The sequence below is a fragment of the Ostrea edulis genome, chromosome 6 (genome assembly GCF_947568905.1).
Source record: "Ostrea edulis chromosome 6, xbOstEdul1.1, whole genome shotgun sequence".
Taxonomy (NCBI): domain Eukaryota; kingdom Metazoa; phylum Mollusca; class Bivalvia; order Ostreida; family Ostreidae; genus Ostrea; species Ostrea edulis.
The window spans coordinates 83,786,976-83,859,064 of NC_079169.1; the positions used below are offsets into that span (position 1 = coordinate 83,786,976).

The 72,089-nt window shown below is 35.3% G+C and overlaps 1 protein-coding gene and 1 long non-coding RNA gene across 18 annotated transcripts; one reads left to right on the top strand and one right to left on the bottom strand.

Annotated features, from left to right (window-relative positions):
* The first annotated feature begins 10,889 nt into the window (after positions 1-10,889).
* LOC125645709 (transcription factor GATA-4-like) lies at positions 10,890-58,671 on the top strand. 17 transcript variants are annotated; one of them, XM_056141051.1, is made up of 8 exons: positions 10,890-11,028; positions 24,734-24,947; positions 43,451-44,358; positions 53,709-53,764; positions 54,436-54,546; positions 56,022-56,147; positions 56,348-56,450; positions 57,366-58,671. In XM_056141051.1, exons 3-8 carry the CDS (start codon positions 43,620-43,622, stop codon positions 57,680-57,682), a joined length of 1,452 nt encoding a protein of 483 aa, XP_055997026.1. In that variant the 5' UTR covers positions 10,890-11,028; positions 24,734-24,947; positions 43,451-43,619; the 3' UTR covers positions 57,683-58,671. The 17 variants fall into 17 exon arrangements, with proteins under 17 accessions (XP_055997026.1, XP_055997030.1, XP_048727444.2 ...); XM_056141055.1 differs by having other exon boundaries at positions 57,369-58,671; XM_048871487.2 differs by lacking the exon at positions 53,709-53,764 and adding an exon at positions 53,816-53,988.
* Positions 10,937-11,921, bottom strand: LOC125645710 (uncharacterized). Its single transcript, XR_007359419.2, has 2 exons — positions 11,428-11,921; positions 10,937-11,258 (listed from the first exon to the last, which is right to left on the bottom strand). It is a non-coding gene; the product is annotated as an uncharacterized LOC125645710 (long non-coding RNA).
* Positions 58,672-72,089: the final 13,418 nt, after the last annotated feature.

The following is a 72,089-nucleotide window of genomic DNA, read 5'->3' on the forward strand; positions in this document are numbered from 1 at the left end:
GACGGTGCTACCGTTTGAGCGAGCGCAGCTACATGCATTGTAATGTTCCTACTTTGATCAGGTTGAATTCAACAATATCTATTTGCCAAATACTCAGTACATGAATGAAAATTAGGTAGCAGAAACAGCCAAATTTAGTCTCCTTCCCGGGTTTTATATGAAATCATTAAAACATATTAAACATGAATGTGATCGAAATATTTTTTATACTGTGTACATTTTATTTCTGTTACTTCACTGTGACTTGCTTAATCTTTCCAAGTAAATAATTGTGTGATAAAAATGCCCAAGTCTTGTTGCAGGCCTTTCAAGTTTGTAAAACTGTATGAACAGCACTGCCTTTGAACATAGAACGCATTTCAATATAGTGATGATTTTTTAAATAAATCGATGAATTCAACACTACTGCGCATGTAGCAATAAATGCACGGACCTCTTCCCCTCCTATACGCACCTATTTAATTTTTAAAAAATGAAAATCATATAACAATCCCCATGTAGCAATGACATGTTTCAGAAGAGAAAATTTGAACAATATTTTTAATATTGTACATAATCTTAGTTGTACATAACACAATGATGAAATATCTCAGCATTCGCATATAAAGTTTATTAAATGAATTGCAACATATTTGAGTCCCTCTCCACTGTTTTCGGAAGGATACATTAAGATTTATTCAGAAAACAAGAATCAAAGATTTGTTCAGTCGTTAATAGCAAGTGGCATGGTTGGTTATCATTTGGCATAGGGGGTGGGGGTGGGTATCTTGGTTCAGTTGCATTACCATACGGGCCAAGGAAATAGATATAAGCAGTTTTTATTTTTAGACGCGGAAAAACAAAGATTTATATAAAATAAAAAAAATGTTTTCGATCCGGCCAAATTCCATAAATTTTGTTTGTTTGTAATTTTTTAGATAGCTTAAATTCAGTGCCTGTGCTCCCTCATATAGTTTGATAAGTTAGTCTCTTTGTTTTCATGTTATAATAATCAATTCCTTTTGATACTTTAGTAAATTATACACAATTTGTATTCGATGCCATTTACGTATGCCTAATGTTTACGTATATTATCCCGGTAACATGACTTTTACAAAAGGAAATAACAAGTATTTAGATCCGCCACTGTCAGTCTTATTACTTATCTTATCTGTAATATGACGTACGTCGAAACGTAGACATGACGTCATACATCTTCTTAGCCTGCCTTTCATAAACATTTAGTTAACCATAGACATATAACATGTTATATGTCTACGGTTAAACATTACGCCTAATGGTGCACTGAATTTTCGAGCTAGGAGACCTTTGGCGGATTTAAAGGGGAGAAGGGGGGGGGGGGGGGCGCAGCGTCATTTTTTTTTTTTTTTTTTATAGATGAAAAGGGTTTAGATTTAGCTCGGATTATTTCGCGCGCTTTAGTCATTCGCTACGCTCGTTTATATACGAAACATGCGAAAATTTCCATGATTAAAATCTAATTCCTTGTTTAGCCCACTGATTGTATGAAAATGTGATTTTAATTAAATTTGGGAGCTTTAATTCGTTCTACACAGTATAATCATACACTAACATCGTTTTTAAGGAGGGGGGGGGGCTTCAAAACTTCAAAATTGTTGAAACTTCTTTACAAGCATTAAGAAAATAAAAACAACAAACAAAATGTAAAATCCTCTTTTATGCTAAATTCAAAGTTCTAAATGTGTATGTGGAGAGAGAGAGAGAGAGAGAGAGAGAGAGAGAGAGAGAGAGAGAGAGAGAGATATTTCTTAATTAAACATCACTCTGAATCTACGTACAAGTACTTTGAAGTTGATATCAAATGGATGCTGTAGTTCCCCATCGACAATATCTACGTAGTCTTTGGATATCAAGCTCAGATTTCTCGAAAAAGTCGCAAACTTAATCAAGTTTGAATTTCATTTCATTTGAGCAGTCAAAATTTTAGCAAAATCTCAGTTTTAAGTCTAAGTTTCAGCTAAAGTTTCTTTCGAGAAATTCAACAGTCTGTTGAAATTCCCATGGACACAAATTGAGCTTCTTTATTTGCTAACCTGTTCCTGTATTCTTATGAGGAAGAATTAATTTGTTTAAAATCTTCTACATAACCTTTTTAAAATCCACATTGAGATAAATCGACGATGTTTTACCTTTTGAGAATATTCACTTTCATTCTTTATTTCTAACTGACATATCCAGTGGACTTGAAATAAAAGGCATTACAAAGTCTTCCACATTTGCTTTATATTTGGATGTTCTACTGAACATAAAAATAAACGAAAAACTAACAACTCAGCTTTATGACAAACGGGATGACTTCAGCTTCTTCATCGTCAACGTCCCATACTTATGTAGCATATTCCATTATCACTATATAGTGTTTGCGTCTCTCAACTACGCGGGAAGCATGTTCTTCATATGATCAATTTCTAAACCAAGACAAGCTATTGAAAAATAAGTTGATGCTACGATGATTTTAACAGTCAGCATTTGGCAAATTTTATATTTGCAAATACAACCCAGCTGTCATGATGTCGAATGCTGTCTGACGTGTTTCACACTAATTTTTTGATAGCTCGTCACACATTGAATTTGACTATTAGTCCAGTCATTCTAGCCAAAAATATAGCGTAACCTCAAACTAATTGCAACAGAAATGTTTTTGTTTTCAAACGGTGAGTCAAGGGATGCTCTAACATATATAAAAAATCGAGAGCACAAAACAAAGGGGAAACGTGTATTTTGGGGGCAAAATCGTACATTTTGATAAAAGAATCACCGAAAACCGGGATTTATCGTTTATTTTCACACATGAAAGAAATAAAGGAAACATAATTGCTATAATCATCGGGAACGGTGTTAACATTCACAAACTACTTTATTCATACCAAAATTTCAAATGAATGATTTTTTATGAGGCGTAAAGCCTTATTTTGGAAGAAAAATCGATGAAAATGAGAAGAGTTAATATGAAACTCGTAAACATTGATTCTGGCACTAAATGAGATACTATTTATATGATACAATTAAAGGAGTGATAATTAATTCATAAAAATTAATTAACAGTTTTAGATTTTAAAATTATGAGTGTATCAGGGGCAGATTTAAGGGGGCGCAGCCGCCCCCTCCCTAAAATTTTCAAAATTAAGGTAAATCATGGTCTTTTGTTTAAAAAGTGTAAACAATAAAAGAAGCAATAATTTCTTCCACTCTCGGAGAAATAAATGATAAAATGATTTGATTTATTTAATTACTTTTATTGGGAGAACTTGCATCCCCCCCCCCCCCCCCCCCAAAAAAAACCCTTAAAAGCGTCATTTTATTAATTTCACTTTTATCCTAAAATGACAGAAAATAGTAAAAATAACTATGTAGGAGACATATTTCAAGCCCTATACAATCTGTAAAATCCATGCAGGAGTTCAAGGCGGCCCCCAGACCCCCTGTCTCATAAACTTGCCCCCCCCCCACCCTTCCCCACCTAACCGCAATTACTGGATCCACCCCTGTGTATGATCCCGTAATCGTGTTTGCTCTGTTCGTTTGTTTGTCAGTCCGCAAAATGTTTAACTTTGGCCATAACATTTGAATGGTAAAGTACAGTATTTTCATATTTAATATACGTGTATTCTTTGTGACAAAACCTTTAGATGGTACCAAACATTTTGACATTGTGACCTTGATGATTGACCTACTTTTCGTGGCCTTGGAAAAAAAACTTTATTAGGGTGTTGGGATTTGCTTATGAGATAGAAAATTCACGCTATATCTTTAGTGACAAATTGAATCGGGTGCATACAAATTAGCCGGGACGAGGGTATTGTTTTTGACCATTCCTCATTTCTTTCTCTACAAATATCTATAAGTTTCTATGAGAAATCTACAGTTCGGATAGAAAAACCATTAACGCCACGTTTCCTATCAGAAAATTTGCGCAAAATATACAGTCCTTCTCGAAGTAAAAAGTAGGTGTTGTTGAGCGAAGACCGCGACTTGATCATTCATGATTAAGACTTGTAGATTTAGACCTTTTTAAAAAAAAAAAAAAAATATTGTGTTGGGATTAGTGTAGTCATTAGTATTTATACCTGATCAAGATAGAGCGTCCATGGTGGATGTGACCAGTCAACAAGGGATGCTTACTCCTCCTAGACACTTGATCCAACCTCAAAGGTCCTAGTTATACATGTACTACTTCCTCTCCCTGTCCTAGCTCTACATGTACTACTTCCTTTCCCCGTCTATGCTCTACATGTACTACTTCCTCTCCCCGTCCTAGTGCTATTTCCTCTCCCCGTCCTAGTTATACATGTACTACTTCCTCTCCCCGTCTAGTTGTAAATGTGCTACTTCCTCTCCCCGTCCTAGTATTACTTCCTCTCCCTGTCCTACTACTACTTCCTTTCCCCGTCCTAACTGTACATGTACTACTTCCTCTCCCCGTCCTAGTACTACTTCCTTTCCCCGTCCTAACTGTACATATACTAATTCCTCTTCCCGTCCTAGCTGTACATATACTACGTCCTCTCCCCGTCCTAGCTGTACATATACTACTTCCTTTCCCCATCCTAGTACTACTTCCTCTCCCCGTCCTAGTACTACTTTCTTTCCCCGTCCTAAATGTACATATACTACTTCCTCTCCCTGTCCTAGTGCTACTTCCTCTCCCCGTCCTAGTGCTACTTCCTCTCCCCGTCCTAGTACTACATGTACTTCCTCTCCTCGTCCTAGTACTACTTCTTTTCCCCGTCCTACTGCTACTTCCTTTCCCCGTCCTAACTGTACATGTACTACTTCCTCTCCCCGTCCTAGTACTACTTCCTTTCCCCGTCCTAACTGTACATATACTAATTCCTCTTCCCGTCCTAGCTGTACATATACTACGTCCTCTCCCCGTCCTAGCTGTACATATACTACTTCCTTTCCCCATCCTAGTACTACTTCCTCTCCCCGTCCTAGTACTACTTTCTTTCCCCGTCCTAAATGTACATATACTACTTCCTCTCCCTGTCCTAGTGCTACTTCCTCTCCCCGTCCTAGTACTACTTCCTCTCCCCGTCCTAGTACTACATGTACTTCCTCTCCTCGTCCTAGTACTACTTTCTTTCCCCTCCTAACTGTACATATACTACTTCCTCTCCCTGTCCTAGTGCTACTTCCTTTCCCCGTCCTAGTGCTACTTCCTCTCCCCGACCTAGTGCTACTTCCTCTCCCCGTCCTAGTATTACTTCCTTTCCCCGTCCTATAATTACTTCCTCTCCCCGTCTATGCTGTACATGTACTACTTCCTCTCCCTGTCCTAGTACTACTTCCTCTCCCCATCCTAGTACTACTTCCTTTCCCCGTCCTAACTGAACATGTACTACTTCCTCTCCCAGTCCTAGTACTACTTCCTCTCCCCATCATAGTACTACTTCCTTTCCCCGTCCTAACTATACATGTATTACTTCCTCTCCTTGTCCTAGTACTACTTCCTCTCCCCGTCTTAGTACTACTTCATCTCCCTGTCCTTGTACTACTTCCCCTCCCCGTCCTAGTACTACTTCCTTTCCCCGACCTAATTGTACATGTATTACTTCCTCTCCCTGTCCTAGTACTACTTCCGTTACCCGTCCTAACTGTACATGTATTACTTCCTCTCCCTGTCCTAGTACTACTTCCTCTCCCCGTCCTAGTACCACTTCCTTTCCCCGTCCTAACTGTACATGTATTACTTCCTCTCCCTGTCCTAGTACTACTTCCTCTCCCCGTCCTATCTGTCCATGTACTACTCCCTCTCGCCGTCCTAGTGCTACTTCCTCTCCCCGTCCTAGCTGTACATGTACTACTTCCTCTTCCCGTCCTAACTGTGCATCTACTACTTCCTCTTCCCGTCCTAGTACTACTTCCTATCACCGTCTTAGCTGTACATGTACTACTTCCTCTCCCCTCCTAACTGTACATGTACTACTTCCTCTCCCTGTCCTAACTGTACATGTACTACTTCCTCTCCCCGTCCTAGCTATACATGTACTACTTCCTCTCCCCGTCCTAGATGTACATGTACTACTTCCTCTCCCTGTCCTAACTGTACATGTACTACTTCCTCTCCCCTTCCTAGCTGTACATGTACTATTTCCTCTCCCCGTCCTAGCTGTACATGTAGTACTTCCTCTCCCATCCTAGTACTACTTCCTCTCCCCGTCCTATCTTTACATGTACTGCTTCCTCTCCCTGTCCTTGTACTACTTCCTCTCCCCGTCGTAGCAATACATGTTCTACTTCCTCTCCCCGTCCTAGCTATACATATACTACTTCCTTTCCCCGTCCTAACTGTACATATACTACTTCCTCTCCCCGTTCTAGCTATACATGTTCTACTTCCTTTCCCCGTCCTATAGCTATACATATACTACTTCCTCTCCCCGTCCTAGTTACACATGTTCTACTTCTTTTCCCCGTCCTATAGTTATACAAATGCTACTTCCTCTCCCCGTCCTAGTACTACGTCCTTTCCACGTCCTATAGCTATACATATACTACTTTCTCTCCCCGTCCTAGTGCTACTTCCTTTCCCCGTCCTATAGTTATACATATACTACTTCCTCTCCCCGTCCTAGCTATACATGTTCTACTTCCTTTCCCCGTCCTATAGCTATACATAAACTATTTCCTCTCCCCGTCCTAGCTATACTTGTTCAACTTCCTCTCTCCGTCCTAGTACTTCTTCCTCTCGCCGTCCTAGTACTACTTCCTCTCCCCGTCCTAGCTATACATGTACTATTTCCTCTTCCTGTCCTAGTACTACTTCCTCTCCCCTTCCTAGTACTACTTCCTCTCCCCTTCCTAGCACTATTTCCTCTCCCCGTCCTAGTACTATTTTCTCTCCCCGTCCTAGCTATACATGCACTACTTCCTCTCCCCGTCCTAGCTGTACATGTATTACTTCCTCTCCCCGTCCTAGCTGTACATGTACTACTTTCTCTCACCGTCCTAGCTGTACATGTACTACTTCCTCTCCCCGTCCTAGCTATACATGCACTACTTCCTCTCCCCGTCCTAGCTATACATGCACTACTTCCTCTCCCTGTCCTATTGCTGCTAAAACGTTTAAAAAGCATTTTGCAAAGTAAAGAAAGAATTCTTTATCTTAAATCCTGGAGAGAAAACATGCACAAATAGTTTTTTTTTTTTATTATAACATGAACAAACGAACGAACAAGCAAGGTATTATGAACCTCCTCAATTCTGTTGCAATACTGCAAGGCAGGGGATAATAATGTTGGTCAAAGCCCCCTTCAGCTTTGGTTTGTAATGCTGGCAAATCCCCTGATACTGTACTAGAGGTATGGGGTAACCAATGAAATTCACTGCTAACGGGCCCAATCCCTCGCAACATGGGATATGGTAAAATAGCATTGCTAGAGAAGATGAATCCACCAGTCAAAGTTATTACTGAAATATATAATATAGAGCAATTTTCATTGAATTAAATTTTTGTGACAAAATTGCAGGTAATGTACCTTTAACAATCATTTCAAAATCGACAAAACAGAATAACTTAATTAAGTCAACAACGCATTTTTTTCTTTGTACATGTATATATTTCCTTAACAAGAGTACCGCCAACGGTACATAATGCACCCGTGAAAAGCTATTATAGGGCTTTTTTCTTACACCATGATTTGTAGAACTTGCCTTCAAGTAGTGTCAACAATCATCAGGGTGTGACATACTTTCTTTGCATCGAAAAAACAGACAAATCATGTACTCTCTATGTAATATTTTCACTTGACATAAGATGTATGTGTGCCAAGTTTAATGGTCCTTGCTCCAACGAATCGGTCTACATCCTGCCACTACGATCTTGACCTTTGACCTTAAGAAACAATAGGCATCCTCCACTTGGCATAAAGTGTATGTGTACAAAGTTTGACGTCCTAGCCCCAACAGTTCGGTTTGTATACTGCCTACAAGGTTTTCGTACCAAGTGATACTGTGACCTTGACCTTTGACAAATCATAAGCATCTCTCTCTCATCATGGTGATCAAATGTACCAAGTTTCAATATCCTGGAGCTTACGGTTCGGTTTGTATCCTGCCTACAATATTTTCCAACTAAGTGATGCTGCCACCTTGACCTTTGGCCTATAATCTTGAAAAACAATAGACATCTTCTTCTCATCATGGTGATCGAATGTACCAGCTTGCAATATCCTGGAGCTTACGTTTCAGTTTGTATCCTGCCTACAAGGTTTTCCTACTAAGTAATACTATGACCTTGACCTTTGACTTCTAACCTTAAAAACAATAGACGTCTTTCTCTCGTCATGGTTATCAAATGTACCAAGTTGCAATATTCTGTAGCTTATGGTTGGGTTTGTATCTTGCCCACACGGCTGCATTACTAGGTTTCCCTACTAAGTAATGCTACGACCTTGACCTTGGACCTCTGTCCTTCAAAAACAATAGGCACCTTCCTCTCATCATGGTGATCAAATGTACCAAGTTGTAAAATCTTGGAGCTTACCGTTCCGTCTGTATCCTGCCCACAAGGTGCGGACAGATAGGCAGACGGACGGACAGACGAACGACGCCATACCACTGGCGTATAAAAACAAGCCTGGAGGTTATAAACATACTCAAACTCAGCCACGTTTGTTTTGAGTATAACTCTGAGCTAGCAAGCCCTCAGCATACGCGAAAATCTTGCGCATGTACTCCATTTGAGTGTGAGGATAATTTTCTAAAAGTTTTTTTAACCTTTACTGTTTGAGTATGAGTGCGATTTTGAGCACGGAGTTTGAGTATGAAAACGTGCTCAAAAATGTTTTATAACCCCCAGGCCAAGTGCACGTATACATTCCATTATCTGCCTGCAGGAAGTGACAAATTAATCACGTGTCGGTTATTGTGACGTATTTTGTCAGACGAATCGCTGGTTCAGATCGATCACGGCGGTTCTGGAATGGTTCTGACCTTACATGGCTCCTTCGTTTTAATGTCCATGTCTCTTGATTCCAATTCTAGATATGTCCAGTGTATGTATTAGTATTTATCGCTCTTAGTACAGGTTATATTTGTTGGAAATTATCTAGGATCTTCACAAATGCAATTAAAAAGCGATCATTAATTTTTAAAAGTTGCATTGAAATAACCGACAACAGTTCGTGTCGCCAGATGTCTGATTTGTGTAATGGTGGTGAAAATCTTGCCTCTAACAGAGACAAACGTGCATTAGTACAACTTCTCAATCCTAATCGTCGAAATGCCTCCGAGTTGTTAATACACATAATTCTTTTAGTCATTAGCTTGTTTAGCTTTCAGTATCAAAAATTTCGATTCATTGTCTTCAATGTAGATTTATACATGATTTAGTGAATTAATGCATTTATAATGACTTCTCTCCCACATAGAGAACACACACAAGCTTGTGTTCCCGTTTTGAAATCTCGTCATCTTACGTGAGAACGAGATTCTAATCTTATTTTTTTGTATCCCAAGAGTCCTCATGAGATTTTTTCTTCTGCCACACTATACCATAGAGTCTTTCATGTCTTTCTTAGAATAGAAACTGAATCTTACACATCTGTTTTACTTATAATGAGATGTTTATAAATGCTGGCCTCCATTGCTAGATTCCTATCTTATCTGTGCGAGTGAGTTAATGATACATTTGTGAATTTAGTATTGATACGAAGATAAAAAACAAAGAATCTGAGAGAAGGCACACCGTCTGTGTCAGGCGACTGTCAGAGGGAGACAAACCGTCTGTAACAATGGATGTACGTGTACGATACTTCTGCATCGGTTAAGCTGATAAAGCGACACCCACGAGAAATCGATATTTATTTTCATCCAGTTCTTCTCAGATTGAGGCTTGTATATCACTTGATTTACCGACATTATAAATAGAATGTAATTTCATCAATGACTTGCTGTTACTTCATCATTGCAAAGAGTGCGTCAGCAAATTCTTCATACTCAACTTTCAAATGAGAGTTATCTTTCTTTGTGTATAGTGTACGTGAAACTTAATACTAATCACTTCCGGAAACTGTCCCAATACGTGCACTTATCTCCCTTGTTGAATAAGGTGGTAAGATTTTAATACAGAATCCGATAAGACAGTGCGATCGTCTCGAAAACTTTAATGTATCTTTCCACATATCTACAAGTTTCTAAAACAACTATCAAACGGCGGGAATTAAGATAAACGCGTCGAGTGTGCGATACTGTGATATTTTCGATAACGTTAGATACAGATCTAGAAGGGCCGACAGGGATCTTTCTATGGCGTGCGGCAGTGCTCCTTCGAAATAATTAGCGGAGTTTTTGTATCACAGCTGTGTCCGTCAATCTCCAGCCAAATCAATCTTTTCATACATATTATAAATTTTGCTCAAATTTCTCAATGAAATATACTTAAAGGAATTTAATTCTGGTATAATTTTAATAAAATATTATACCCTGTGTTTGCAGGGATGTGTTCCAGTGCAAGCACTCAACTTTTTTTTTTTTGATTTGTTTTTTACTGGAAGATTGTCTGTTGCTGTGGTAATAAAAAAAGAAGAATATCTGTCTTGGTATCTAATGGAATAGGTAATTACATTTTACAGTGGGAAGTCGCGACATGCACGATGTAATGAACCGCTTGATACAGAAGCATTTTGAAAAGCCTAATCTCCTGCATGAATCCACTTGCCTGACTAATAAACCCATTCTAGTGATAATACAAATGTTTTATCGCATTGTTGACAAGAGGCATTATAACATGCGCTTGAATATAGAGAGGTTTCGGATAAAAATTATCAATTTTGTATCTTATGTGTCTTAGTTTATTCCCCTTTATCTTCTCTCGAATTACCTCTGTTCTTTCTAATCTCAAAATTGCCGATAAACCTAGCTTATTATACAGAGCTTCAGACTACCTACACCATTTGCAACCAATGTTTACTTCAATGAAATATATTTAATGTGTTTTAATGTCGAATACACTTGTTCATGCATTAGGGATTTTCTTTCCTCTCGGACCGTGGTCTTCAAGCTGTAAGTATTCCGTTTTACCCAATTTCATACATCCATTCAAAACATTGTATTCCCCCGTGTTGGCGTGGATAGGAGGTTGAATTTCTTTGCCAAGTGGGTCGAGGAATGGTTTTGTTCATGTTTTGAGAACGGACTTAATATTCGTGTAGATCCCATCTCTCCTTTTTCCTATAATAACACTGTAATATGGTGGGATGGTAGCCGCCTTTCGTTTCTCGTTTCAAAACAGTCTAAATGAAAACAGACTCATATTTATTGTTGTTGTTTTTTCAGAATCGAAATTCGAACTAGCTTAATAGGACTGATTCTTAAAGAGATGTATTGATGCATCTGCGTAAATATCAAGGAACAATCTTCATCAGTTTGTTAAGGTTTTGTATTCGAGATAAAGCTACTTACTGTCTGTTTTGCATTAAACCTGTAAAGTTTTTCCGCTTGCTTATTTCTAAATCGTATCAATGTAAGTTCGATCTGTATATAGGGATGTGGAGCTTTGAACAGGCGGAAGGAAGAGATACGTCACATATACATCCCCCTGAACATGGAAATATTTATTTAACTTTAAAAAAAAAAAACCCATACGGCTGCCTATTTTACGCGGTAAGCGTCTCGTGAAACGCGGGTGGAGTTCTGTCTGCTATTAGTTCTGATTTAGGCCGTAGGAATTGAACCGGATCCCGGGTTTCTAACACACTCAACTATCTGTCCAAGTCTGGCTACACTGAAATTAGAAAGTGTAAAGACATCGTTACTTTATGGGGAAAATTTGGGGCGTCTTATCTGCGTGTCACCCCACGGTGTGATATAACCCGTGTTTTCCGCCACATAAACTAGTCTCGAGTCTTCAAACACTCCCCCATTAACCAACTTAGTAATGAGCTGTAGATTTCCTTCCACCAGTGGTACAGTTGTTTTGTTTTCTTAGGTAATTATTAATTTGTCAATGTTCGCCAGATAAATTATACCGAGACTTAATAAACAAGGAATAATACGCGTGCCGAAATTTGCTTCACAATCAATTAATTATGTATGCAACTTTGTATTAGCATATTTATAGCTTTATATTAGGGGAACTTGGATGCTGTTTATACCAATAGGTATGAGGTTTGCTGGTTTTACAGCCTTTAAAACAAATCTCAAGTAGTTTCAGCATTTTTCATTCCCTTAAGCTATCTGAATGTAAAGAGTAAAGAATTTTCCGTGGTCGGTGTGAAATATACATTTTATGATAGGCAAATAAATAATTGATTATTCATTATAGTGACATGTATATCATTACAAGCTCACACATACAAATTATATATATATATATATATATATATATATATATATATATATATATAGGGCCTATAATTGAAATATCAATGTATGCACTTGGATATATCGGTAAGGATAATAAATGGATATCAAATGCATTATTACTTATGGATATATGTTTTGTATGTGTTTTCTGAATTTATGATTTAATTGATATATGCACTAACATTGACATGAATATGATATGATGGTAACTACACGTGAGAAGACAAAAGCTAGCAAGTTTGTATTGTATTGTATTGTTTATTACCAAGAACCATACAGTTCATAACAAAAGTTATACATGAAGTGAGTACAGTGCAGGTTATGTAAATGAACACAATTCATTCAATGTACATAAAGATAGTTGATGTCTGTGAGATTATAAATATAGTTTGTAACAAAATGAACATGAAATATAATATAATAAAAAAAAAAGTGAGGATAACCACAGCATTATGTATGCATTTTTGTTCTTCTACTTGAACATTTATATAAATAAGGAGAAGCTGTTCACATTCTCATTCTAAATCTGCATTTATTTGCAGGAATTAGATAATTGTTTATTCCTATTCTGAAGTTATGTCATATAACGCTTGCATCAATCTAAAATTCTTTGAATTACTTTTGCTGTAAAAATGTACACTTTTAAAGTTTTGTTTTTATTTCTGATATTTTATGGATCTGTCTAATTCGATATGAAGACTAAGATGAAAAAAAAAGAAAGATCAAAATTGAATTCGTTTCTAATAAAAATTGATTAAAACTAATGTTAAAAATAAGCATGAAAACATGTAAATACGGTATCTTAATAAAAAAAAATTGTGTACGATATCTATTGTTTTAAATCATAAGTAATGTAAATAATGGTAATCTACTCTTGTAAATTCAGTATGATCTAGGAAGAAAATTGTAAATGGTATTGTTTGCATTAACCGATCTAAAACAGGAGACACAGTAGCGACTGACTAGGTAGCGATAACCTGTTAAAATCAGCTGTAAATAGGGAGGGAGGCATCACCCGACAATACGATCAATATTCAAATTGTAGATAAATTTCAGCTGTAGGTATTGATAAGTTATTACCAGTTCGGATAACTCGTTTTAACAATGGAGAATATATTCAATTATTTCATAATAGGTTACGTTTTACTAATCTAGAAAAAATATGAAAAAACCAATGATCTAGTTAAAAGATGAAAAGTAAAATACAAAAACATTAAAGGGAGATTTGCTATTGTTGATCTTAAGAACGCTTTATGTAATGTTCGAGATTACGGATCTGCTAAGAATTCACTATATCATAACACAGGCTAGCGGTTGAATTGGAGATTTTAAAAAAAAAAGTTAAAAAGAATTTTTGCATTTAAATTCTAAGGGGGAAAATTCAAAATGATTTAAATCAGATCATTATTGTTATAATCATTTTCGGGTAAAATAGATAGCAGTAACAGATTATATTTCCTGCCAATTCCTGGTGGTGGTTGTTGGGTGGTCCCAGAAATGTGATTCTAACGCAAGTAACCAAGACAACAGGTTTGTAGCAGTAATATTAGTGCTATTTCACTTTTTTTCAATTTCAGGATGATTCAAGTCAATATGCATTTATTTGCTTAGATCAAAGGTGTAAAACATATGTATGTATACAGAAATTCAATTTGAAAATAAGGATTGTGTGTTGGTATATGCACGTAATATATAAATATATATAAGCACGCATATCAGTGTACATGTATAATTATAATTTATATCCGTCCAACTTCACTTAATAAAAACGATTACACCCATTAAAGAATAGAATAGGTCATTAAGATATGTTTTTTTGGTTTTTTTTAAAAACCAGTAAAATATGACTACAAATTAATTTGCCCCTGAGATGACAAAATATGACTAAAAATTAATTTGCCCCTGAGATGACAAAATATGACTAAAAATTAATTTGCACTGAGATGACAAAATATGACTACAAACTAATTTGCACCTGAGATGACAAAATATGACTACAAACTTATTTGCACCTGAGATGACAAAATATGACTACAAACTAATTTGCACTTGAGATGACAAAATATGACTAAAAATTGCCATGTAAAAATTGGTACCGTCGATCGTTGGAAAGTGATTTGCACATGAGAACAATAGTGATACAAGATTTCAATTAACAAAACATTGTGATGTAAAATATTTTCCAATATTTAAAAAATATTGAGCAACATCAGTTACATGTAGTATACTCTATACATGTTGTTTTCATTATTTACAATTCTAATAAGATTTTTAATGAGTAAATTTTTCTATTTTGATTTATACTTTCAAAAGGCGAAATAATAGATTTTAAAAAAATACTGTACACAGAACGTCGCATTTACTAACTATACCGGGAAACAGTCGCCTTGTGTGGGGTAGCGAGCGTGGAATATTGGATTTTTATACTGCGTCCATGTCATATTCTCTGAAGTTTTCTCAGGAACGCTAACTAAACGTGTCGTTACTTAATTGGAAAACAGTTTCACAACCCATGTAAAAATTAGTTTCTTCGATGTTGGAAAGTGAAAACATGTGTTGCTACTACAACGTATAGCAAGTTTTGGATGATTATCCATTAATTAAAATTTCATCTGTCTAAGTTTATAAATCGTCATATTGTAGTTAAACATGCCAGGGACCCCGTAACCGAGAGCAATTCCCTGGAGAAAGGTTTCACGGGCTTCGGGACAAATTAGCGTCCGCGTTAATAAACTAACCCTGACATTTAATTGTCGTTTAAATTACAGCGAGGTCGGTGATGCTGATTTCATTTGTAGTTTTATTTTCGTTTATAATGAACTTTCTTACTTTATGGGTGACACTTATATACAGAATGGTGGCAAGGGTAAAATGAGGGGCAAGGAGGATAAACATGCACGGCTCATAAGCGAAATTCCTACCAATTAGTTCTCATGACCACAATTAAATTATCCTTCGTGTAAAAGGCATGGAAGTACGGGAATGGAACTCTTTACCTTTGGAGACAAGGCAGTCTGAACCTTAATTAAAATTTATGAAATGCATCAGTAGCATTAAAATATCCCCTCCCTTTTAGTTCTTCTTTCGGAGAGAGGCGTATGAATATTTTACATACAAGGCTTCGATACAATTGCATTCTTGATAAAGATTTATTCCACTGCAATATCGTTGAGAGCCCCTTATGTACATGTGGATCAGTGGAGGATGGCTATCATTATTTCTTTTCTTGTAGCAAGTACAGAAATGTCAGACATGAATTATTCTACAAAATATTCAGCATCAATAAACTGCAAATATTGCATACACATGTTCTACTGTAGGGTGACACTTCTCTCAGCAATAAGGAAAATGAATTTTCTCTCTTATTCATACATTTATCAAACAAAGTAATCGATTTAATCATTATTCTAGTATTGTACATCAACCTATCATAAATATTTTGAATGTTTGATACGATGTATAATACTAATTATTTCCCAGTATACTCATCCTTAATGTTAATTAATAATCACGCATATTATGAAAAACTTCGTATTTATATATGTACATGGGGAGAGGGCGGTTTAAGTTTTTAGAACTTGTGCCCGATCCCTTTGTAATTATATTAGTTTTTAGAACTTGTGCCCGATCCCTTTGTAATTATATTACAATAAAAAACCGCTCTAACTTAAAGTCATTGAAATCAATTTTCATTTCAACCATGCAATTAAACTGAAAAACTTATGAAATTCTACCCAAATCATATATATATTTGGTAAATATAGATTATGCGTAATGATAAAATAATTAAAGATGATACAAAGTCCTTTGTCGGAGTTCTTCCCCCTTCCTGCAGGTATTCGTAAACTGAACGTGGGACCTCCTGGAAGGAAGATGCGTCAATTATATCTGAAGTTGATTAGCTATTTGGTAGTTTATTTTGGCGTTCACGCCTCAAACGCCCTGCACGGCATGACGTCGTCAAAACGTTGAGCTATGAGCAATTGTTTCAAAGGGGAAAGACATGCCGTGACTAAATATTTTTATAATGATTATCAGGGGATTTGGAGATCAATAGCACTCATGCATCAGTTGATGTCTCTCTCTCTCTCTCTCTCTCTCTCTCTCTCTCTCTCTCTCTCTCTCTCTCTCGTTTAAAATACGGTATTTACAAACTAAAGCCAACAGCTATACTTAAATATTGCAACAAAGAAAGAGAGGAACACCGTACATTGGCATTTATTATTATCAGTAATATCAGCACCACAGAGGGAAGATAATGGTCGTCCATAAAACTCGAGTTGTTTGGAAGAAAACTGTTTCTCTGCAAACAATGGTTCTGGATCTAGATTCTCAATTTGTTGCCTGGTGTAATGCTTCAGTAGAAGTGACGTAACTTACCAATTAACTTGGTTATCTATTTCAAAGACTTTTCCAAAATTACTATACACTTACGCTCGCCGTCTTATAATGAACAAAACTCCCCGTCTCAAAACCCCTCACTCCCCCGGTACTCTTAAAATCTGACAGTCTATGTCGCTCTGAAATAGTTACTTGGTCGCAGTTCGGGAGGACTCTTTGAGCTGTTGTGTCCCCATAGAGTCGTTCGACGAGCACCTGCTCGATGGAAGTTCATATGGATGATAGCAGGTGCCTGCTACATTTTATCTTGTCACACTCAATTACGTGCATGTTAAACGTTTCAGTTTCATGTAGCGGACTTTGACATGCTTTCCGAATAGCTGCGTTTTTGAAAAGCCTGAAATTCAGATATTTGAAGTATTTGGGTCTGTAGCACGAATTCTACAGCTTGAAAAGAAATCATTAGTATATCTTTTTTATTTGTCTATTTTTCTTTATTTATGTTATTATTATTGATGTGTTTTCATGCTTTCCTCCAATGAGGATTTTTTATGCATTCGTGATAATATATTCAAAATGTCAAAACTTATATTCACAGATCATGTTCTCTCACACTATAAAAGCTACAACTTGTAATTCATATCTGCAGATTTTACTAGTGACAAAAACTCCTTAAAATTTGAGAGACGGAAAAGATTGAATGTATTCGCGTATCATACGCTGTTAATTCTTTTGTGACATTTTAATTATTACACGTGGAATACATGGGATTCAGTTTGTTTGGGAAATTCAAATATAATCCTATTTTCGATTTCAAAGATTTTTAAAAATTCATAATTGAAATTCAGGTTTGATTTCTTTATTTTTAAATGTTGATATTGTGTACAGTCTCGGTCTAATATTTGAATAAAGACAAAATTCCTGTAAGCAAAATTAGATTTATTTGGAAAACGTTTATGAGAACAAAATTTGTCACGTTGCTCTACGAATGTGTTTTTTGAAATATTACAGTATTTCTGTTTTCCTTCTCTCAGAAACTATAAAATGTTTTTGTAAATAGTCTTTTCATTATCTAGACCACATTTAAATCTCGGAAACTCGTATAGTTTTTTTTTTTTTCTTGCCTGTTTTTCTTGCATTTTGTTTATAATAAATCAACGCACATATGCATTAAAGTACTAATGAACATAATGTTTAATTTATTCCGATTTTCTATCCTTTTCTTTCACGTCTCTATATTTATTTATTTTTTTTCAAGATAAATTATCATAACTATAAACAAATATAGCAAAGAGCAAATCACTTAACTTATTTTTCAGTACAAAATAAAGTTTATATAAATTGTATTTAATACTCAGTCATTTTGTCCCGACGATCTCGTTATAAGTCTGTCCTCACCCTGTTCTTAAGTTAATGAGGCGTGTCTGCGTACGATGGGACGCGTAATCCCACTAATGACAAGTCTCACGTTAATGACAATATCCCTGGTTAATTCTTATCATCAGTTTTACATGAAACATTGCTAATTAAGATAAAAATTATTTCTGCTAGATAAACAGACCCTGGCACTTTCACACTTGCATCTGTTATTAGGCTAACACGACACATGATTTGGAAACTTGATTATTTTCTTATCTTAAAAAAAAATCCGAATTCATTTTATGCATGTAATTTATATCTGACCTCAGACGTGCAAATCTGAAAGGTCGCAAAACTTGGACTGCATAATCACACGTAATCTAATTTTTGGTGGTGCAAATGTTTGAGATACCGCTTGTCTTTCCGGATCAATGCATTGGAAGAAAACTCTTTCACGATTTTACTCTTTTTGAATGAAAATATGGTCTCAAGGCTGCTCTGTACGTATAAACAGCTCTCATTTCTTCGGAATAATGATTTATAGGTAATATTTCAAGCTCAAAGTTTACTTAATTTAGCCCACTGCTACACGTCTCCATGGTATTTCAAATAATTGACTTTTAGATATTCCTGTGAAAGCAAGAACAAATTAGAATCACAGTTTTTTGTGTGAATATGGGATAATAACACACCATTGTGTAATCTGTACAATTTTTGTAGCTGCAGGACTGTAGCTCACTAGTTTACAGTTTAAAAAAATGCAATCTACATCTACTGGTCTATACCCCGCCCCGAGAGCTACAGTGCCACAGCTACTTTTTCCCCCTATACTTACAATTTTCTTCGAAGTTTAGATGTTGGGATACTCTATTCAACATCAAGAAAAAATTATCTCAATATGACAGACATATCCATGTTCCTGAATTCTTCAGCATTAAAGGCCTTGCATTCTTGTACACAAGGAGGTTGTATTTTTGTTTAAATTCGGATTGATATTTTGAAGAAGATAAACGATTTTCGCAACAATGCAAAATCATTCATGGAACACTTTCTATTTGTATGCAAGTTTTCTTGTTCATGGTTATTTCTCTGTCTGCATATTATTATAGATGCCATTCTCGTGTCGTCCATTGAGTTAGAGGATCAGATAAGTTTATTATTGCTCTGTGGAATGCACAGACATTCCTATTTTATTTCATGTCATCTTGTTCCCGCCAGATGGCTCTCATAATCTTTGCAAAAATTGACATATTGGTAATGTAAGAAATACACGGAGTGAAGGGTCGATATCTGGGTTCAGGATTTTCGTTTGCAATTCTTAATTTGTCCGCATTAATATTTGATGCATTAGAATATTGATAACAAAGGGGAAAAAACTTGATCTGCGGAAGGAACAGTAATTCAATATGGGTAAATTTCATAGTTTCATGAAAAGGAGGTGGCCTTGAAATGACATTGAAACAAAAATACAGCGACTGCAGACATATTTGTTTTTACATTATTTTCACAAACATTGCGTACATGTAGTTAGGTAATATGTACAGAGACTTAATGTCATCAACATTCAAATGGAGAATCCCAATCTATTTATAAGGACAAATCCGTATGCAATGTCCACAGAAAAAAAATTTATCATAAATTATATTTAAAAAACCCCACTATGATCTACTTCAGACAACTACATGTACACAAACTTTCAGTTTACCATTTCAGTAAAGTTTTTTAATGTCTTGCACGTCTAATTGATTAAAGCGTAGAACATTTCTGATTCTTTGCATGGACGAGAATGCGAAGTCTTTAACATTTCAATTTCCACCGGAAATTTACGCAACAATTTTATCTTATCGGCATTGCCGTGAAAACGTCTCTACGTAATGTTTTACATTAAGTATTGAAATCATTCATATGCGATCGTAAAACATATACCTGGCTGCGAGGGAATTTCTCAGATAAGGGAAACACAATTACCGCAAGACCAGACCATTGCTGGAACATTAACATGAACTTAAGCGATAAAACCCATTCATAAAATATTGAAAGGACCTTAAGATCTTAATTTTTAATAAATGTCGAGACCCCTCTATTGGCAGAAAATGGGGGTAGCAAATAGACTAAAAAGTCAGATAACATTTCACATTATATACTGCAAAATGTTATATAAAACGTAGATATATCTTATCTATACCCACTGTGTATATTCAAACACTTCAAGAAGAAACTTAATGGCATGTCTTCAGAATCTAGCAAGATTGCTTGTTTTGAATGACAAAGTACAAAAACACTTGAAAACACAAAAACTAGAGTGTTTTGCTTTGTCAATATTTAGAGAACAATCGAACAAAAACATACCCGTAAATACAGAGTTCCGCGAGTGTTCGATAGACATTCTTGCCTCGACTGGTTGTTATCTTGGTGAAGTGCTGTTATGATAACGCGTCATCAATCAGTAGTCTTTAATAACGACATTTGGACAGTTGTTGGAGATAAGGAATCGCCACTTAGAGCTGATTTCCAGTCAATATATGGCGATGTCTTGATCTTCAAAAGACTTGCAAGAGACTGAAGGCAATTCTTCCCCCAAATGACATCCTTCATCTGTGAAAAATAATCGCCTGTTTAACCGTCAGATGACAGACAGGGCAAAGGAAAATACTCAGGAAAAAAATTCTTGATATACTATTGAAGTTAAAGTAAGAAAGCTCTGATCCAGTTTAAAATATAGATTTATTTGACTAAATCCTTCCTGTTATATGATAAGATATAGGAACGGAAGAGTCTTCATCAACATCTGCAATGGATGGCGGTTTTTTTTTTTCTTCCGTTGGTTTCATTTTATGTTCTTTCACACATATCGCTAAAGTTAAATTGTAGTATAGCGTTTCTAAATATTTAAGAAACTTTTCACAATATTTTTGTATGATAATTACGCAATAAATGATTATTTTGGCGTCCATTGTACTATAACACGGACTAGATGAGTAATGGGCCTGCAGGTGATTTGAATAACGCGCGTTAGATGCCAAAATAAAATCATTTAATGCTTATTTTTACAGCCAAAATATAATCATGTAATGTTTATTTTTACGTGCGATGCTTGAAAAGTGACTCTGTTTTAGATTTCCTATAATTTTTCGTGCTTGTAAGTCAATAACGGTAACAGCTAATGAACAGCCAGGACTGCTTTCCGGAGCGTATTTTTAGATTTGTATTGTGACGTCATTGTGATGTATGTTTCGACATTGTGATGTCACGTTAGTGTTATTGTTAAATAATATCATTGAAATTTTGTAAGCTCTCTGAAACAAAACCAACATAAATGTAATGGAAATATTATTTCGTGTTGCCAGTATATCGTGTAAACCGGATGTGTGTATGTTTACCTCCACAATGCATATATACTCGCAGTAAGCTTTGTGAAACTACAAATAAAATGATTTCATTTGATGAAAAGATTATTTCAGACATTTCTATAAATCAATGTCACATTTACGCATAGTTTTTAGCCGGCTGCAAACGTTCGGTGCTTTGCGAAAACGCACACATCTCTCATCGGAAATGATAGTTTTAGCTATCGTGGGAGATTATCAAAGGGAAACTATTTCAGTTAGAGTCTTGTCCTGGAATAACCCAAGGCCAAAAGCTGCTATTCTTTATATTTTGTGTTCCATGTCCTTCCTTCCCCCTACATCCGTTCACAGCTTGTCCACTCGTATTACCCGCATTTAGTGGAATCCTGGCAGCTCCTAGAGAGCTGATGAACATGTCTATTCATGAGTTTATTAAGGCCTATTCTGTCATGCTTAAAAAGAGGCTCATTTTTATTAATGAGGAATATCGTTTGTGTCAATCAATTTTTTTTGTAATGTCAAACTGTAAACAATCCTATGGCCACATTCAGAATATTTTATACATTTTGCTTTCACTGAAGTCAAATTCCTTGATTATCCAGCAGAACCATCTCTCTCTCTCTCTCTCTCTCTCTCTCCCCTCCTCCTCTTCGAGTGAACTCATCTATCTATCTATCTATATATATATATTTATATATATTCCCGAAAATTTGACAATCTGGTTGTTCGTGTCGTTGGTCATTTTAGTGCTTTGTTATATATCTATGTGTTGCATATATGTTTGATACAACTCTTGTAAATATTTTTTTCACCGTAAGAAAAATAATATGATGGCGAAGTAACGATATCACTAAATAGAAGTACTTTGACACAATTTCCTTGCGTAAGTTGTCAATGTGAAGTATGACACCCGCGGTGCCTCGATTTCGTCTGGCGCCATCTTGGAGTGGGACAGTGCTTATTTGTACTTGACCTTCGCTTGTTCCACGCAGAATCTATGTCGGTGCATTGTAATCCGCTGTGAAACAAATTGACATGCATTGATAAATGTCTGCTTCACACTAGATGACATAATATTTGATTCACAGAAATTTATCAAGATCACACAACATCCAATAGGAAAACCCCTACCAGGGAGAGGCAATATTGAAGGCAAGTCGAAATCACCAACGTTTCCAGATCTATGGACGTCAGAATAGGATTGGAACTTTTAACTTTTGATAAAGTCTTTGGGTAATATCAGTGCAAAAAAATTATTATTTGTACTTAAAATCTTGGAAATATGCACTTTTTATTCCACCATTACTCTTTAATTGCATTTTTTTTTAAATACAAAGGATCATAAACAATTCCGTATTTTTTTTTTATTTAAACAATATTTTATCCACTAGTAAGTGAAAGGGTTGGGGCAGCAGACATAACCTATTTCAACCCTCGCCCTACATCAAGGTCACAGTGAATCAAACACTTGTAAATTATAGATATACATGTATGTGAATAAGATAAAATGTATAGAAAAAAGAGATACAGAGATATATATACTAATGAAAATAACATGAAACAAGCGAAGAAAATATGGTAGAAGTAGAAAAAAATCATAAAAGAACAAAACAAAAAGAAATACCGGTTTGAACATAATTAAGGTAGATTATTGTATAAGGTATTATTTAAAATGGAGACTTTTATTGTTGCATCTCCCTGTAGTGGCCTGTACGCATACGTACCTGTGCGGTGTCTATTGGTTACAACATATCATATCATGCACGTGATTTACGTGTACGTAGAAACTGTGAGCTGTTGTTTGTATGGTGTCTATTGGTTACAACATATCATGCACGTGATTTACGTGTACGTAGAAACTGTGTGCTGTTGTTTGTATGGTGTCTATTGGTTACAACATATCATGCACGTGATTTACGTGTACGTGGAAACTGTGAGCTGTTGTTTGTACGGTATCTATTGGTTACGACATATCATGCACGTGATTTACGTGTACGTGGAAACTGTGAGCTGTTGTTTGTACGGTATCTATTGGTTACGACATATCATGCACGTGATTTACGTGTACGTGGAAACTGTGTGCTGTTGTTTGGTTGTTTTACGTCCCTTTGAAAAATACCACAAATTGAGACTTATGCTTAGTGCGCAGGGCCGAAGCAGTGAGGGTTCTGTAACGTGCCAACGAAATGGAATCTCTGTTAAGGTCATATCTGAGAGACTCGTGATTGTCACTTCTAAATGCCAGGCGTTTGGCAGAGGAACAATCACTAACAATGTTTACGGCGGCCATGGAACGAGCGGGGTTCGAACTCACGACCTTCCGGTTACGAAGCTCCGTATCAATTGTTTAACTGATTAACATGTACCATAGTGTCTGTATATTACAAGATTTACATGTGTGTATTAACATGTACCATTGTGTCTGTATATTACAAGATTTACATGTGTGTATTAACATGTACCAATGTGTCTGTATATTACAAGATTTACATGTGTGTATTAACATGTACCATTGTGTCTGTATATTACAAGATTTACATGTGTGTATTAACATGTACCAATGTGTCTGTATATTACAAGATTTACATGTGTGTATTAACATGTACCATAGTGTCTGTATATTACAAGATTTACATGTGTGTATCAACATGTACCATTGTGTCTGTATATTACAAGATTTACATGTGTGTATTAACATGTACCATAGTGTCTGTATATTACAAGATTTACATGTGTGTATTAACATGTACCATTGTGTCTGTATATTACAAGATTTACATGTGTGTATTAGCATGTACCATTGTGTCTGTATATTACAAGATTTACATGTGTGTATTAACATATACCACTGTGTCTGTATATTACAAGATTTACATGTGTGTATTAACATGTACCAATGTGTCTGTATATTACAAGATTTACATGTGTGTATTAACATGTACCATTGTGTCTGTATATTACAAGATTTACATGTGTGTATTAACATGTACCATTGTGTCTGTATATTACAAGATTTACATGTGTGTATTAACACGTACCATCGTGTCTGTATATTACAAGATTTACATGTACCACTGTGTCTGTATATTACAAGATTTACATGTGTGTATTAACATGAAATGTATTCATGAAGCATGGATCTTTTCGCAATAGTTTAACTATGCTTTTAAAAAATTAATATCCAAAGTATGCATCTAACATCGAGATAAGGAAAATCACTCCTTCACGAACCAATATTTGCGATAGATTCTGTTTATCGTTTATTTTATTTTATTTCTTTTTTTTTTTTTTATTATTATTGAACAGTTAATTTTGTGGTTATTGGTACGATTCAATTTATCACAATATGTTTTCAGAACTTTGGAGCGACTTTATTAAACTTTAATTGACTACAGACTGGTATGTTCAGAGGATACAATTACCTGGGAAGTGAATCACACCTTAGGAAGACGATGGGATCAGGACAATTATCCCGCAATAAAGGGGCAGGCTCTTGATAAAAATGATTAAAGAGGTCTTGCACTACTGGACTCGGCCACAGAAACCTTTCAGTTCGTTGACCAAGGCATGGTTTGTACACAAAATACTTCATCTTGGTTCCTCTACTAGGCGTCCAAAATATGTATTTCCTCCCTGCGGTAACTCGGTTCCCCCTGCTCTTTTGGTTATCACTGGGTTACATAAGAAGACTCTAGCATAGTTTAACCTTTGAAGATAAGAATTGTTTATTCAATGTTTGGTGCGGTGTTTGTCTCCAGCATTCAGAAAAGGGATTTCCGAAAATAGCCACTAGGTCTACGGGACCACGCTACACTGGTGTAGGACACCTCCCTGGATCTTCAATACAGAATAGAACTGAGAATCTGGCCTTCAATGCGAAAGTTGTCCCTAAGTAAACAAACGTAAATCTTAATATGGAAAATTATTAAAGATTTTGAATAGCACAGATTCACCAAGTTATTACCTATCAAATTTCATTTGACTGATAAAAGTCATTACAATCCTTTATTGGAAATACCTGTAATCTGGTTTTATCTGAGACTTTGTTGTCCGTGGACAGTTAGCAGGTCATTGGGTGATAACAGAGACCCATCACAAGCTCTACCTATTTGTTATAAATTAATCACGAAGGTCTTCTTTTAATTCAAGCCATTTAGGAAATCCGTGTCTTTAAATATTGAATAACGGTGTATTAGATGTACATTTAGGTTTTTGAATTTAAAAGGGTTGGACATTCTCACGAGAGCCGGGGTTTATTTTGATCGTAGGGGTTTAATATGTATAAAAATAAAGATGTCACTTCAAAGTGTAACATTCCTATGCATGATATTCCACAAATTCAAAATGGAAACATTGCATTATAATGGATGATAATGAAAAAATGAGTAATTCTACACATAATAATAATAATAAATTCTTTTATTTAGACAGGATAGCACAATTAGTACAAATGACTAGTTTATATTGTGGTCCTGTATAAAACATATTTACAGACAGATAAATGAGAGAATAGAAAAATAGATAACATAATATAAAATATATACATAAAATATACACACGACATCACTGGGGGGGGGGGGGGGGGGGAATAAACATATACATCATATCTATATATCACTTATTTGAGAAATAATGCTGCAAATATGCTGATTTAAAAGATGTAATAGAACCACAGCTTCTGACAGACTCGGGCAACTGATTCTAACTGAACACATCTAATAATATAGAAAAATTCAGAGAAGCGGAAGAATAATTTTATATAAAAACGAAAGAAAGGTTTTTATATTAAACCGAAAGAGGATTTTTTTTTTAAAATCGAAAGAAGAATACTTCATTTATCTAATCAAAGACTTATTCAAGTATCAATTGAGGGAGATATATGTAAGCTAACGTTTGAGTTTGAATGATAGTACATATCTGATTTCCTTGTACTGAAGAGTTCCTATCACAGAATAGTTTATCCTTATTATCATTATTGACTGCGAAAGACCACAAATGATGGTGATATACAGGTCATATCTGTTAAGGGAAGATATAGACCCGGGTTTTTGCAATGCTTGGTATAGAAATCGGTATCTGCTGTTATCCTTCCGGCCGAGAGGTGTAATTAATTTCACAACTACAGCGACACTCTTATACTGTGCTTCACATAATAAAGAAAATGGGAATATAAAAGATTCTCCAAAGATCGACAATGTATTTCAGATTTTTAAAAAGAAATTTATTGACATTTTAATCAATAAGAACTTTCAATAGGATAATACACAGTAATTTGCTTAATTTACAATTTTGCTACGAGTGGTATTATAATTTTCGTCTGAGTGTTAGATGGTTTATTTTCAGCTCAGTATCTGATACAACAGGCACCGTTGTAAGGGTCTCTCTTATCTACCTACTGGCTTTTTCAACAAGAAACAAAAAAAGTTTACGTTAAAAAAAAATAGAAAAATAATCGGTTTTCAATATCGATCATACCTGATTTTGACATGTAGCACAACAATATAACCGTTGTGTGTGGATTATTGGCGCGTGAATTATAAATAACTTTAGCTTTATAAAAACATGCAGTTTACGAGTATCTTTGTTATGTTATTTTACAAAAATATAAGGTACCGGTATTTATTAATCAAGATTCTTTTGTATTGGTTGAGAAGGAAATGATGTGCCATATTTGGTGAATAATGATATATTTCATGGTACGATTGGCCATTTTATGAAATGAATGCAATTATGAAACACGTTTTTCTTTTAGGTTTATTTCATGTATTTCAAATAAGAATTGATTTGATTTTGATGCAGCCAATCTTTCTCTCTCTCTCTCTCCCCTCTCTCTCTCATCATAATGGCTGTAGCATTTCTGTCACGCCCTCGCAATACTTGCAATCGAAGTATCTATAAACAAAGCACACAATATTTTCATTTGAAAATTAGTCGGAATTATGTCTTTTTATAGTCTGAGGAAATCCTCGTTAAAGCTCCCTCAAATAATAACACGGTGCAAATCTGAACATTTTTAAGTGTTAACGTTTGTCGTTTCTTGTGAATTCTATGAACATGTCTGACATTTCTGAGTATGTAAGAATTTTTCACGATATATGCTGAAAGAAATGAAATTTGAGAGGGTTTGTAGAAACTGTGTTAGATTTCACTGTATCTTTTGCATCTTCTGTGTCTTCACAGCATGAAGGTTTAAATTTAGTGTTGAAAAATGCTTATATTTGAATTTTTGTTTGGGTTAAACCCGTTCGCAGAGAGCAGGACACTCCCTTCCCCCGATTTCTATGTTGTTTCGTACACGAAGAAGCTATCACTACGAATCCTAACAAACTGTAAGTTGTAGAGCTCGTCCAAAAGTAGCTCTGCGTTGATATATTTGCTTTCATTTTTAGATAAGCATTAGTCATGAAAAATGTACATAAAATATAAAAGGCAAAGCTATACGAAAATCGCAGAATGTAAGTTATCATCTTAAGTCACGCATTATATACCAATATAAAAAAAGGGTCCACGAAAATTGGCCGGTCGCGGTAGCTCAGTGGTAGAGCGTTCATTTCTTAACCGTAAGTTTGAGCCCCGCTCGTGTCAAACCTATAATGTGTAAATATAGGTTTAGTTTAGTTTATTGAAACCTTGAGAAACATCTCATTGGTATGGTACAGTTATATAATAATCAAGTAACAATATACTAGCGAGTATAACCATGTGAAAAGAATCATGTGACTAAATATGGAGGATGGACAAACATATGATATCTTATAAGTTTCTTAGGCTCAGTACCTTTATCAAAAACCTTACTAAATTAAAATTGCTTTTCTGTTTCTTTTTTAAAAAAAAGTTGCACAAGTTTGAACATGGATGGTTGAGTAAAATAATATCGTTTGATGTACAGTGTATATTTTTTTTCGTAAATCGGAATAAGGTAATGGTTGGACCTTCGCTAGAGGCTTGGCATTTAGAAGTGAGGATCTCGGGTCTTACGGATATGACCTTTAAAACAGAGGCCCCGTGTCGTGGCAGGCGTTGTTATGTTAAAGAACCCTCATTGCTGCAGTTCTGTACCCATCTGCACAGAAGTTAACTTAACTGACAATTAGCGTCTAGTTATTGCTGTACAAATGTAAGAGTTAATGACAAATTAACTAGCCTTCATGCAACTGGACCCAGAGCGCTAATTTTTATGACGCCTCAATATGAGTGAAAAATTCTCGACGGGACTTAGAGCAAACAAAGAAATAACGAAAGGCGAATTGCATGCGTGAAGTGTTAAAAAAGAGTTCGTTTACATGCTAGTGCACGTAGAATGAAATTCAGAGATTTTCCAGCATAGACTAGACTATGACGTCTACAAAAGTACTGGGAGCCAGTTGCACGAAGGTTAGTTAATTTTAACTGACAGTTAACCTCCCAATTACTCTTACATTTATATAACGTTAACTAGACCTTAACAGTCAGCTAAACTTCACTCGTTTTCGTGCAACTGGGCCCTGAAGGGAAATAGAGCAGATACCGGACAGTGGCGAGTACAAAGTGTCACATTCCGCCTTTGAATGCTGTAAGTAATATACAGCATGACGTGTTCCTTAATTAACTGATGTAGTTCATTCCTACAATTTGAATTCTAAATCATTATTCAATCATTGTGTTTGGTCGTAGGACTCATCTCCCACAATCTTCGAAAAAACGGAAGACATGGAATTTTGAATGAAGGTTGAATATTGTGGAACTCCCGTCTCGTGTCGACTTCAGCAATATGCATCAGTAATTTTACATGTTTTTCAAAACCTTGTTTTAAGAACAAAAAAAGTTTAAAAATATAGATGACTGAACAGTAACGACAGTTGTCATAAAAAGATGTCGATGTTAAAAACAGAACTTCTTGGGCGGACTTCTTGGCCACGTTATTTTTGATTTTTATCAGTAAAATTCTTAAACTCATTACCATTTTCTTCATTCACCGTCATGGTGTGCTCACGTTAATTTAGATAGGATACATACAAATATATATGAAAAGCCCACATTATTCATTATTAGGCATTTTTAGTTAGGCTGATTCTGTACATTCAGATTATATGTTAATTCACTAAATCATGACACGGTGAAATATCTTGTTTTCGTGAACATCATACTATCATACAGTGTCTGTAGGGTACCCGTAGGATGAGAGAAATGATTTCAGTCATTCAAATCTACCTAGGCCACTTTGCTTCTATGTACTAAAATAATTACATTTATCTCGTGAAATGAATATCACAATTCTGAACGGGTAGATTGAAATCAGTGATTAGTCAAGTATTGTCTCGTGATGTTCATGTATTTTTTTAAATAATGGATAAATACAACCAGGAGTATCATACTAATAGCTGATGCCCTTCTCAAGGTGCAATAAACACAAATTATGTCACATCAAATTAAAATATATTATTTGTAAATTTCATATCAAAGAAAATGATGCAAAATTCTTTACACACAGTCCCAATTGAAATCGAAAAAATTTACGTGTTCACTGATTGAGCGCCAACGCCTCGAATGACGAATATTCGCTTATTACCCACAACCCAGACGAAAAACCTCTCTCTCTCTCTCTCTCTCTCTCTCTCTCTCTCTCTCTCTCTCTCTCTATATATATATATATATATGTATATATATGACAATTGTAATATGATAAAACGCGTACTTGAACTTTGAATTGCATCTTGGGTATCATGCAAAAGATGATATGGAATATTAAAAAAAACCCAAAACAAATAAGCATTTGATGATTTGATGCAAGGTTGCCATTATTAGATGAGAATTGTTGTTAGATACATTTGGTATGAATTCTATTTTCTCAACAACAATATAGTCCTGTGCACTCAAAAACCAATATCCCCGAGCTACCATTACTACTTATTTTGTTCTATAACATTTTAAATCTCAAACTATATACACTTTAGTTTCGGCGTAACGAGCTATGGAATATAAACGCTAAGCATTTTTCTTCTTCAAAACAGGACATAATGTGTATATACATGTATATATACATTCCCTAGTATTTGGTTAAAACGTATTCCTATATATAATAATATATTTACAGCGGGATTGGATAAGAGTTCTTACAAATTAGAAATTGCCTAGTCTTAATTCATCTTTAACTATGATATTTGATTAAAAAATATCACAGAAAATATATAAATTTGAGTTGCACAGTACATATCATCATTGACCATGCTTAATTTATCTAATTTTTCATTTGCTACATCTGTGTTTGCACTCTATTCGTGAAAAGTAGAGCAATCTACATGAAAAGCATAGCAGATACATTTATAACACGAATTTCTTCCCGGCAAATACGGTTAGGTTTTTTCATGTATCAATTTCCTTATTGGTTGTTTTTTCCTCATCGCCCAAACTTGTCGATGTCCCCTCAGCGACTTGAACCTTTGTAGCCCTATCGGTATGGTCATTTAAGATCTGTCCCCCTAAAGTACTTCGCATGTCAAATTTTAAATGAGGGTCCAAGCTACTTATCAGTGTAGCCTCCCGCCGCTTCCCCTCCGGTCTCCCCTTTGATTCATGGGACGATTTATTTACGTTCATTATCTTATCAGAGGGACAAAATTCATAGTCAATAAGTCAACCCGGGCAATTCCTGTCCCGGGGTCACGGGATCTATCCGATATTGTGAAGTATATATCATAATACATAATAAGTAGTATGTATAAGAATTTACTTCTTATATAGATATTTGCCACTTGCTAAATATAATATAATCTCCTTCCTTGTGTAAATGGATTTATTCTTCATCTTTTTTTTTTTTTTGGTTGCTCTTTAATTTAGTTTTCTTTTTAGTTTTTTTTTTTTTGTACAAATACTTCTTTGTTAAAAGAGACGTAGTTACTGAATTATAAATCTCTTTTTATATATTATGTGTAATATGAATAAAAAGGGAATTCTTTCTTCAAAGAGGACCAAAAAACGTTTTGAACTATTACGCAGTACTCGCTCGCACTTACATCGCTTTTCTTGTTGGAAATGCCTACGAATGTATTAGAAACTTGGCTTGAATGAGAAATTCACTTTGATAAATAAAACAAAAAGCAGATGAAACCTCGGGTCAAGACATGAAACTGAATGAAAGCATTTGAAATGGGGCGTAACATTAGGAGGATGTCTGTTGTGTAGGGGGAAAAAGCAAAATGTGTAACGGCGGCTGCGAAACCTGTGTGTGGCTTTACAACCCTCTCCAGACGAAAGCCAGAGCCCGAGAAAAATTGCCGTGACATGGAGGAAAGCTAATCAGGCGCTTGATTAAGCTATAAAAACTTTGTAATCGGTCTTAATTTATGAAACTATAATTTCTGGATATATGATCGTTTTCTTCTCACGGCAAACAATGGCGGTGAACCCAAGATAAGACGTGATTTAGGAATCGGCGATTAATAAGTCACTTTACGGGGGGAGGTTGTCCAGACCCACGATGTCATAGAAACGGCTGTTCCGTGTCACCTGACATTGTTTGGAGCCGTAATTTCCTTTGGAGTCATGAAAACAAATATCTGAAATTTGATTCATTCTAGGAAAGAAAAGGAGCGTAAATATGATTTGATGTAAAATATTTTATGACTTCAACGTATATTGTACATAAGTTCTTGCAACTTACGAGTCCCTTTCCCTAAGTATTATATGTACAATTGCAATAACGTTGGGAGAGAATGATAATACATGTACATGTTTAAACATGACATGCTAATGTTGAAGTGAAAATTCAAAAAAATAAAAATAAATAAATAAATAAAAATTAAATTAAATTAACCCCCCCCCCCAAAAAAAAAACTACGGTTTATTGTTCGCGCGAAAAAGAAATGCATTCAATAATACATATACTAATATCAAAGAAATGAGGACCCCCCCCCTTAAATTATCAAACTAGAGCAGTATAATAATCATACTGAACAAGCTCGGAAAATATCTGAAATGTTATCTACTATAACCTGATACATGTCACCCGTGCTCGCCCCTTGTTTCCAGGAAGACAATGATAATATATTATCAGTAAATATGACCAATGTTTGTTCACATGAGGCGAGATGCTGAAATGGGGGAAATATTATTTGTGGTGTCAAAAACTGAGTTCAGATTACACGTTCTCAAATGTGATACACCATACACGGTGAGGCTGATAGGGTAATATTGCAACATGATGCACACAAGGACGATTTTTATTTATAAACACTATCTATATGTATACACTGTGCTTATATGTACAAATAAAGAAAATCTTCCGTGGATTATGTACAATGAGAAGGATATGTTGCTTATCAAGCTAGGCAAATTTTTAAATTAATATATAGTGCATTATATAACCATAAAAAGAACCAAATGTAAAAGAGTAATACTGTTGATACTCAAGTACTTTATTGCACGTATATTAACTATACTGTACATGTGTCTTATAAGCATTATATTAACTATACTGTACATGTGTCTTATAAGCATTATATTAACTATACTGTACATGTGTCTTATAAGCATTATATTAACTATGCTGTACATGTGTCTTATAAGCATTTACATGTACCGTATACAGATAATCCCCAACTGCTATGGTCTGTACCGGTAGTCAGTTTCTTTTTAATTCTTTTTATCTATCAACATTATTACCATGACATGTTACTGCTATCAATTTTGAATTTCTTCTTTTGTATGTTGCTCTTTATTGTATGCCCTCAAGGACTCCAAAATTAGTTTCAATAAATCTATGTATTGCCTTTTGCTGTCGATATTGATTTTAGCTGTTCTGTGTCTAATGTTACTGTAAAACGTCAAAATACCAGTGATGTTCACCTGACAAAATGGAAACACAAACGTGTTTAACAATAAATATATTTTGCATTTGGATATTTCTGGTAATCATTTGACATATAAATTAATGTGTTGTGTACATAAAAGATTACCCTGTAAATCGTTTGCACGCTGTGCACATCTATTTCCGCACTTACCGGTTTGTACATGTTACAACGTGTACATTCTATAGAAGAGTATTTGTACTGATGATTGCCAAACTGTATCTAGTTAACAATCATTGACCATACGTTTACGTTAACATGGACACAACAATCATTGACCATAAGTTAACGTGGACACAACAATCATTGACCATACGTTAACATGGAAACAACAATCATTGACCATACGTTAACGTGGACACATCAGCCATAACCCTATTTAACGTGGACACAACAACCATCGACCATACGTTAACGTGAACACAACAATCATTGACCATACGTTAACGTGGACACAAATCATTGACCATACGTTAACATGGACACAACAATCATTGACCATACGTTAACATGGACACAACAATCATTGACCATACGTTAACATGCAAACAGCAATCATTGACTATACGTTAACGTGAACACAGAAAACTATTGAGATTTTGTAGATGAAATTTGGAAAGAAATACTGTATTTTTATTCATGACTATAAAATGAAAAACTGTATTTGTTTTATCACATGTTACGAGCATACCTATATAGAACGACGCTTAATGCAGTATGTATAGTTGTCTTCAAATCCAAACCTTTGTATTGTATAAGGAACACATTTCTAGTTCCTCAATGGTTAATGAATTTGGTTTGGAATTCGACGTTCGATTCTAAGAAACTATTTTTCCATCTTAAACAGATTTATCTCCATGTGGTTGAGCTTTCACTTAGGTCTTCTTTGAAATTCAAATATTCCAAATTTTATCTGAGGACTATTTCGTCGGGCGGACTTATCTAATCTGTTCATTAGAATTTAAATCTGTTTTGGTGGGTAATTGGCGCACTATCGTTTTACGCCACACTTCGCTAGTTTACGTACTCTAAAAATGTGAAAGCTTTAAGGTCCACAAATTATCACGTAATCTTCCACCAAGGTTTATTTTGTATTATAAATAACAGAGCTTCTCATTCACATTCATAAAGATTCTAAACTTTTTGTCATAATATAAAATTCATATCACCCAAAACTTCAGTTGCCGTCGACTGCAATGATAAGAAATATTAATATACACCGCTTTTCATTATTATAAAACATCATCTGTAGATGAAATCATGACAGGGCAATATAGAATCTCCTGATTAAAAAGACAAATTTCAGAGTTAATTTGATGATCGATAGCAATCGTGAAGGGCGGACAGACTCTATGGAAGCCAAAAACTAACATTTTTTTGTTAATTAAATGCTATAAATTCAAAAATATTCAAGGTATACATCATTGTATATTTCATTTTCAAATGCCTCCTTGATAATACCGGGGTATAGGGTCTGTAACAAGACGATCTGCTATCTGTCCAAAGATAAATAATGTATAAATTGTCACTGTGTTTACTATAAATAATGTGTTTTCGCAATATCTTCTTTTCAGATACAGTATCGTGCGATATCGAAAAAGTTTATCCTAAGCAGATAAATTCTTTCACTTCTTTTACGAAAACAAGAAACAAGAATTACTGCTTGGAGATAAACCGTAGATATCCAGCGATGTCTGAGCCCGATAACGGACCAGCTCCTCGTCATATTTCATAGAATTGAACATGCTTTCTTCTTTTAACTAACACATTATTGTCATTGAGCGCCACCTATGTCCAGCGGTTTAGATAAAACGACGCACCGCTTCGTGACGATGGACAGATGCATCATTTGAAAACGTAGACATAACACTTTCCACCTGTCCCATTAACCGTCCTTATTTTCTGTATCAAACCAGCCAAAGTATTTCTGGAAATCAGCAAAAATATTTCGGGTTTCTACTTTAACAGTTCCTTGTTTTCGTAAAAGAAATGTTGTGGTCTATACCCACCCCCACTCCCTAAAAAAGAGGGGGAAAAAGACATTAAGGGGTGTAATTCAAAATTAAAATATGAATATATAGGATAAGAACAGGATAAGAGAATCCCCCCAATAAAAAAGTATGTTATATATTTGTATTTTATATGATAGTCTCGGTTTCTTTTTAAAAGCGTAAAACTTTTCTTGAACACATTATTTTCTTCAAGAATGACAATTACCCGAACGTTAGAATAGAATGCATAGAGAGTTCCTGTGTTCACGAAAATTTCCTCACTTTTACGCATCGAGAATATATAAATAGGCATTGAAGCAAACAATAATTTTTTTTTTGAAATTACGGTAGTATGTTTTATCTTAAAACGTTGTCTCGATGAAATATATGTATAAAAACCCAAGTCAGAGAAGAACTAGTTACAAAAATATGCAATTATTTTTTTTCTTACGATTTTACATAAATTGCATAAGAAAATTTTAACTTGAGAACATCCCTGTGCACTGTTCTGTATAAGTTAGCTTAAATTTGGTAATAAAAGTAGTGCATAGATAAGAAAGTTTCGATGCAATTTAACCCCCCCCCCCATTTATTTGTTAAAAATATCAATTATATGAAATGACCTTGGTCTGTAGGTTAATGATCTTGTCATCTAACCATTATTCATACCAAGTTTCATAGAAAAGTAATGTAGCAAATGCATGCAAGTCTTTGCCATTAATAGAATTGAGAGATGCTAAATTATATGAGATCTGTTACTTATGGATAATTTGGATATTTTATGGCCAAATATTTTTGTCCTCACATGATTCGTCAACTATCTGACTTCAATCTCCAAACCTGAGAAATACAATACCTTGGGTGGGATTTGACAGAGGATCCGATCAGATACTTATAAACTTCAAACTCGAATCCGTGCGCCCTCTTCTTCCCTAATTCAATATTCTTCAACTTTACAAATTTTCCGTTGTAGACACCCAGATTTTTTATGGGCATTTTGTGTTATGAAAATTTGATTGTTCTTTGAGTAAATTTTGAATAACTTGTTTGGATGTAAGTTATGATATATATATGAACACGTGTATGTTTTGGGGTGTCAGTCTTGTTTATTGTATATATCATATTATACATTAAACGTATAGGATCCCTCAATTTGCCCCGAATGTACCGAATGTACAAAGTACAATGTATTTTGTTATGTGAGCACGTACTTTTTTGTGTGTTGTGTATTGCATTCTTCTGAAGCGATATTTTCTTGATTTTTTATAAAGAAAATTTTATCTCATATTCGTAAGTGATGACATCAACTTTCTTGAAATGCAATTCTTCTATCTTTCTTGAAAGAAAGAAAAAACAATAGATTTTTTACATCAAATATAACATTTTCATTTAAACTGCATCAGTTTATTTATGCAGTGTGATTTATAAAGCCAAGTCTTTTTTCACACGTTGAAACTCAAGATGTAAATTTCAAACATAAAACGTTTCAATAAACAGTTAAAAAAGTGTTAGATAAGCTAATAAAAATTCTTTGAAACTCAAATTTAGAATAAAAACGCATCATACTGTTTTAAGTGTGTAGTATTTTAGATAATGTTATTTTGAAATGGCATAAAGAAACATACGGCAGAGAAAATTAGTTTTAAATGTAGGAATAAAGTTCTGAGGTAAAAATTAATGCACTATCAATATTTTTTTTTATTATTTAGAAAGGGTTTGTTTTCTTAACCGCTTTAGTTCCTGTGTTGGAAATTTACAAAACGTTGGTTCTGTATCATCTCACAGTGTCATTTTTTCTTGATTTCTTTAAAGAATATAATCAGAGACGTGTGCAAACTTTAAAACCCTAAATTTAAAAGTACAAAAAACCCTTTTTACAATGATTGTGTGATTTTAGTACCATTCATTCTTATATTCATCATTTCATATAAGTTTTGTTCGTACTTTATAGCTAGAATTCCCAGTTTTCAATTATTGTTTTTTAACAATTGCAATGATAGCCATTCCTTCATGATTAAACATTGTGCGTATGAATCTTGATAAATACATTGAGCAATTTTAACGACTGGGAATTCCAACAGATATGAAAATAGAATGTAAATAGGAAAAAATTATTTCTGCTCAAATATACGAGGGCATGAACGCTGAACGCTTTATTCTAATTACGCGTCATGAAGTATGCCGGCGTAAAGCGTCACGAATCATGCCCTCATGTATTTTCAAAAATGAAGTTTATTCTTAAGTAATTGACAAAAACGATGGATTTATTGCAATCTAATTAAAATCAGATCCTAGAATACGCTCACAATCGCTACTTACGCAGAGTATACGGCGCGGATCTAAGAAGTCTGATTTTAATTAGATTGGATTTATTGATGATACGATATTATAGAAAGTTTTTAGCTGTTGTTTTTAAATGGTTCTTAGTATTTCGTTAATTTTGGTTTTCTTGTGGGGGTATACTACAATTCTAGGTTCAGTGCCTGTGCTTGTATAACCGCTATATCATATATGTATTTTTACTTATTACTTGTATAAAATCTTCGAATTCCATACGAACAATTCACTTCATATATAGTATATTGGACATGTATTTTGAATTCTGTAAATTCATTGTATCACTCCAGCTGTTTACGCTGATCAGTGTGTGTAAATGTGGATTTCTTCATACAAGTGCGCAAATCTATAGTTGATATTTTCCCGATTTTATTTTATTTCTACACGATGTACAATATATCCGTATGACATGTAGATGTTGGGTAACAGGACAGCTTATCTCAGTACATACTGGTTGTATCTACACAGAAAATGGAAGGTTAAAGCAGGTGCCCGCTCAGTTATAACCTGTTACCTGATACGGGGCCAGTTCCGTGACGTAATCGTATCTGGGGCTGTTTGTTTTTGCTAACTTATCTTAAAGACGGACAATGAAAGCCGATAAAGAAATGAAAAACGTACAGACCAAGAAAAGTAAAATGTCGCCAAGCTGACATAAACTGACATGTGGACAAAGATAATTCTCCTGACCCTACACCTACCAGGAAACTTCACAAAGCATTTATAAATTACCAGCTTCATTTGACTTCAGATGTTGCTTTCTCTCTATTTCTGCAATACAGTTTCGGTAGTAATTAACCTTGTCTCCTATAAACGGGATTAATTCCAGAAGGAAGGAAAATAAGGTAATGTTTTACCATTTACCCGTACTATACGAGGGTTCGTCCCCTCGATTGAATGGTCATGTAGTAATTTAATTATCATATCAGTGTTATATGATAATAGTATATCTATAAGAGAATCATTTTTATGAAAAATTCAATTTTTGTCGAAATGAAATATTTTAGTATCTTTTAGAGTAAGATCTTTTATTAAACTTCTGTGCTTTTTACTGTGGAAATATAATCAACACCACAAAGGAGCTTAAGAGACTAAAAGACAAGGAGAATGAATCAAAGAGCCTAGGAGACTCTGAAAATGTAGTCATCGCTTACAGAATCATACTCTACGTAGTCTAGAATGTGATAATCTCAAAAGTCTCAAAAGTTGTACTCGACAAGATGACGTATCAAATTGTTTCATTGTATTTTGTATTGCTGGTTAGAGGTGGGATTTCTGAGATCGGTCTGCAAAGAAAACATGCATTTGGTCATTTTATTTATTTGACACTTTCTTCCGTACAATACAGGGTTTGTTGGTGAACACCTCAGGTTCTCACGTCGTTGCCCTCTCAGTTGAGGCACCTGCCTCGCTAATTCACTTCTCAGCTGAAGAGGCTGGCATCACCGCAATGTTGAATATTTCTCAGACTCAATCAAACACCCTCAAAACTTTTTTATATTCTCCTATCATTTACACGAAATAAAAAGTAGATCTACCTCCGCCGCGTAGTTATTTTCTGACACATCTTTTTTGCAGTGTCTGTGTTGTCCTATACAGTTTTATAACGTGTAATAGCAACATCGTTATACAAATTTTGACATTTTGATGAAGTTGGTTGTATAGATTTATTTGTGAATAAACTTTAATTTTTATGTAATCATTACTTTGAGCAACCTTATCAGAAAAAAATAAGGATGAAACCGATTTATGCATGTTTCGGAATTTTTAGTCTAGATTTTATAACATGGAAATATGTTCACTTAATTATCCCTGCTAAGCCATTTTATTTTTCATTTTTCTTGTTGATAAAAAAGGTTTCAATATGTCTATATCAATTAATGATATGCTTTGTTACTTATGCATTCTTTGAATTGCATGAAATTGCAGAAAATATTTAAAAATTGCAGTACAGATATTTATGTACACAGTTTGCTACAATATTTTAAACTTTGAAATACCCGACTACACTTAAACACATCACCTTGTTTCCATGTGGATTTACATGTAGTTTAAGTGAACTTTGCATTTCGGGACTTTTTGTCTCAGCTTCCTCCTAAGCAGACAGATTCTTCCGCTTCAACCCAGTGACAATAGAGAGCCCTTAACCATACGGGACTACGCTGCATTTTCACAATTCAGTAAAAAGAAATTAAGGAACTAAATAATAAGTTATAAAGAGAGGACATTCCTGTTTCTCCTGCTCCGTCCTTTATGGATCTAGAAGGGTGATTAGCGGATCCCACTCACTCCCCCCTCTGTACATAGCTACAGGAAGTCCGGGGAAACTTCAAAAGTTTAAACATCATTTAAATCGATTCTAATGGTAGGGCTACACTTTCCAACATCTTACTTAGATACAGACAGCATTTGACTGAATTTGTTCTCAGGTAATTTTCAATGACTTAAAATGTTCTCAGTACTATTATAGCAATTCTATAAACAGAACAAATTTTCTTTGCGAAAACGAAATATGGAAAAATCAAATATCTATTTTTCGAAAAGGTTGCTTAATTCTTCATTCATTTGGTTGATATTTGTTTATTTCTATTAGTGTAATGATTGCAAAGTAAATACTGCGTATCATGTTCAGTTAGCTTATCATCAAATAAGAGAATTGAAATTCTTGTAACCTGTGAAGATAATGCATTTTCGTTGATAACTTCTGTGATTTGGATATGCATTCTGTGAATACAATCTACAATCACTCCAACGTCCTATTACCTCACGAGAAGTGTTTCGGGATGGGGAAAAAATTCCTGCAAATTACCTGAACATAAACTTGGGGTTATATATCACTTTTATGTCGGAAAATAATCTACTCCTCTCGGTAATTCGGTACCCCATTGGGAGGGTCGGGCTTTTAATCTTGGATGGTGTGAAATTTCTTGCAGTCTTCATTAGCGGGCGTATCCGTTGTTTGTACGCCTTAGCGTGCACGTGCGGCGACTAGACCGAGGTGACCGTTAGAAATAATTTTGGGCTTTGATTAAAGTTCCAAAATTGTTTATAATTCTGGGAAAAGTATTTTGCTACAAAATATCAATAATTGCTATTGGAATATTCTCAAAATTTTTAAATAAACTTTCTTTGGTGCTTTTGAAATTTCAAGTCCTCCTAAAACTTTCGGCATTGCGTCTTGGAACCAGACTGGAGCGTTGGAATGTGTCACATCGCAATATGATTATTATTATGCAATTTTTATTACATTTACGACCAGGGATTAGAATAGCAGCGGAAGTATATAGCCAATAATCTTGACGCATAAAGCTATTATATTTATTAATTAGCAAACCGTAATTCTATTGCCAGATAAATATGCGCCGATCATAAAATGGCGGATTCGCTAATAGCGTTGATCTTTTGTGTTTTCCTTAGTAACGTATTATCAGTTTCGCGATCCATTTCTAGGTAACGCTAAAACGTCTACCGTGCATAGGTAGAAATATAAACACGAAATTCATTATCCCCCAGTTTGCTTAAGGTCCAGGTTTCTTCAATGATGTTGACATGGGTCCCAAGATTTATTTGAAACTTTGAATATATTCTATTGTCCGAGTTGGTGCCGTGAGGTGCTTGACAACCTTAAAGTTCCCGGTAGATTGCTAACTGATTTATTGTTTTACGATATAATCTCAAGCGTGGTCAGTGTACGCCATATATGATTGTAAATTTTAATTTGAATTTGACAGTCATAATAAATCCACTATTTACTCCCGTCCGGTCAACGAACGAAATTTTGGGATGAGGTTGTTATACTCGTAAAAAGTTTCAAAACTACTAGAAGCTGTTAAAAAATGAAACAACGACGGAAAACGAACACACAGAGAGAGAGACTTCGAATGCGTTATCAAAATTCACGTAGTTTTCTGTGAGATAATGGGGATAATTTCTATATGAATACGTTGAAAATGCAAACATGTGATTTATGTGAAGAGCAGTAATCTTTATATCTTCACAGAATAAATTCTTTTTCTTCCAAGTGATTTTTTCATCCACATTACAATATTTTAGAGTTATATATTTGAATTAAAGCATGCCATTAATGTATAATATCAAATATAAAGAAAATATCATTGCACTGTCTTGCATTATCAACTTCTATAATTTTCGAAATATTCCCTTAAAATAAATATTGTTTTGCTCGACTTTTTCGTGAGAAAATACTCCATGATTTCAGAAGAAAATATAAAAATGTGTCGAGAATTTAGAACGTGCAAAATCTATAGCATCTGGAATTTTTTTCTTTACCGTTTAATTAAACAATAAAAAATGCCATATAAAAAATGAAACATTGAATTCTCCCACGGAAGGGTTTTTATCCAATAGTTAGATAAGATTGACACTTTCAAAGCAGTGCCTTGAACTTATTGTTTCTTGTGTAAGGGTTAATGAGATTTTGCAAGGACCTGAAACATGATTTTAGACCGAAACATGCCGGAATGACACCAACTTTTTGCGGGATAGATACAGATGCACGAGCAGTCTCCTCGGCAACCCCTGCTAGATTGTAATCACTACTCCCAAAGATTTTATCAGATAAAAAATACACGGGCAGCTCCCAGGAATTTTACACATATCTTCGTAGACATGTTTAACCTACTTAAAGTCTTGTTTTTCGTACATTTTACTGATCATTTTTGTGTGTGCAGAATTTGAACCACCTAATAAGTTTTCAATGTCCGTTTTAACTTGTTTACATGAACCCCTATGCAATCGGGTCCTGATAGGCTAGCTTGCTAAACCCCGCCCCCTATTTGTTATCTTTCGGGATTTTTCTTGATACCAATGCAAACACTAAATTCAATGTAAATGCACGAAGCGATAGTGATAAGAACGAAGCATTTTTTCTGTTTCTAAAACCATATTTTGTGACTATTTCATTCAAAATTGACCATTACATCAACTGATGGTCTATAGTGTAATATTCGAACCGGACACAGCCACATCTCCGAAATCGCCGTGGGTACGTAAGTCTTTGTTTTTATCAGTTTTTTTTGGTGAGTTGTGATAATTGGGGTACGTTTGTGTGATATACAGATAGTTGACAGATAAAAGTTCCGAAATGAAGATAGGATTCCCTAATTCTAAACGAATTCTATTTATCGTGCTGACATATTATCATTATTGGTTTTAAATGTTATTATTTTGATAAAATGATAAAATAATAGCGTTTCAAGTGTTATATCATAATCAGCGAGGGATGTTTCCTCTTAGGCTATCAGTTAATTAAACTATCAATGACTTGTGAATAACTTTTATCAAAGACTATCAATTTGAGGAATTACTGACATCATACGAAAACAATTCGAAAAAACAAGACAACAAAGTTACTTTCCTAGTATTTAATGAAGCACTACTTTGAAATATTTAATTTGAAAAAAAAATTAATTATAAACAATTAGAAATTACGATAATGATCAAGAAATTATCGAAATTTAGATTAAAGAAATATTCTCAATAAGAATTGAAGATTTTTCTCCCGTTTTTACTCCGAAATAAACGCATAAAAACTGCAAACAATATCAAAGAACCAGATCTGGGCTGGGTATAAAAAAATATTTAGTGAAGGAAGTACCACCTTCACGTACCTGATTACTTTAATAATCTGTCTAATTAAGGGGCACCTGATCACGTAATCCGGTCAAGGCATTTGTTTTAAGTGTTTATTTCTATAAGTGATCGTAAACAACGGCTTCTTCTTGTGTTCTTTGTTATAATTGTAAAATAAACAAAAACAAATCAAAGTTCCGCTAATATACCCGATTTACCGACAACTCTTCAAACAAAATTGAGCTGATTTGGGTTTCAAGAAAGACTTGGTATATACCAAGCGATTTGAAAGTATGTAGTCCTTACGAATAAATGTTTTATCTTTTAGTGCCGTTTGGTCAGCTGAAGTCGACCCTCACGTTTCACCTGCCTTACACACGCGCTCTCCTACGCACGTATCTTGGGGACTATAGATATACAAGTATCTGACTTCCATCTTTGGAGTAACCTGTGCCGAGATATAACGAAATTGGGAATTCTCTTCATGGCTAATTTTCATGGCATATTCCGAATGTTCTTGGGTTAGTGTCAGAGGGTATCCGGATATCAAACAAGAACGGACAGACTATTCAGAATCTCCATACGAAAGCACCGATCCCCCCGCCAACGGTTCTGCCGAATCTTCTGCTCGTCGGGAGCAGGGTATGCTTAATTTCCAGGAAAGCAGCCCACTCTTGCCAAACGAAGAAGTTGAAGTATTCTTTAATCATCTGGACCGACCTAGCGCCACTGAAAACTCAACCACGCGAGACGCCGGAGATAGTGAATCTTCCAAGCTCGACAGCACTCAGCATCAGTCCGACACCATGTTTCAGAACAGTATGCATGCAATGTCTCTTCCTACCGCAACCGCCCCTACATACCACGAGACCGCGGGGGCCAACAGCTTTATGCACGCGGGGTCCAGTCCCGTGTATGTTCCCACTACAAGAGCTATGCTTCCAATGCAATATACCTCCGGGCAGCCATCTTCAACCCCCAGCGGTGGGTCGTCGATGTGGATGCAGCCCGACCCCTCATACACTACCCCCAATACACACCCCTCCGTATCACCGAGGTTTGCCTTCGCCCCCTCGCCCAATTCTCCCATCAGTTCCCCCACAGTGAGGGCAGACCAGGCTGGATTTAATGCTCCTTTACGACCCAGCGGCATTAGCCCGTATTCTGCCTGGAGTCCGGAGCTGTCATGGAACTACAACATGGCGCTGCAGCAGGGACTCAGAAGACCGGGGACAGGTAGGAATCGTTCAATTTTTAGATTAACATTTCTTACTTTCTACTTTCTCTCTCTCATTTTCTTTTCCTGAGAATGTAATTTTCAGTTTCTGCAGAAGACTTGTTAGAGAAACTATTGAATTTAGAGAATAGAGTGTAAATACACAAAATGCCAATATAATACATGCGCATAAACATGGGCTTATAATGTCCAATTAGTGGCAGCATCTTTCAGGCCTTGTCAATGTCTGTCGGTTAACGTCCGTATCTGTTTCTTATTACATCTTTAGAATGTGTTGAAATTTACATTAATTACCGTGCCAAATCACGTGTTACACAACAACATGTTCTCGTGATAATTTCTTAAGTTTTTAATTTCAGCTTTTTGATATGGTGGGGAATTCATTACGTGTTTATTTAACATTTCAAATAAACGAATTTTATGTCTTAAACAAGAAAGATTACGAAAATAAATCCTGAATAAATAAATTAAATATGTTAAATGCATTATTCCTTATTAATTATCCTATTATTGGTCAATTATTTTGCTGCATCAGTAGCCAATCAGAATCGAGTGTATATTATTAAATGAATACCTATAGAGAGTTAATTCATATGAGTATTATCAATTTGCATTATCAATGGGGTTGTCTATCTCAATGAAAACGAGTTGATTCTTAAATACATGCAAATCTTTCACCATATCTTAAACAAAGAATTTTCTTTATTAATTTACTCAAAATATTTATTGAGGCCATATTGAAAATTTATTATTTCAACGCGAGTACAACAAAGGATTGTATGTCGATTGCACTGGGATTCACCATACACTAGTTTGATAAAAATGAAAGTAAGCGATGTGAGTTGTGATTAAAGTTGTATTTTGACTGATGTACCTTAATAGATTAGTTTTGATTAGGACTGGATGTCCGTTATCTCCTGTTTCAGGATAATACGAACCGAGGGATTCCGATAACACATTCCTATGCATTGGTCGAAAAAAACTCTAATATTGTGAGAAAGAAATGCAATTTGAATTAATGCAAAATAATGGAGTTGGAATTTCTTTGTCTTAGAAATAAAAGATTTAGAAATGAATTTTAAAAAAAAAGAACAAAAACAAAATAAAAGAAAATTGTTAAGACAAAAGATCATCACTTCACTCTTTACTATTTGAAAAAAAAATGTCCAAAATTTATGCACATAATTGAAATTTAAACTGAAATGTCGACTTCCAAGATAATTTGATTCTATGCTTAGAAATTACATGAATATACAAATTCATGATTTTTCAATCGTAATCGAAATCAAAATAATTTTTCAAGATCGAGTTTGTAATATATGTCGCCGTAATGTCGAAAATATAACTTGAAAAATACGAAAGCTAATATATTATGAATGCTTGATCAGGTTTTTGTTTTTGGTAAAAGTACTGACTATTCAACTTGACTTAAGAATATAGATATCTTTAAAAATAAACAAGTTAAATTTCAAATTATGAATACATGATATATCGGGGGGGGGGGGGGGGGGGGTCTATCGTATGTTTATATCTTAAGGGAACATGAGAACAACAGAAGCGCGGTGGTGCTTTTTGCAGAATGGACTTCGTAGATTAGACAAATTACCCCCTATTGTTTCCATACCCCCTACAAACAAAGTAGCCCTTTATATCTATAGATTATATGATATTTTGTACGAGCAGAATATCGATTTCAAAATGATTTGTACACTTCAGTTTTTAATACACAATTCTTATGAATGAAATGTTTACCCGAGAAAATCATAAAACAAACATAATAGAACGCTTTTCTAAATTAAAAATCATACTCCCCGGAATATTCATACACGTTCGGGGGTGACTTAATGTACCAGACGTTAATAACAAACACAGGTTAATTCTAAGAATAAACACATGTGCATTGAATATTGGAAAATACGACAGGACCGTCATAGAAATGAAAGAATTTCATTAAGAGCATAAAGCGGAGGGAAGTAGAGTTCTTTGTCCAGTGGATGTAACAAGGTGTTCCCATTAAGCGGAAACATTCGGTCCATCAAAATAAAATGATGCTCTAATGTTTCGCCAACGCTGGGATTATACCGCGAAATCCTGCGTTTCCAAAATAGAAGCGTCATAAATGCCTGCGAGTAACAGGTCAGGGGGTAGGTTTTGAAATATTTAGCTAGGGATTGAGATGGAAACTCTGAGATGTCATTTAGAGGGATTGACACAATCAATAGGAAAAGACTGAAAATGTCTTAATTAGAAACGAAACCAAACAAGACACAGGACATAATTGTGTCGTAAATTCTTGTGTCAGGGAGATACGTCTTATAGGATTTAGAATAAAATTTAAAATAAACACCACAAATCTTAAAATTGAAATTAAACGCCAAATGAAACACGTATTTACAAAAAAGAAGACACATAAATTATGGAGTGTATGGATCCAGCAAGCTTGAGAACCTCTCACACAACTATCATTATTTTATTATTTGACAGTCTTTCACACTTTTCGTAAAATTATCTCTGAAGACAAACCAAAAACTACTTGTTTCATCATTTTCACTGTTTACTCAGTTAAGCGATGTAGAATCATACGAAATAATTCGTTACTATATTCTAACAACGTGTGAGAGATTTGACTAGAAGGATTTTCACAGATCGGAATATTACGATTTGAGGGATGGGTTTATAAGAAACCGTGGTCAAGATGTCAACAGTATCGTTGTAACATTCCCGTATCGCTATACCTGCCTCAAATCTTTATTGGACGAAGGAAATTTATGACAATTTGTCAATATTACTTAGGGAGTATTTGGCCGACTTAGAACAAAACAAGCAAACACGAAAAATCGTAATAACAAAAGGTTGCTAGGAATACGCCGCTTAGTGTGTCGTTTGGACTGCTTTTTCAGTCAAGCTTTCAAAAGAAAGAACACCCCATGAATTGCTGCTTGGTCTTTGGGCAAACAGGAGTCTCGGGTTGGTTGGTCTTTATCGTCGACTCATTCATCAAGCTATCTTCCAGGCGGGCTTTTCCATGATTTAAAGACTAGTGACGCAGATCTCGTACAAACAGCAGTCAATAAGATATATTTCTGAACTGGTCGATCTATTATGGAACAGTTGAATAATTACCTTTCTCTTACATACCACTCGTAACCTTTGTCACCGAGATATGTTTGACTTCTGTCTTCTATTGTGAAGAGAAAGTTCAATCTAATTTTGAAAACGATTTATTCTATTCCAAATCCGTTCTTTGACAAATTTAGCTCCTTTGTCCCTTTCATGGCGATTTTGCAAATACAGCCTTTCCTTCAGGTATACTAAAGAGCAATTCTCTAATTTGAAAGAAATTGTTTCACTTTATGATAAAATCCTTACTATGGCATTCAAGGATTAACTGAATTATTTTTTCTCAGACTAAAAGTCACAACCAAATATATTTCATCTCAAACAAAACAATTCGAACGCCCTCGTACACGCAATTCCTCAAGAGCTTGTTCATAGTTGTACGGTGTACTTTTTACAGGACAATAAAACACGACAATATGTTGTTCACAATGTTGTCCACTGGCGTAAGGAAGATTTACAGCCCTCTCTTGACTCGGCTAATAATGTCAAGAGATATCTTTTCAAACCAAGTGGAATATCTAATAAACAAAAACAACCCGATTACTGATTATATTCATATTTAGGTTGTTTAATAAAAAACGAGCTTCAGGTGAAATACAGTACGAGACGACAGCTATTGGCGATGAATTGCCGTAGTGATTCAAACGTGCATTCCGTAAACAATGGAAAAAATATATCCCATTTTCGAGTTTAAATAGAGTGAAAAGGACATTAGGGTGATAGCCTGTTGTCTAGTTGTATTAAAGGAACTGGACATCTTTTACTAACGACCAACAGCTGCGTGGCAAAGTGTCAGACTTCTATAGAATATAGACATATTCCCTCATATATCAGAGCTGACCAAGCATTAGTTACATGGTCATTGCCGGATAGACCGTGCAAGTTTTGTTTTCACTGCAGATTCCAAGCCAGTGTTTCCTCATGTAGCGTAAAATTTTGAACATTTCACGCGCATCTAGTAACAATTGACCCTTACTGAAGCAGACACCCATTCTCGGAATCTCAAATCTCGCTGTGGACGAGTTTCTGCATTTATTATTTCGGTAATACGAGCTTTGATTGGGCTGTTAGTTGCGTTGCGGTGTGTATAAATGTTTGGGTATGCTGGTTTTCGTCAAACTTCTGTACAAGTGACACTTGTTTTGTGTCAGTGGATGGAAATCTGTAAAATTAGGACCCGATGAATGCCATCACACAATTCAGACAAAATGCGCATATTTCTGTAATTCTGACGAATTAAAGTAAAACAGAGAGCCGAGTATAAGAAGCAGATTGACAACTAACGGGGTCCAGATTGTTAAGGGTAGAGTATCGTGATTCCCATCTGAAAACTTACGATGATTGTCCATATACATGGTCCATCATGACTATTAACACTCGAAACCGACACGATGACTCAAAGTAACCTAAATATGATGAGAGAGATAACCTGAACGAGGCCGAACCTGTTTTTGGGATCGTGGGGTCCATAAATAAAATAGCCCTCCTCTACCCAGCTAAGGGAAAATGTCAAGAAAGGTCTGGCGTTATCTTCTAGATCAAACACAGATAAGTGGACGTAGACAACCAAAGGTTATATTTGATTTGGTCCGCTTAAATTGACGCCCTGCAGTGTTATAAAATAATTTAACTATTTTCAAGTTTAATAAATCTTATTGTTTGCTCTCTCTCTCTTTTCTTTCTCTCAGGAAAATCTTTAGTAATCCAGATACTGATACTCTCAATATTTCAAGATATCATAGAGATATTTCTAATATATCACAGAGATATTTCTAATATATCATAGAGATATTTTTAATATATCATAGAGATATTTCTAATATATCATAGAGATATTTCTAATATATCATAGAGATATTTCTATTATCACAGTGTGCACAAATTTCATTTATGTGCATAGAGGGAAACTGATTCTACACCATAACTAAAGCATGATTAATATACTAGTATATCATTATTAACAATTTGTCTTGGGTTCATCTGTTTGTGACAGGATCGTCAGAGTTAATCCCCCTGAAGTATTGGGGCCGCAAAGAATGATCCCAGGAAACCATTTTATCTAATATTGTGGAATAAAAAGATTAACAAATAAACCGATTATCTGATAATTCGAAGCTATGGAGTAGGTATATTTTATCAAGACAAAGGTAACATTGAAATCTCAAGAGAACACACGAGATTCAAAAATCACCATAGAGGTCAGATAAGAGCTGTCATACTTACAAGTTTAGCACAATAAATTGATTTTTAAACATTCTCGTCAGGTTTAAAGTCTTACACCATCGCTTAAATTCAAGCACAAAATATCTCAGGTTGCCGTGAAGCCCTTCATGTAACCAACTGTAGGAATATATTTTACCAATTAATTCTACCCTAAAAAGTAATTTATGGGGGTATATCCAAACATCGGAAGCGTTACAAATTGTACGTGAAATTCACTCCCCGATGACCCGCTGTATGCGTTTTGGCTATTGATAAGAAGTTTATTTGTCAAAACTGATACGATTGTTTGAAAACGTACAATAACATCAAATAGTGAATAATCTGATAAAAATATTTACATGCAAAATCTTTAAACATATTCACTTGTCTAATCTGGGAGTTTGGAGGATATGTATGAGTTTTATGAATTGAAATCTCAATTAAAGAAACAACTTGACCAACTGTATCTGTTTTTAAACATTCAAAGTAGGGTCGAAAGATTGTATATGAATAAATAAGCTTGGTAAAATTGTTATGTTCAAGACAAGGTTTAAAGGTTTAGTGCTTGAAATTATTAGGAAGCACGTCTTAATTCTTGAAACCCATTTACGTTTGTTCCGGAGTGCATTTCCATATATTACAAGCAAGTGCATACAGTACCGCGACCACAGGAAGAAACACAGTTTGTATACCACCTCATTTCTCTTCTGGGAGCCAAGGCCGAACGGCCAATCTAATAAAAATGATGCAAGAAGATAAGAAAATTCATTTCAAAAATAAATAAAATAGAGATCTGCTGAGCTCGCTTCTACTGGAAGGACCGAAAGAAGACATGTTTTATGGTAGTCTGTCCCAGTCCTGACAGTTACCTTTGCAAGGTGCGGGCTTCCCTAGAGCGCACGGCTTATCTGATGAAACCTAGCATTTTACATTAAAATAGATAAGGAAATCATGTCCAATTTTTATAGTTTGTGTTTGATGAGGGAGAACATTGAAGCATTTTTGGCGGTGTAACATCACTTTTTGTAAATTTGAAGACGAAAATATTTAATGAACAAATTTTGAAAAGCGAATATCGGTGTCTTATCGTACCCTCTCTGTTAATTTTCAGTCTGAAACATCGCTGTATAGAATATCGCTGCTACGTCGTCCTAGTGGATGCTCCTCTTTTTTAAAAAAAAAAAAAGAGAGAAGGTTTTATTTGAAATGTAAAATTACATGGTTAATATGAAAGGGTTTTCGCTTGACGGTTTATTAAATGCTTCTTTGAATTCAGCAATATTTGGTTGCTGTTTTTGCGCCTATAGGAAGTATGGTTTTTGGTTCCAAATCGTGACGGAATGTTAATGACTTGGCGGTTCTGTTCTTTTAACTTGTATTACACAACACTCTTACTCTTTCTCTGGAGCACAATGTCCAAACTGATGTAAAGGCAGTGAAAATGAAAAGGTCTTATATGTGCAGAATGAAAGTCACTCGAGGTGATCTCGATTTGCTTAAAACAATGACTACAAACAAACATTTTGAGATAGTATCTAAAGTCGTAAATGACGCAATGTGATGGTTAACGAGGCATGAAGTAATTTTTGGAGGGTCCCGACCCTCTCGCGCTCAGCAGAAAAAGCAGCAACGCCAGCTTAAGGGATGATCTGTTGCCGCTACCTTATCTTTTCAATCTGCCAATTTGACATTCAAGTTTATCAATTTGATTTCGACTTAGTATAATCTTCTACTAGAAGGTTATCTCTGTTAAAAGCGAGGGATCACCTGGCGGATTCAACAGAATTAACTTTTCACGACCATGGACAGAAGGCCGCGTTGCATCTTTCTTTCTCCGAGACACCGTGTAGTTCCTTAGTAATTTCATTGATAAAATACCCGTGGCTCCCGAACAAAAAACATCAAGTAGCAAAAACAAATCGTCTTTAATCGGTATTTTAAAACCTAAACATTGATAGAAGGGTTGTAGAAAAAGAGTCTCTGATATCGTTTGTCCAAAGTACAGCCATGATGAATTGTGGCAGGCAAATGAATGATATTCATGAATGAACTGAGACGGTATCTTTATATCATATGATACATTGATGACATCACTAGATCGTCCGATTAGGAGAACCGGCACGACGAGTTACGACCATTTTTTCTGATTTCAACATTTTGAAGAATGTGGGTCCGTTACCTGATCTCGTCTGTTTGATGTCGGGGTTCCATCTACACGTGAGGGGAACTATCAACTGGAGTAGCAGCCGCCTAGTATTGATTCACCAGATCTTATCTGTCGCTTCATTAAGAATAAAATACTGAAATTCGTTTACTTAAAGTCTTATCGCTTACAATCAGATAGCTTTAAATTATCCATTTTATCAGTTCCCCATCATAGTTTAGAGAAAAAAATGAAAATAAAAAATGGAGATAAAGCTAAGGGTACGGATGCTATATTTCACATTGAGAATATGTATTAAATGTTTATATTTGAAGCAGCGTGTCGTCCAAAGTATCGCGATAATCTCGCGCGTGCTTGCGCGTGTTGTCAAGCGAGCACCAAGTGACATGTATTCACTGGGGTTTGAAGTATCGTAAAATCTCGTTGATATAAAAATGTTTCCAAGATAAGGAAAGGATTCCGATTTACTTTTTCGCTGTGTATCCTCCGCATCGTTATCTTAAACTGACGATTGCGAAAAAGATTTTGATGATATATATTCCCTGAAATTTTCCATCCCTGCTCGTAACCCAACGATTTTATCTATTTTGTCGACCAATCTGTGAAGAATTTCCTGTTGTTTTAAAGGGTTGGCAATTTCTATGTTCCTAAGTATTGAATAAAATCTAATGAAAATTTAAAATTGACTTTGTACATCTTAATCAACTTTATCTCGCTAATACAACTGGTTAGTTTGATTCAAAAATTATCAGATGTGAATTTACACACATTTAAAAGATAAAATCATTAAATCCGTCTTTTCGAGGTTTTAGCTATATATTTTTTAATGGAAGCTGTATTAACTTTCATTATGAAATTTTGTCTTGATAAGCGAAATATTTCTCCCGTGAAATACTGGAAAAGAATTCAAGGCATTCAACTTGGATTTGTATAATTTTCCCTTAAAAAACTGAGCGCAAATTAAAAAAAATGAAACCATTGCAAACAATAATAAGCAATTTCAACATTTTAATATTGAATTCATATATAGAGTTACATTCATTGTATTTTTACTCAACGTTGCTTAAGCAGAGCTCTTGAAATACAGCCTTTGATCTTTTAACAGACCTTACATGTACACTTAATTTTCTTTTCATAAAATCAAAATTATCACAAAGCGGCACCTTATAACACTCTCATTAACGAATAGGATTTAATAAGTCTGCAGTTTTAGCCCATTTTGTCTTGATATAGGGTCCCACATCGATATTTGAATAAGTCTCTTATCAGTTATATTTTTACATCGGCGCCGTTCCCCAAGTTGTCGTGACGTATAACGATCCCGACCCAATCACTTGACGGATTTGCCGAGACTAATGTGCCGGTTAAAGAAAAGTTTAATAGAGTAATAGTCTTACAGAATATGTAATTTAATGCCTCTTGTCTTGACCGTAAATTAATGGCTTTTACTGGAAACCAGAGAAAGGGGGCATCTAAGAAGTGAATACGTAAATTAAGTCACGTCTCTCTCAATATAATTTTTCTTTAGGTAATTGGGTCTTGGTAATTTTTATTCAAAAATGAAATGATAATATCACAGCCACGAAAAACAAAATATCATTTACATGGTATATTAGAATATTGATAAATCAAATCAAAGATAGACAATTGGTCAAATGATGCCCCATTTACAAATGTATTTTGGTTTGACATCATTAAAACAATTTTGATAAAGGACTGATACTGCTATCGCTATAAACCTTTGGTAAATTCAAAACCATTATAATAAACATTACACATTTACGTAAATATAGAACAAAGTAGAGTCGTCAGTATGTAGTCAAATTTTAATCTATTATGACCAGAGTTTTCTTTATATCATAGATCATACCAAAGGAATCCCTGGGATGATGTATCCGGAATATAGCCCTATACCCTATGTAAGTATAGTTTCTGTGTCCTTAATTAAGAAACCTTTTTTCTTTGTTTAGATGGACAGGACTATTTCGCGGATTTGGAGGGTCGGGAATGCGTGAACTGCGGAGCAATATCCACCCCTCTATGGCGTCGGGATGGGACCGGTCATTATTTGTGTAACGCCTGTGGATTATATCATAAGATGAATGGGATAAACCGCCCCCTTATAAAACCACAAAGACGATTGGTTAGTGATTCAAATTTGAGTATTCGTCACTGTATCTACTATATTCATAGCGAATGTAGAGAATGGGTTCCGTTGTAGGGTGTTCTGTGGCGACGATTCGCTGAATTTCCCCGAGTATCCTCACCTTCCTGGAAACGGAAAGCACTCTCTACATCCTTCTTCGTGTAGCTGCAGTTGTTTTTTTTGCTTTATATTTAATTTTACAAACCGTTTGCATTTTTGATTTTTCTGACACTAAGTTACTAGAATACTAACCAACTGTTGACTTTCGCGTTAGTCTTGTGTATCCGGGGGCGGCACCATTTCGAAATTTGCTTGGTCGTTTTCTTTTATGTTCCTTGTTTTGTCGTAGATGTTTTCCTTTCTTTATTGATTGCAAATTAACCATAATAACAAAACAGCAAACCCCAAGCACGTAAACTAAGCACTGCCATAAATGTCTTGTAGGGTGACTTCGGCGAGACTTATCCGGCCACGCCCCCTTATCAATCAGCTGATCCTACACTTCAGGCATTCGGGCCTTGGACCACTGGTGCAAAAGGACTGGGAAAATCAAGAGTAGGTTTACAGTCACCTTATTTGCACCTAAAAAATCATTCTGCATAAAATCATTTGAAACACGCACCTGAACTTTTACCTATATGCACTTTTTTCACCTATATGTTTAGGACTTTAAAAAGTACGAAAAAAATATTTATCTAAAACAAGGATTTCTCGAACACTCATCGCTGTGTGTGGTGAAATGAAGGTTTGGAAGCTGTCTCTTTCTACAGTGATTAAAAGTAATGGCATCAATGTAAAATTCACTGACGGATATCGTCTTTTCCCAGCGATGGCTGACGAGATTCCGTGGTAATCACAGGGTTAACCACTTTATCTGGATCGGAAAATGCAAACGTGTTTGTAAATGGCTTTTCTTATAATAAACATTTCTTCTTATATTTATCCAACAAATGCTAGTAGTTACATAATAAGCGTGTTCTTTGGTATAAGGGAAGTATACACTTCGTGTTCTGTGAACAAAGACGGTGTTCTTTGCCGTTCTGACAAATGAGTGACTGGGTTATAAAAACACTCGTGTAATTAGTTCTTTACTTCTACAAATTGCCTCCACAGTAGCGAGGTAGAGTAAAAACGGTCAGGATCGACATGTTTTTAACCGTTCACAAACTGAATAACTGTAACATCTTGGTTTCTTTCATCGCCAAAAGCTAAATAGTTGATGAAAATTTTGTTCGTTGTGTCTACTAAAGTATACAACGACCGCTCTGTAAGAAACACACAAAAAGGGATTCAATTATAAGATATGTGTTCTTTATTTGATTGCACTTTATCTGGATATTATAGCAAATATTGAATACATTATTTTCTGAAATTAGATTAAATAAAGTACGTTTGAAATGATTTGTGAAGAAACTGTAATTCTGTTTTTGTTACTGCGAAATGCACTTTTTCTTCATCATTTTCTAAATAGGATTGCTTTTTGCAGTTAAGCAAAGGTTTTGTTATTATTATATTCTTGCAAACTAAATGGAGAAGGAAATAAATGCTTTCATTCTATAAATCGAATATAAATGGTTTAAATCTGTATCGAACATAATTTTTCAACTTTACATTAAATTTAGATGTTTTAGAGTAAGTATTTTATACCATGGTACTGCTTCCTAGAATTAATTTCGTTACTTTGTCGAATTATCATTTCGCAAATATTGAAATGAATTGGTGTTTGAAATCAGAAACTCTAAACACCTTCCTGTTCACATCTGTCATCGACAGAGGCTGGCAGAAAGCGTGTGGATTGGAGGTTCTAATAAATCTGAGAAATACCCCTTAAAAGCAATTCTTTGTAAAAAGTACTTAATCGATGGATTCTCTTTCGAGAAACAGACCCAGCTGCTTCTGGGGTATGATAAGGCATGAGATACAAACTATGAAAGTAAACACAAGCCAAAAAAAAAAGTTCTAGTAAACTGCAACCAACACAAATTCATCAATCAGAAGAGACTTTTTAAAGTTTATTTCTATCTTTACAGTCGGCATCCAGAAGAGTAGGTCTGTCTTGTGCTAATTGTAGCACCACCACGACAACATTATGGCGTCGTAACAACGAAGGGGAACCAGTTTGCAACGCATGCGGACTGTACTACAAATTGCACGGGGTAAGTATGCCCGACTGGTCGAGCCATAAAGAGGCTGTAAAACGACAATAAAGCGTTTGCCAAGAGATCGTTGAAGTTAATGACGAAAACGAAATTTCTGAGAAATAACGAAAACTGAAATAATGAAGTAGATCGATGGCATTTCACTCAAATTGCAGGGACTGCTTCGTTCAAAGCTATAAAATGATCGTAACTTGCAGGTAAACAGACCCCTAGCCATGAAGAAAGATGGAATTCAGACACGAAAAAGAAAACCCAAGAATCTTGCCAAGAATAAAAACTCCAGCAAACAGGAATCTAATGGTAGATATCTCTCTTTCCCATCTATATTCCTTAAAAACTAAAGAAGGGGATAAATGCGTTCAGTCATAAACAGACGTATGCAGTACTCCCTCCGTCCTTTTATACATATGTTGCAATCTGACATGGTTGAATACAGATGAAGATTGTTTTGGTTCAGAATTTGCGAAAGGGCATCACTAGTATTTCGAAACATTGTTGCTTAATTTTTCTAGGAAGAATTTTTAATACCGTATAAAGTATTATTTCGCTCTTGTTTACAAATAGTAATTCAAAATAGCAAAACATGAAGCTGTGGGAAATTATCAACGCATTAAAAATTACAAGGTCTAGTGTACCTCCTTCATGTTCACATGAAATTGAGCACATGGGGTTAATTTTTTGAGTTTCAATTTATTAACTTTGGTACGCTCACCTTCTCAAAACAAAACCTAGCTCTTGCTCCTCTACAGCATTGGTAAAATTAGATTTAATTTTCTTTGACGATGTCTGTTTCCGGTTACGATACAAGTAGAAATTGTATAAATTGGCTTATTAACTCTCTGTTGAATGTGTATTCTGGCCCATCCAAATATATGTCTGTTCGAAGGGTTGGGGAGGAAATGTGGTTAAATATTTTTGAAGTTTCAAGTTTCACAAACATATGAAATATTATTTGCTAATTTGCCAACGACAAGCGCTCAGCTGCGTCAACACTATTTCTTACTAAGTGGGCGCTGAAAGCCTGACCACAGAACCAGGAATTCTTGCAATGCTTATCTCGGGTTTATCACTCTATCTTCATATTTATTTAATAAGTCATCACCAACGATTTGAAGATCGTCTTTGCGATTAGCCACTTACGCGTTTCTCGTGTTGCTATCATGTTTACAGATATAAGTGTCTATATTTTACTAACATTTTTCCTCTCTTCATTAGTAGATGTAAAACCAGCCGTTTCGCCCAACACACTAAACAACAATTCCCCAAATCAGAACAACGCCCTGGCAAGTTCCATTAATAGTTCCAGTGTGATGGGTCATAATTCTTCAATGACAACCCTCACTTCCGTCGGGGCTGATCACGAGAGCGGGTTGGGTAGTCCCGTGAACTTAGCTTCCGTTCCACATTATTCATCCCCATCACCACCTAAAGCTGTTCCGGTCAAAATAGAAAATGACAGTCTCCATGGACACGGTGGACCTCTACATTCTGACTCCGGGTCTCTAAGTACTGTAACAGTAGGAGCAAACTAACGAAGTGTATGAGCCGAATCTCGCAACATTACAACGTAGTCATACACGATACAACTTTTGACAATAGAATTTATAAATTATAATATAAAAATAAAGGTTTATATGTTATTTTCATATCATGTAATCTTATTGTTGGTTCTAGGGATTACATTTATTTTACCTAGAAATTGTTGATTGTCTCATATTTTCTATCGTTCAGAATGTGACTATGTATAAAAATGTGTCTTTTGAAATATGATATATTTGAATGTATTTGAAATGTATGGCAATTAAGCAATATATTATATAAATATAAATCTTCTGAAATATCCAGATTTACACTACATACTACACATCAATGTAGCATGCCAATCAAAATGTGAATAACTGAACAACTACCTCACAATATGAATACCGTGTTCATGTGAACAGTTTAATTTCATTGACGATCCATTCTTACAAATGACTTACTATTCTTGAATTATGTACTAGTATATCAATGTGTATATGATTCTATACAGGCGATACAGAAAAATAAAATCTCCTCACCAGGTTTCATTCCCGGTGATCCTACTCAAGAACAATATATACTTGAATCCCATTGACTTAAACTCTGAAAGGATCTTGCCTCTCCTGTCACGTGATGTAGTGAATTTCTGAGGGTATAGATACTCGCGCGAGAGAACACCAAGGTGCTATGTTTACGCGTGAATTGGTTTGCCATACTTTATAAAAAGCTAGTCGACGATCAGAATATTTCTGATGTTAACAATTTATCTGTATTCTTTTGCGGTAATCTAGTTAGTATTTTGAAGTATGTGGTGACTTTTTTAGTTGTGCATATCAAATTTCAATGAAGTAGATGTACAATATTATAGTATAAATGGGGCCAATTGGGAATACTAAACCATTGATTACTGCAATTAGTACTAAAGATGAGTGTTAGTTGTTTGAAGAAAATAACTCAAATCTTGCCATATTTACTATGATTAAATAAAAGTAAACTCATTTGTTGTTGCAGCTGTTGTTCATTCAGGGTACGAATATCTTTGATTGTCATGCATTTTCTTACAACTGCCTCCAGCTATCTTGACCGTGAATGTTACTCAACATTGTCTCATTACATGTAAGAAGGTGATGGGACGAAGACATGCTGAAACCATGCATTGTACATCACTGTGGAAATTGTATGCTATAAGTATTGTAGTCATTACACCAAATGGACTAATCACAATCATTGCTGTTTTTCATTTCTTGGTTTGTCCGGGTTGGAGTATTGACTCCTGCGCTGTCTCTAACCTAAGACTTTTAACATAGGTAGTGCGGCGTACCACCTGAACCGCAAATTGATATTATGTTTCCAAAAAAAAAAAAAAAATGTTACGAACCCGCAATTTTTTTTCTATTCCGCAAAAAAAAAAAAAAAAAAAAAAAAAAAATGGCATTACAATTCCGCAAATATGTCTGTTTGAGCATCAATTTGTTTGTACCCGACAGCCCTTACAAAAAAATCAATTTGGGAAACTTAAGTTTTTCATATTTTTCGCATATTCTGTAAAGAAAAAGTTAAAGCAATACAAGCTGTAACTGACGGTAAATAAATTTAAAAATAAAAGAACAAATATCTAACATACCCGTCAAATCAGCAGAAAATGTCAATTCATGAATCATTGTCATCCTGTCAGTAATTCCTGTATGTAATCTCCGATGTGCATTGACCTCGTCGGTCACCAGTTGGGAAAAAAAGCGAAAGAGAGGCACTGAGCACGTGTCAGATTAGTAAACAATTTAACATGCCAATTTTATATATATATATAAAAAAAATTCACTATCAAAATTTCATTTGAGTGGCACATTTGAGTAATTATTACTTTCTTACACTTATCGTACTTCTTGTCATTCATGAAACGATGTAATATTTTAAACAAAACGAAACGTGTAGTTACTCACGTCGGTTTCCATCTTTGTACATGACCTCGGTCTCAGCCACCCGATTATCTTCGGCAACCATAGTTCCCATGTCCGTGTATACGACGCAATGGCGGTCTATACGAAACGCTCATTGTATAGGCATGCTCTCAAACAATATTCCCTTGTTTATTTTACTGAATTTTTCTTCAGATCTTGGATGTTGCATTAGTTATACCAATAGGAATTATTTGATGCATAATTGGATAGTTGAAAAAATGCCGTCAGTTACAGCTTGTATTGCTTTCAGTTTTTCTTTGTCACTTTAACGTACTGTTACAAGTCAAAAATATGCTTTTTGATGCAAGTTGTTTTGGAGTTTTCGCAACACGTCCTTGAATACAAATACATATATTTGGGTGTGGGGAATATAATTGAGAATTGAAATGGACATGAAGAGACTCTGGTCCATTTGTAATGCGCTTTTTTCCAATATCTGGAGTTACTGCCTAGGAAACCTAGTCTTAGAATCTGCAGACACATGATAGGATCTTATAACCACCTGACTTAAACATATCGCCGCGGAAAAATCTCGGAAACGTAATGCTTGGCTACAATAATAGCTGTATATCTATTACGGAAACGTAATGCTTGGGTAAGATAATAGCTGTATATTATTTTGCGGAAACGTAACAACACTTTTTTGAGGAAAAGTAACAATAAAATTGTTCAAAATTTGCGGAAAAGTAATACGCTTAGGTAGAGATTGTTCCTTCGCCTAATGCCTGACGATTGCATGGCATCACGTGGTTTAATTCATGTATTATCTAAAAAGAGACTATTTTCGTTTCCGATTCCGGATTACGTCAAACGCTAAGCATCAGTAATAATGTGTAACAGGAAAGGAGAAAATGCAACGGACCAGGCCGGGATTCGAACCCGGTCTGGTCCGTTGCATTTTCTCCCTTCCCGTTACAGATTTGGTGCCGTTGACCACCCCTGGACTTGGAGGTGAAAGTCCTCCCAGGGGCAAATAAGAACTTGGGTTGTGTCTTCAGGGGCGAAGACAATTTAAGGAGGGAGGAATGTAGCGGTCGGCCGGGTTCGATCACAGGTGGCCAGTTAGCTCAGTTGGTAGAGCACCTGACTAGAGATTCAGGGGGCCCGGGTTCGAATCCCGGTCTGGTCCGTTGCATTTTCTCCCTTCCCGTTACAAATGAGAGACAATGGGAAAAAAAGACTTGTCAGATATAACCAGACACAGGATAAAGTGAAAATATGTTTAGATATTTACAAGTAAAATAAAATACAAATGAAAAATCCCTTGTGTTTTGATTATTGAATTGGGCCTATCTTATAAATAATAGTCATAGTTTACGTCTCCATGATTCATATACCCCGCCCCCTGCTCCCCGGTTAGTTTTCAGTCTTACAAAACGTAAATTTAATTCACAAACCACTAGGCCTATTAAAATTATGATATATAATGCTATAAATTTCCTAACATGAATATGGTGTTTGTGCACATCAATCTAAAATGCTGGATGTAATATCCAAGGGAAACTGTTAGGCCAAGGAATCACGTACGGGTTATGTAAACGCATCATTTTGAGCAAAAAATATCGATACCGGTAGTATTAATCATATCTTTCCTAAGTACACTATACATAGATTTAAAACACTTTATTTTGCTACAAATATTCACATCCTCCACTTTGAGATCGTCAGCTAAGAGGCTCCGAGTCGGGGAATCGAGGAAATCTACTATGTAACGTGGATGTTAAAAGAAATCAAAAAGTGTGAATTTCGAGAACAGCACTTGCTGTTAATATGATTTTCTCAATTAGTTTAGTTATTTCTTATAATTTAAAAAATAATGAAAGTTTTGTTGTTTTTCATAATCGCTTGGTTTGAAAAGAGAGAAGAAATAAAAAACTTCGTAGGTAATACGACGTCACAATGCACAGCTTACATCGGCCGTGTTATATTTCCCGCGTTTTTAACATACGCTTACAGAGCATGAATATACAAGTAATTTCAAATAGAAAGTAATAAAAACATCTCCAAAGCAACAGTACTATCATTCTGTGTAGAATAAATTCAATAATAAAGATCAAAATATTTTCATAGTTTTAATATGAGTTGAAATAAATGCATGTAAGATGCATATCTATTGTAATTATCACCTGCAGCATTTATGTAAGGAGGGGGTAACTATAGTGATCATAGCGCCATAGTAAACCTGAAAACCAATATTGATACTTTCAGGAAAAATTCCTCCTAACATATTGTAACAAGTCGAGCGGTTCCTTGTCACAAAGAAAGAAAGAAATAAACACCATATATAAGTTAAAAACAACCAACAATTTATTCAGGATGGCTCACAACTCCAAATAACAATATGTCAGGATAAAACAACAACACATAGACCGAGATGCTGACCATTCAACAATGCATGACCAAAGGGGAATGACTCGTGACATCTAGGCTGAGAAATCCTAAAACGTGTATCTCCGCGGACTAACGCTCTCAGCTTAATAAACATGTAGACTGAAATTATGCTTTGGTTATTTACTATAGATACTCTAAATAGTTTATCAAAAGGAAATATTAAAAGTGTCGATCCGGACAGTCGAAAGTTTAACTGTGATATAACAGACTTGACCCCCCCCCCTTTTTGTTTTACTACCTGTCTTTAACTCCTACATCACCAGCTAAAACCTAAAGTGAATATAACAGTAACTTAATTACTACTCCTGCGGTCATAAGGTATCACACCGGTAATTATTTTCACTATATATTACTATAGAGGGGAAAACATCATTAAAAATCAGTTTACAAAATTGATGCCGAATAACGCAGTCAGACACGTTCTATGTTACCTATCTCGTCTGCCGACACCAGAAAAACAACACCCTACGCGGCATTTTCGAAAAAAAATTACCCGCAAACAGGACTACCCTCAAATCCACGTGTTTTTCACATGTGTGTAAACAGCCGGAGTGCACCTCAGGAAGTAGCCTCAGCTACCAACAGCAAATAGTTCCTTTGTATACACTTGATTATTTCTACAAATTACACAAAATTTCCTAATCAGGGGTACAAAAATTAAGAGAAAAGAAGAAGAGGAAATGAGAAAAATCGCGCAAGGAAAAAAAATATTTCTTTAAATATATGGAACTACAATTGACTAAGTTCATTTTGATTGGACAATTACCGGTGTGATACCATAAACTCTGACATCTAATCTATACAACTTGACTCTTATATGAACTAGAGTCCAAACAAGTGATTCTTAAACGCTGTAAAACGTTCCGGACAACATTCCGGACAACTAATCATCCAAGTTAAACTTCGTAACACAAAGTCTTCAATAGACTGAAATATTAATAAGAACTATAATAATTTCCTACTTAGTGAAATCTAAATTCATGACTGAATTATGATACGGACTGTCCGGACGAATAAAGTCCTTATAGAAATTAGCGTCATCAACTACCAAGTTCATTTTTTTATCTACCTTGATTGTTCTGCTTAATGAGATGTGTTCTCTAGGAGAAGATGATGGATACTGAGACTGAGCTTCCTTATATAGACTTGTCCAACCAATCACTGTTTGTCCTTATTGTCCGGATAAAAGTTATCCAATCAAATAATTGTTCGGATACGGACATTCCAGACAGGACTATCATAAATTCCGGACATGTGAATTTTAATGACAATAAAACCATATAAGATATATACAAAGCCTTGTCCGGATGTAATTAATTAAATAAAGCCATAATTGATAACTAAAATTCATATTTGGAAATTGTTCACTATCGTAGTATTTATTAGACTTCTAACATTTCGAATTTAAGCGCCCTGTGAATAATGCGCGTAGGAATATCGAAGAAAACGAAAGTGAGATACAAAAATTTAGGACTCGGATTACATGAAAAAATAAGACAGATAAGCGGTTTTATCGGGATAAAATTCATACAAAAAGGTTGGTCAGCATCTGCTTACAACGATTCATATATAAATAATACACAATAAGTAGTAATATATTAAAATCAAGCACCGGAACACAATGCAGGCAGTCAGAGTCCGGAGTGAATGGGCCTGTCGGACGTCAATACAGGCAGCACACGAGAAAGTTTGAGAGCGGTAAATAATGATTTACAGCAGAAATACGGCATACAGAGTCCACAGAAAGATGGATGAGATTCACTCGGTAATTATAAAAACCCTTATAAGTGATCAAATAAACAAAGTCATGATTTAAACGATGATCACGTTGAAATGGCTCGCTGAAACAAATGTAAACATGTCAACGGGACAAGACTGATGAGCGTAAAATATGGCACTGTACCTTCACCGTGAATGGCAATAATACTAGGATTAAATCATCATCTTATTACAATATGTTAAAACATATTTAAAAATAAAAAAAAATTAATTGGTCATTTATTCCTCAGGGGGTGAAATTATGTCTGCTTTGGTGAATAATTGCCTTCTAAAAATTGCGAAATTGCTCATAAGCAGCCCTGCTTCTACTTCATATGAAAATAAATGGACATATTAATACAAATTATATATCATTTAAGGCTTTAACTTCAATTTGATATAAAATTTGTATCCCTTACCCCTTTTGTATCATTTTTAAACATCACCTCAAATACATGTACCATTTATTACGGAAAGTCAACAAGAGGGGTTACTATGACAACCGTAGCATCACAATTTCCGTGAAAACCATATATGATACTTTCATAATGAATTGCAGATACTGTCAACTACAAAATATGTAAAAATAAAAAAATTCATAGATTCATTCATTTTCAATGACCCATGCAATCACTGCCTTAAGCCATGTATAGGTCCAAGTTGTGGCACTTAACCATAAGCTGGTGATGTCTCTACATTAGTGATGTGTCTACATTAGTGATGTGTTTACATTAGTGACGTGTCTACATTAGTGATGTCTCTACATTAGTGATGTGTCTACATTAGTGATGTCTCTACATTAGTGATGTCTCTACATTAGTGATGTGTTTACATTAGTGATGTGTCTACATTAGTGATGTGTCTACATTAGTGATGTGTTTACATTAGTGATGTGTCTACATTAGTGATGTGTCTACATTAGTGATGTGTTTACATTAGTGATGTCTCTACATTAGTGATGTGTCTACATTAGTGATGTCTCTACATTAGTGATGTGTCTACATTAGTGACGTGTCTACATTAGTGATGTCTCTACATTAGTGACGTGTCTACATTAGTGACGTCTCTACATTAGTGATGTCTCTACATTAGTGATGTGTCTACATTAGTGATGTGTCTACATTAGTGATGTCTCTACATTAGTGACGTGTCTACATTAGTGATGTCTCTACATTAGTGACGTGTCTACATTAGTGATGTCTCTACATTAGTGACGTGTCTACATTAGTGATGTGTCTACATTAGTGACGTGTTTACATTAGTGATGTCTCTACATTAGTGATGTCTCTACATTAGTGACGTGTCTACATTAGTGATGTGTCTACATTAGTGACGTGTCTACATTAGTGATGTGTCTACATTAGTGATGTGTCTACATTAGTGATGTCTCTACATTAGTGATGTCTCTACATTAGTGATGTGTCTACATTAGTGATGTGTCTACATTAGTGATGTCTCTACATTAGTGACGTGTCTACATTAGTGACGTGTCTACATTAGTGATGTGTCTACATTAGTGATGTGTCTACATTAGTGACGTGTTTACATTAGTGATGTCTCTACATTAGTGATGTCTCTACATTAGTGACGTGTCTACATTAGTGATGTGTCTACATTAGTGACGTGTCTACATTAGTGATGTGTCTACATTAGTGATGTGTCTACATTAGTGATGTCTCTACATTAGTGATGTCTCTACATTAGTGATGTGTCTACATTAGTGATGTGTCTACATTAGTGATGTCTCTACATTAGTGACGTGTCTACATTAGTGACGTGTCTACATTAGTGATGTCTCTACATTAGTGACGTGTCTACATTAGTGATGTGTCTACATTAGTGACGTGTCTACATTAGTGACATGTCTACATTAGTGACGTGTCTACATTAGTGATGTGTCTACATTAGTGATGTGTCTACATTAGTGATGTCTCTACATTAGTGACGTGTCTACATTAGTGATGTGTCTACATTAGTGACGTGTTTACATTAGTGATGTCTCTACATTAGTGACGTGTCTACATTAGTGATGTGTCTACATTAGTGATGTCTCTACATTAGTCATATATATTCTTGAATGGGACGTAATTAAAGGAGTATATTACATACACAGGCTGTCCAACACTCTCTGACAAAAAATAAGGGCTAATTAACGGGATAAAAATACGAAAATTCAGTGCTAAAATTAGAAAGTTCATAACTAAATTAGGGCAGTTTTAGACATTTAAAAGGTGTTATCTTTGCATTTTTGACATGGCACTGGTCAAATTTAGTTTGGATACATTTTCAAAATTGCTAGAATAAAATGAATATATTAAAAAAAATCGGAATTGACACGAGAAAAATAAGTTTGTTTTAAGGATTCCCCTTGAATTCAACATCTTAAAAGGAATTTTAGCAAAACTAAAATCTAATTTAGGAATTTTAGGGCCGCTGGACAGCATGCAAACAAAACCGTATCGCGTGTTTTTTTAGTGGTTTAATTCCAAGAATCTCCTATTTAAATTTCGGTGAGTATCATCTGGATATAAGTAAATTAACTCGGAAACCTCTTCTCTCAATGACTAAATACTCCACAGAATTGAACAATTGTACGTTTCTTCGCATTCTTATTTATTTACTACTATCATATAATATGAAACAAACAGCTGATATATAACACGCTCATTTCACGTTCAAACATGCATTTAAAAAGTCCTTCCTCTATGCAAAATTTCTAGTGCTTTTAGATTTGGAGGGGAGTCTTTGTGGAGAATCAGTATTCAGCTTTTCATAGTTACTTTGTGGTGAGCTAATGCTTCTATTCTATAGACTTTCTGATAAATCCTGATGTTCACGTGAAATGAACGTGTTATATATCAGCTGTTTGTTTCAAATTATATAATACCAGTAGTAAATAAATAAGAATACCATTTAAGTGTGATGCGCACATACTGATGAATTGGATGAACGATATCTTTAATTCAAATGAATTTAAGAACAATATTTGAATAATTGCGTGCATTAGTAATGTTATATTCAATATCATATACAGTAAATAAAACTTGATTATGAGGAAGTCACTTGGAGCTCCAAATTAAACGTTCTTTATGTCCTCCATTTATCTCTTGATTTCCCAATATTGCAAATAACTCCAAAACATTATTTCCAGTTCCATCTTACACCTGTAGCTTCGTTAATTTTTACCTTTGAAAACAACTACATCAGTTTGAATGAAAAATGTCATTTATTAATGACGAACGTAATAAACTACTACAAATCAACTACATTACTAATTAGGGAGATCCCCAACAAACATAATCCGACTTATTGAGCAAATACTATGACAGACAGTGGGATCTCCCTAGAACTTATGAGAAACAATATACATAAGAATGTATAAGTATAAAAACATGTTAAAGCACATATAAAAAATTCGGGGATCACCGGGTAACATATTTACACACAATAGTAAATCACAATGGCAGGGTGATCTCCCCTTGATGTAAAAACCAAGAACATGTAAAAATTAAGGTGGCTCTCACCCAACCCCATAAAAATACACCAACCTATGCATATGTCAGTAAGAGTTTTCCCCCTTCTAACATTAGATTAATGACAGTATTAAAAATTGCAGGTAGGCACAACTCCCATAATCCACACCTTTACTCCATCAATTATCAGTATGAGTATTGTTCATACTCAATATCATCTAAATAATTCGTTACTGAGTTCGTGAGACGTATCTTTACTGTGGGACACGTCCATTATAATGAATGTGGAGATATTTCAGTTTGGTGCCAGCAATCCTCTGAAACGACGAATTACAACCATAGTGCTTCCGCAGTTGTTTATGGTACTACTTTTGGTCTAACGTGTGCATCATAACCTCCCTTTGACATTTACCCTATCTGCTTTCTTTAAAACAATGATCCGTACGGTATGTACAGATGTACCTTTACTAAACATGCGCATAAAGTCATTCGAGAATCATTGTATGGAAGAATTAAAGTCTCGTGAATTTTGATTGATTGATTGTATATTATTTAACATCCCATACGAGAATATTTCACTCATATGGAGACGTCTCCATTGCCGGGGATGGGCTGCAAAATTTAGGCCTATGCTCGGCCTTTAAGCAGGGAGAGATCTTTATTGTGCCATAGCTGCTGTAACACGGGCCTCTGATTTTGCGGTCTCATCCGAAGAACCGTCCTATTTAGTCGCCTCTTACGACATGCAAGGGGTACTGAGAACCTATTCTAACCCGGATCCCCACGGGACCCGTGAATTTTGAATTTTCATTTTATATGCCATACTCTTAATGCGGGTTTAGACTGTGAAAAATAGCCGAAGAAAAATTACATTTGCGGAATGTACTGACAAGGCGCACAGAATTGAGGTTGATGACTAGGTCAAAATGAGGTTGATGTTCGTCTTATTTTCGTGTTGTAACATGAATGTGTTAGAATATTTCTATATGCGGAATTGTTGGGAAATTGATATTCAATATATGCACTTTTCCTAACATTATTTATTTATAATTACCGTATTATGCATTTCAAAGAGATATTAACTTTGATATGAACATAATTGATCATAGGAAATAAACTACTGATATAACATTAAAAAAAACTTGACTGTAACAAAATAATTCTGTGTGATTAAAAAACATCAATGTATGGTTTTGTAATACAAGTTTTTAACAAGACAATTTTACTTATACTTAGGCCTCGCCCCCCCCCCCCCCCCCCCCCCCCCCCCCCCCCCCCCCCCCGTGTGGCATATACCTTCAATAACTGCTTGTACATTTTACTAGAATGATGTAGTTGGCCCCATGCCAAATCTCCGCTCTATTGTACCGGATTTTCTCTGATGGATGTCCTTCCTAAAGTTGCCGGAAGTTACATTTACCATGATCACGCACACCACGCACCTTCCCATGATCACGCACACCACGCACCTTCCCATGATCACGCACACCACGCACCTTCCCATGATCACGCACACCACGCACCTTCCCATGATCACGCACACCACGCACCTTCCCATGATCACGCACACCACGCACCTTCCCATGATCACGCACACCACGCACCTTCCCATGATCACGCACACCACGCACCTTCCCATGATCACGCACACCACGCACCTTCCCATGATCACGCACACCACGCACCTTCCCATATTTCCTGGTGGGGTTTACTTCCTTAGTCTCTGACCTTTCCAAACTCATCAAGGGGCAGTGATGTTATCTATACCCATAGCTAAGGGCTAGGGTTGCAGGCATCAGGGCATATCCACATAGCGGTAGGTCATGCATGCTGTGAATCTAGGGGGATAGTCTCCTCTAATTGGGGCCGAAAGGTATCCAAATGCCATCTGCTATCTCGAGGAGGATCCCATATATGGGTTTCATAGATCTGTGGAGTAATCTCGGGTGAGATTCGGCTGAATATTAGATCTGTGGAGTAATCTCGGGTGAGATTCGGCTGAATATTAGATCTGTGGAGTAATCTCGGGTGAGATTCGGCTGAATATTTAAATGAAGAGAAGACTAGTGCATTCTGTTTTCTTTTCATATTAAACTGCTAGCCAGGAGTGGAAGCAAAAGCGAAAGTGATAAGCACAAACACCGACCACACACACACACACACACACACACACACACACACACACACACACACACACACACTTCGCACTACTTAGCCATGGTCGGTTACCCACGGGTGGTTCTAATCGATTCTCTCCATCATGATGAGGGAGCGTGTGAGGACTCAAAACCGTGGTTTGCGACGATGCCATTTACCAAACATGTGTTTTTAAAATGTTGCTTAATATATCCTAATTTTGAAATGTTGATAGGACTATAGTCAAAATGTTGCATTGTCTTCATTCAGATGAACATTTTGGCAGTAAAATACGCGCATTTTAAAAGAAAAAGAGTTATTTTTTTTATATTTGTAAAACTGTTGTAAAATAAAATAACCTGCAACTCAGAAGAAAAGAAATGGTTCCAGAAATCTAACACTGTCATATTATCTGTCGCCATTTTATCCTAGTTTACGTCATACTATGCTAAATAAACTTAAAAAATTTGGGCATTTCATATACAGCAGTATAATGGTACAATATTTACATCTAATTAAGCATCAAATATTTATTGTCTGCTGCGCTGGTAATGCGCAACGGTCCGCAGACAAATGGAAGGACGCGCGTTTGCAGGGTATGTTTGTTTCAGCGCTGTTGCGCAACAATTATGCTAATTTACAATGAATATATATGTGAATATTTGATTTTCTATCATTTTAAAACATTGCTTGATTAGTCTTAGATACAAAACCATTTTCAATTTTGGACTGACATGCAGCAAGGAATGACCTTTTCCTACAGGAGGCTAAACGAAGATTTATACCACAATTCATCTAGTGCACGAATTTTACTTCCAACTATACTTAATATCTGGGGATGACCTTTTCCTTTTAATTGTACTAAATATCTGTGTATGAACTCAATTGTAATAAATACCTGTAGATGTGTTCTCCTTTAAATTTAATAAATACCTGTAGATGAAGTTTTCCTTTTAATTGTAAGAACTATATGTAGATGAGGTTTTCCTTTTGATTGTAAGACATACATGTGGAGGAACTTTTCCTTCCAAATATCTCAGCACTAAATAACGTAGATGACCCCATTCCAATAATAACAAGGTAAATAACACACATAAGTCATGGCTCATGTAAAACAAGAAAACTAGAGATGTAACAATGTAGAAATTCATCAGGAATTCACAACAATCTTCTCAAGTACCATCTTCTAAAGTATCAAACAATTTATAAAAAAAACTTTGACACAGTTGACCGTGATCTTTTTTTAAAAGATCTCATTCTTACGTAATGGAATAGACGAAAATTTCTACAACTCAATAAAGTCTATTAATGGAAACAAGATGTCGTGTGTAAGAATTTGAGGGATAGTTCACAGATTGGTTTTCAAGTACAGCGGGCGTTCGACAGGGAGACAACTTATTACTAATCCTATTTGCTCTTTTCATTACTGACCTGACAAAAGAAGTTAAAGTTTGCTTTCAAAAATAAAGGTATACCGGTGGGAGATATATTGTATGCCGATATTGTGCTTTTATTCGACTGTGAGGAAAATATGCACATTATTTTGGTTTGGATAAACTGTATCTCAATGGTGTGTGAAATGGCATTTATCTGTTAACATGAAGAAATTGGCAGAGGTATATTTTCGTAAAAAACGAAAGCGTAGTGATTTTCACTTCCAACTCAACGAGAAAAGTCTTGAGTTTAATCAGGAGTACCGGTATATATGATTACCTTGGAGTAATAGTTCAAGAAAAAAAATTTCTAGATCTTATGAAAATATGCCTTGCATTTTTAAAAATAACTGTCATACTAAGGAACAAAAATCCTTAGAGGCCCGTTGAACTAAAGCTTTCTCCATCTGAATCACTGGTCTCTTCGGGAGAGAGCAAGGATTCGATTAAGTATTCTCTAACTGAATTGTTGCTCTCTTCAAAGGGATTTGAGTGTGTTCTAATGCTATCCTGAATTGATGCGCTCATTCATTCATTCATTTGGAGAAAGAGTTTTTATTCAATGAAAGAGTTTTAATTCATTGACATAGAGAGTTTTGATTTAATGAGAGAGGCAGAGACAGAGCTTTAATTCAATGAGAGACAGGGAGAGCGCCAAAATTCAATCATCTAATTCATTTAAAGAGAGCAATAAATTCAATGTAAGAATAGCACAGGGGCGGATCCAGGAATTGCGGTTACAGGGGGTGCCACTTTATGAGGCAAGGGGTCTGGGGGCTGCCTTTAGGGCCCCTGTGGCTCCAGGGCTTCGCCCTGGTGGGGGCCCAAGAGGCGAAGCTCCTGGATTTTACAGATTTTATAGGGCTTGAAATTTGTCTCCTATTTAGTCATTTGTACTATAATCTATCATTTTTTATAAGGTGAAATTAATAAAATGACACAAATATTAAGAGTTTTTGGAAAAAATTAAGTTATCTCATCAAATTAATTCAAGAAATCAAAAGATTTCGTCATTTGTTTCTCCGGGAATGGAAGAAATTATTGCTTCTTATATCGTTTAATACATTTTTCTAAACAAGATACCACGATTTACCTTAAATTTGAAAATTTTAGGGAAGGGGGACGCCGACTGCCTTCCCCCTTAAATCCGGCACTGGAATAGCATATCTCTCCAAATGAAATTAAACAGCTTTCTAAGTAGAACTGAAGTTAACTTGAATTCAGTTGAAAATATCTCAATTCATTTAAAGAAAATTTCTAAAAATGATT

Bases quoted from the DNA above. Each gene is read 5' to 3' on its own strand.
- LOC125645709 (XM_048871487.2), top strand. From the start codon at position 43,620: ATGGCATATTCCGAATGTTCTTGGGTTAGTGTCAGAGGGTATCCGGAT. The intron at 53,989-54,435 runs GTTAGTGATTCA...AATGTCTTGTAG, and splicing joins TAAAACCACAAAGACGATTG to GGTGACTTCGGCGAGACTTA. The intron at 54,547-56,021 runs GTAGGTTTACAG...CTATCTTTACAG, and splicing joins AAGGACTGGGAAAATCAAGA to TCGGCATCCAGAAGAGTAGG.